This window comes from Anomaloglossus baeobatrachus, chromosome 5 (assembly GCF_048569485.1).
Source record: "Anomaloglossus baeobatrachus isolate aAnoBae1 chromosome 5, aAnoBae1.hap1, whole genome shotgun sequence".
NCBI classification, from domain to species: Eukaryota; Metazoa; Chordata; class Amphibia; order Anura; family Aromobatidae; genus Anomaloglossus; species Anomaloglossus baeobatrachus.
In genome coordinates, this window is record NC_134357.1 from 153,186,613 (window position 1) to 153,258,701 (window position 72,089).

The 72,089-nt window shown below is 46.9% G+C and overlaps 1 protein-coding gene across 1 annotated transcript; it reads left to right on the forward strand.

Annotated features, from left to right (window-relative positions):
- Positions 1-15,629: 15,629 nt before the first annotated feature.
- Positions 15,630-54,215, forward strand: PCBD1 (pterin-4 alpha-carbinolamine dehydratase 1). The gene is made up of 4 exons (XM_075347257.1): positions 15,630-15,737; positions 49,088-49,219; positions 49,454-49,534; positions 53,759-54,215. The coding sequence occupies exons 1-4, from the start codon at positions 15,735-15,737 to the stop codon at positions 53,855-53,857; spliced, it is 315 nt and encodes a 104-aa protein (XP_075203372.1). The 5' UTR covers positions 15,630-15,734; the 3' UTR covers positions 53,858-54,215.
- The last annotated feature ends 17,874 nt before the right edge of the window (positions 54,216-72,089 follow it).

Here is a 72,089-nt window from a genome sequence, read left to right on the forward strand (position 1 = left end):
GCTGTGGTCTACTGCAGAGAGCACTTGCGTCTTCACAGGAGAAGACACGCTGCATCCAGGACACATTTGTGTGGATCATGGTCACATACCCCAAATTTCTAAAAAATGTGATTCAGAAAGAATTCCCAATGGAAAATTCACTGTAGCGAGGCAGAGGGAGTCACTTTGAACTCTTGTTAGGCCTATGATCTAGCGGTGTCCATGTTTTTACGCCTCTTTTTAGGCGTGTACAAAAGTGCGGTCATCATCACTTTTGTTCACTTTTGAAAAGACAGACACCGCTGAACAGAGGCCAAATGGACTCCCGAGTAACTCTGCTTCTTCATTAGTGAATAGATTCATAGTGGATTTCACCAAATCACGTATTTAGGAGATGTAGATATAAACCCCGATGTAAGTGCTCAGCATAGAACACAGAATAAATGTGGGCTGATCTAAAATGTTTTGCATCAAAATCACTACCGAATAGCATTCAACTCAACCCACAAAAACACAAGTCCCTACTCAGGTCTGTTATTGGTTAACGGAAATATAAGGGTCTTCCACATTACTGGTAGCACAAAAGGCTCTAGAAAAACGCTATGGCTCCCCCTAAAAAATGAAATCCAGCAAAATCTGTGCTCCCAAAGACAAATGCCCCCTTTATTCTGAGCCCCACAATGTGCCTAAATCACAGATAGGATCCACACATTTGGCATGGTTGTAGTGAGGAGAGCCCGCTTAAATGTACGGGGTGCAGGTTTCCTGAAGCACGAGCTGGGCACAATGTATGGACACTACAATGTAGTGGGCACGCCAAGAACTTATTTGCAATTTTTAACCCCTTCACGACCTTGGACGGATCTATCCGTCAAGGATCGTGTCCCGTTAAGCCCCGCCCCCTGCCACGAGCAGGCGGCGGCCGTCGGCACACATATCAGCTGTTTTCAACAGCTGACATGTGTGCCTGCATGTTGCGAGTGGAATCGCTTTCACTCGCAACATTTAATCCCTTACATCTTGCTGCCAAAGTCTGGCAGCGAGATCTATATGCGCGCAGCCATGTTTTTTACTTACCGCCGCCCCCACCGGAAGTCACGTGAGTGATCACGTGACGTTCGGTGGTTGCCATCGTAGCACAGGGTCATGTGATGACGCCTGCTGCTACGAAGTTTCACTTTCGTTTTTTCTCGGCACGGAGCAGAGGGAAACCGGAAGGGACTGAATCTGCTGTTTACAGCTGTATAGCTGTGATCAGCAGATAGATAAGAGCAATCGGATTGCTGATCGCTATAGCCCCCTAGGGGGACTAGTAAAATAAAAAAAAGTTAAAAAAAAGTTTTAAAAAATAAAAAAAACCCAAAAAACCTAAAAGTTCAAATCACCCCCCTTTCACCCCATTGAAAATTAAAGGGTTACAAAATAAATATACACATATTTGGTATTGTCACGTTCAGAAATGCCCGATCTATCAAAATATAAAATCAATTAATCTGATTGATAAATGGCGTAGTGGCAAAAAAATTCCAAATGCCAAAATTACGTTTTTTGGTCGCCGCATGTTTTACGCAAAATGCAATAACAGGCGATCAAAACGTAGCTTCTGCGCAAAAATGGTATCATTAAAAATATTACCTTGAGACACAAAAAATAAGCCATCACTGAGCCATAGATCCCAAAAAATGAGAACGCTACGTGTTTTGGAAAATGGCACAAAACGTACGCCACTTTTAATGGACAAACTTGTGAATTTTTTTTAACACCTTAGATACAAGTAAACCTATACATGTTTGGTGTCTACAAACTCGCACCAACCTGAGGCATCACATAGATACATCAGTTTTACCATATAGTGAACACGGTGAATAAAACATCCCAAAAACTATTGTGCGATCACACTTTTTTTGCAGTTTTTCCACACTTGGAATTTTTTTTGCTGTTTTCCAGTACATTATATGGTAAAAGCTATGATTTCATTTAAAAGTACAACTTGTTCCGCAAAAAACAAGCCCTTATATGGCAAGATTGACGGAATAATAAAAAAGTTACGGCTCTCGGAAGAAAAGGAGCAAAAAACAAAAACGCAAAAATGGAAAGTGCCCGGGGGCTGAAGGGGTTAATTCTGCAACATTCACTACATTTAACACCATGGGCATTTTCCAAAGACTAAATCATCACTACGTCGGTAGGTGAATTAACAGAGGGGAGTAATTTCCAAAACGTGGTCACTTGAGGGGATTTCTTCTGTTCTGGCACTTAGAGGCTCTGCAAAAGGAGTTCGCAAACTGTTCTAGGAAAATCTGTGCTACAAAATTCAAATTGCGCTCCTTCCCTCCCGAGCCTTGTGGTGCAGCCAAACAGTACTGTACATTCACATGTGGGGTATTGCCGCTTTCAGGATAAATTGTGTAACACATTATGGGGCATTTTTTACCTATTACCCTTGTGAAAATTGGGAATTAAAACAACATTTTGGGGGGTAAAAATTGTATTATTTTTTTTCACTGCTAAATAGTATAACATTTTCTGATACCACTGTGGTGTCAATATAATCACTGCACCACTGGTTGAATTCATTGATGCATGTAGTTTGTAAAATGGGGTCATTTGTGGGTGATTTTGGCTGTTTTGGCACCTCAGGGCCTCTGCCAATGAGACATGGCACCCACAAACCATTCCAACTAAATGTGCACTCCAATTTGGCACTCGTTCCCTTCTTCACTTTGTACTGTGCCTCAAAAGTAGTTTTTGATCACATTGTCATACGCAGTAGAAATTTCACAACAAATTGTATGGTCCATTATCTCCTGTTACCATAGTGAATTAGAAAAATTTAGAATTAAAGCAACATTTTAGAGGTGAAAAATATATTTTTGCCATTTTCAACGTTATAAAATTTTGTGAAGCACCCGGCGTTCAAGGTGCTCACCAAACATCTAGATATATTCCTTAAGTGGATCTAGTTTCCAAAATGGGGTCTCTTGTGGGGGAGCTCCACTGTTTAGGCTCATCAGGGTGTCTCCAAATGTAACATGGCATCAGCTCTATCTATTCTAGACAATTTTGTGCTCTAAAATTCAAATGGCGCTCCTTCCCTTCTGAGCCCTGCCGTGCACCTAAACAATAGCTTTCCATCACATTTGTGATATCGGCATACTCAGAAGAAATTGCACAACAAATTGTATGGTGGTTTTTCCCTTTTTACCCTTGTGAAAATGTTAAGTATTATAATTAAAGTAACATTTTTAAGGGAAAAAGTAACATTTTCAGTTTTCCTTCCACATCGCTTTGGTTCCTGTGAAGCACCTAAAAGGTTAATAAACTTCTTTAATGTGGTTTTGAGTACTTTCTGGGGTGCAGGTTTTAGAATGGTGTCACTTTGGGTATTTTCTGTTACCTAAGTACCTCAAAGTTAGTTCAAATTTGATGTGGTCCCTAAAAAAATGGTGTGACAACATGGACTCTCATGGGTTAAAGTTTCTTAAAATTCAGCCAGACAGGATGATAGATTGTTTATAGACGGGGGATAAGTCCCTCATTGTTTCTACAAGACTCTTGTTGACTCATGTAATTGTGTTGGCCACTAAAAGCCAGACGTATTGTTTCTCCAGACTCTTTCAGTAACCATTGTAACGTAGTTGTGTATTGCTAATGTGATTACCTTAGTAGCCATTGTCGAGTCTGTGACTTGCAGACTTCATGTAGATATCCTCAGTCTTTCTGTAGACATTATTTGGATGAACATTGTCCATGCAGCTTGAGATTCATCCAATGGGAGAGGCGATCTTGTCCAACCAATCGATGAGGACGCAGTGTATACAAGTGGAAGGCTGTGGCTATAAAAGAGATTTCTTTAAGCCACCAGGGGGTTGTTGATGGATGCTGATGGATCCAGTCTAAGCTCTTCGGAGCTGACTAGAGGATCAGGATATCTTATGGCTTCAATCTAGGGACTCCGGTTCCGGTTGGAGACCATATCCACAGCCTAGGGATTTCGACTCCGGCTGCAGGATTGTATCATCATACCAGGACTACCTAAGGAGGACACTCAGGTTGGGACAGTTCAGTCACCTGTTACAGACTTTACAGACCTCACACAGCTTCCTAAATCTGGCGCTATTCCTTTCTCGGTGGGTGCCCGCCGAAAGCGGGGTGCTGCTGGATTGGAGTAAGTGGCCCTGGAAGCTCTGAGGATTGGACATTCTAAATCCCTGGTGAGCCAGCGGAAGGGTGAGACTCTGTTGCCTGTTACATTTGTGTGTTTTGCTGGTTATGTGTTATGTGCCGTTAATTGTTTGGGGATCCAATAAAGTCTAATTATTGTGGTTCCCTCACCCTGTGTTGTCTGAGTAGTGTTACGCCCACGGTTGAGGAGGCCGGCGTTCAGTTGGGATGAGCCCTGAGCCACGCTGTCTTTCTAAAGGCGGCGGGTTTCAGTGGACGAGAGCACCCACTGAGCCCCGTGTCTCCACAATTGGTGGCAGCAGTGGGATACTACTCAGCCTGGTTTACCCAGGGGAGCTGCAGCGGACTGGTGTTCGTGGACACTGTCCAGGGCTCAAAAACCAGGGAGGCACATAAGCATACCAAGCAGGCCATAGGGGAGGCTTTCAGGTTTCGGACGCTGCCATGTCCAACCCCACCAGCTCAGCCATGGGACAAGGACAAGAGAGGAGTTACGACCGCTGTAGTAAATGGATGCTACAGGATCTGTGCCAGAGGCGAAAGATTATCTACTGGAACGCTGAGACTCAGTCAGACTTGATCCAGAAATTAGTCCGTTGGGATGCCCAGAATGATGCAGAGGACGATGAGGATCCCGCCGATATTGACCCAGAGGATTTAAACTATGTGCCACATCATGGATCTAGTGACAATCGGGAATCAACTTTGTCCAAAATGGCCCAAGCCACAGCCTTGTTGGATGCATTGGGGCCTAGATCCTCAAGAGAAGAGAGGGCTTATGTTCTGGAATATGTTTATGGGATTCCAGCTGCCGTACTGCTAACCCCAGCCGGTCGAGAAGGATGGTCCCGCTACCCAGCAGAAGCTGCGCCAAAACAAAGGACTACAAACAGGGCCTGTGACTCGCCCAATCTATGGCGCTGTTATACATGTGGGCGCCATGGACATATAGATAAAGATTGTCTCCAAAACCGAGGCCGCAAGCTTGGAGCCCATCTACCAGCTCAGCCGGTCAAGAGGCAGGGACTACGAGACACTGGTTCCTCCATTACCCTGGTAAGCCCAGTTATTGTTTCCCCAGAAGACCCTGTACCAGATTCCCAATTATCCATCTCCCTGGCTGAGGGCCAGCGCTCAGACATTCCTTTGGCATGTGTGCAGTTGGACCTAAGGACCGACCAGGGAGAGGTCGAGGTGGAGCTTGTGGACAGCCTCCCCACACCTGGTATTTTGGGGACCAACCAGGAAGTGATCGATGGGGGGATTGTGAACAGCCTCCACATACCTGTCATTGTGGAGACTGACCAGAGCAAGGCTGATGTGGAGCTTATAGATACCGTCCCCACACCAGTTATTTCGGGAAAGGACCAGGGAGAGGTTGATGTGAGACTTGTGAACAGCCTCCCCACACCTGTCATTGTGGAGACTAATCAGAGCAAGGCTGATGTGGAGCTTATGGACACCGTCCCCACACCAGTTACTTTGGGGTCTGACCAGGAAGAGGTCCATATGGAGTTTATGGACAGCCTCCCTACACCTGTTGTTTCGGGGACTAGCCAGGAGGAAGTTGAAGTGGGGTTCATAGATGGCCCCACCAAGCCTGTTGTTTCGGATACCACTCAAAGGGAAGTGAAAGTGGGGCTTGTGAATTACCTGCTCACACCAGTCATTTTGGAGAATGACCTAGGACAAGGACTATCCAGTCAGTTTGAAGCAGCCATCACCCACCTCCAAGCCAAGCAGGACCCTGATGTGGATCTTTCTAACATCTTTTCCAGGGATGGTTTGCATTCCCGGTCTCCATCATCCACTTCTGAGCCAAGAACCGTGAGTAAGCCTAACCACACTGTGGCTATTGACTGGGGGAGGATTGATAGTAAGAAATGTATGCAAGCCCAACTCATGGACCCCACCTTAGTGCTTGTCCGCAATATGGCTGCTCAACTTGGGGGAGGTAATCAGGGGGAGGTGTATAGATGCGAGCCTCTGTTGCTGACCTCACCATTAAAAAGGACAGTAACGTCAAGAGGAGAAGGATGATCGGAAGCCTATCATGTCTGGCTAATATTAAGAAGGGGGAGGAATGTGACGACATGGACTCTCATGGGTTAAAGTTTCTTAAAATTCAGCCAGACAGGATGATAGATTGTTTATAGACGGGGGATAAGTCCCTCATTGTTTCTACAAGACTCTTGTTGACTCATGTAATTGTGTTGGCCACTGAAAGCCAGATGTATTGTTTCTCCAGACTCTTTCAGTAACCATTGTAACGTAGTTGTGTATTGCTAATGTGATTACCTTAGTAGCCATTGTCGAGTTTGTGACTTGCAGACTTCATGTAGATATCCTCAGTCTTTCTGTAGACATCATTTGGATGAACATTGTCCATGCAGCTTGAGATTCATCCAATTGGAGAGGCGATCTTGTCCAACCAATCGATGAGGACGCAGTGTATCCAAGTGGAAGGCTGTGGCTATAAAAGGGATTTCTTTAAGCCACCAGGGGGTTGTTGATGGATGCTGATGGATCCAGTCTAAGCTCTTCGGAGCTGACTAGAGGATCAGGATATCTTATGGCTTCAATCTAGGGACTCCGGTTCCGGTTGGAGACCATATCCACAGCCTAGGGATTTCGACTCCGGCTGCAGGATTGTATCATCATACCAGGACTACCTAAGGAGGACACTCAGGTTAGGACAGTTCAGTCACCTGTTACAGACTTTGCAGACCTCAGCCAGCTTCCTAAATCTGGCATTATTCCTTTCTCGGTGGGTGCCCGCCAAAAGCGGGGTGCTGCTGGATTGGAGTAAATAGCCCTGGAACCTCTGAGGCATGGACATTCTAAATCCCTGGTGAGCCAGCAGAAGGGTGAGACTCTGTTGCCTGTTACATTTGTGTGTTTTGCTGGTTATGTGCCGTTAATTGTTTGGGGATCCAATAAAGTCTAATTATTGTGGTTCCCTCACCCTGTGTTGTCTAAGTAGTGTTACGCCCACGGTTAAGGAGGCCAGCGTTCAGTTGGGATGAGCCCTGAGCCACGCTGTCTTTTTAAAGGCGGTGGGTTTTAGTGGACGAGAGCACCCACTGAGCCCCGTGTCTCCACAAATGGTTTTGTAAATTTTGTTGGAAAAATGAGAAATTGCTAATGAACTTTGAACCCTCCTAACTTCCAATAAAAAAAATAATGGCTCAAAAATTGCGCTGATGTAAAGTAGACATGTGGGAAATGTAAAGTATTAACTATTTTGTCTGCCAAAAAAATTCTGATTTAAGGGCATAAAAAGTAAAAGTCAAGATCTATTGATTAAAATAAACTTTGTTCGTGGAGAAACCCCTTTAACAAAATCATTTTTATATTGATGTTACTACATTAGTTGAACAGGATTTTTTTTCTCCTTTGTATTTCCTAGTTTCATTTATTGGTAGTTTAATAAGTGTCATCCAGTCATCATTTATTATAGTTTACCAAACCTTGTTTCTTATCCTGTTGTACCGAGATGACTAATGTGGTGCTGTGATTTTATATATATATATATATATATATATATATATATATATATATATATATAAGGCCCGTTTCACACGTCAGTGAAAAACACTGACGTTCTTCACTGACGTGTAAAACATGCACATGTCCCTCCGTGTTCCGTGATTCACGGCACACGTGGGTTGTCCATGTGCAATCCGTGATCCGTGATCCCGTGATTGCATATGGACATTACTCACCTGCCTTCGCTCCTGCTGTCCATGGTGCTGATCTCCTCGGCTCTGCAGAGTCCGCCCACCGCTCTCAGCACCTACTTCCTGGTCGGCAGTTCCTGCTTTCATGAATATTCATGAGCCAGGCAGGAGCTGCCGAAAGCAGAGGCTGCAGAGCGAATCGCAGGCAAGGTGAGTTGAAAATGTTTAATATTTAATATGTCCGTGATTTTCTTGTACGTGTTTCACGGATCACACACGGATCACACCATAGTGTGGTCCGTGGGTCATCAGTGATGCCAGCCAAAAACTGACATGTCTCCGTGCAGAATCACGGCCAAGGGTGCACGCTGCACAGAGACACGTTCAGTAAAAAATCACTGATGTGTGCGCAGTCCCATTGATTATAATGGGTCTGCGTATGTCAGTAATTCTGGTACATATAAAAAAAAGCACAAACGTACCAGAATCACTGACGTGTGAAAGGGGCCTAAGTCAAACAGTGTAGACCAGCTCACTCCTGTGAATAACCTGGAACCTCAGCTGACCTGGTTAACTCCATTGTGCCCGGATCAGGATGTAAGAGTCCATCCAACAAATGTGAACAACGGCGGAGCAATGTCCAGCAATAATGTGAGCAATCCAGGATGCTGTTAAAAATTTCTTTCACTTTATTCCTAAATCCATTAAAAGGCAATGGTTCAAGCAGTTCAAAACAGCATTAACGCAGGAAAGTAGTGCAGATGGGACTATGCGTTTCAGCGGTAAAACACACCTTCACGGTCCAGAATTTAATCTGCTTTCCAAACATGGAACCTTATATACATCTCACTCCCATCAGGGTAATTATAGACATATGTGAAAGACTTAAAAACATGAACATGACAAGCAGATCAAAAAGATAAACTATCTGCATATTGATCAATATACAACATACATGAAAATTAGAAGGAAAGGATTCAATATTTTGGAGATAATACAATCGGAATGACCCAATAACCTGACCATAAAATCTAAAAAATACAAAAACATGGAAATAGGATGTTTACCAGCATTATATAGTATAAATATATCAATAATGCATAATAATATCCAAGCAGATATTAAAACCGACTGACTCGTATGCCACAGGGTTTTAATAACCGCTTGGATATTATTATGCATTATTGATATATTTATACTATATAATGCTGGTAAACATCCTATTTCCATGTTTTTGTATTTTTTAGATTTTATGGTCAGGTTATTGGGTCATTCCGATTGTATTATCTTTAAAATATTGAATCCTTTCATTCTAATTTTCATGTATGTTGTATATTGATCAATATGCAGATAGTTTATGTGTTTGATCTGCTTGTCATGTTCATGTTTTTAAGTCTCTCACATATGTCTATAATTACCCTGATGGGAGTGAGATGTATGTAAGGTTCCATGTTTGGAAAGCAGATTAGATTCTGGACCATGAAGAAGGCGTGTTTTACCGCTGAAACGCGTAGTCCCATCTGCACTACTTTCCTGCGTTAATGCTGTTTTGAACTGCTTGGACCATTGCCTTTTAATAGATTTATGAATAAAGTGAAAGAAATTTTTAACAGCATCCTGGATTGCTCACGTTATTGCTGGACATTGCTCTGCCGTTGTTTATATACATATATATATATATATATACAGGGCCAGATTAAGGTTGGTGGGGGCCCCTGGGCAGAAAATCTGGTGGGGGCCCAATAACGTTAACAATTTTAGCCGTAACAGTAGAGCACGCACTGTAGCATTTAGATATAAATACTGCACCTCAGTCTCATATTCCCCCTTCTCAGCATACTGTGCCCTCCTCCATACTGTGCCCTCCTCCATACTGTGCCCTCACACTGGCTACCTTGCTGCCCCTTATCTATACTGCACCTCAGTCTCACATTCCCCCTCCTCAGCATACTGTGCCCTCCATACTGTGCCCTCACACTGGCCACCTTGCTGCCCCTTAGCTATACTGCCTATGTCCTTCACTATCCAGTCACTATACTGTACCTCCGTCTCACATTCCCCCTCCTCAGCATACTGTGTCCTCCATACTGTGCCCTCACACTGGCCACCATGCTGCCCCTTATCTATACTGCCTATGTCCTTCACTATCCAGTCACTATACTGTACCTCCGTCTCACATTCCCCCTCCTCAGCATACTGTGCCCTCCATACTGTGCCCTCACACTGGCCACCATGCTGCCCCTTCTCTATACTGCTTATCCCCCACCACTATCCAGTCTCTATACTATGCCCCTCACACTTTTCTTTCCCAATACTGTCTACTTACAATTGTCTCCCACCATACTGCTGCCTCACACTTTCCAATGGTGCCCCCCTGATAAATATGCAAATATGCCGCATCCCCCCAAAGGTACGCCCCTGTACAGTGTACAGGAGAATACATGACTGGTATGCGCAGGGCCGGCTCCAGGTTTTTGTGGGCCCTGGGCGAAAAAGTCTCAGTGGGCCCCATCCACACATAGACATGCACAGATACATTCACATACAGGCATATGTACACATATATATTTAAAGAGAAATTCACAAAAACACATATAAATAGACATAAAGACACATCATACATGCACACACAGACACATTTTTATATTTTTATATATATTTTTAATATTGGGAAGCCGGCAACAGTCTCATTCACCTCCCCGCTTGTCTCCATCCAACTCCTCCTGGGCATGTGTCTGTGCCACGCTGATTGGTGGCAGTCACTAACAGACATGGCCGCACATAGAGCACACTAACACGATGTATATACACATCACAAGAGAGGCTGGGGACATACACATTACTGGGGGGGGGCATAAATATTACTAAGGAAAGGGGTATGGAGCAATGGGGGGCATACAGCTCTAGAGGGGGGCAGTGGCTCTGAGGTGGGGGGACAAACAGCTCTGAGGTGGGGGGGTGACATGCAGCTCTTGGGGTATACAGCTCTGGGGTGGAAGGGACATACAACTCTGGGGGTATGGTATTATGCAGCCTCAATATTCCTCCATATAGTATTATGCAGCCCCGATATGGCATTATGCAGCCCCGATATGGCATTATGCAGCCCCGATATGGCATTATGCAGCCCCGATATGGCATTATGCAGCCCCGATATGGCACTATGCAGCCCCCATATGGCACTATGCAGCCCCCATATTACAATAATCAGTCCTCATATAGTACAGTGCAGACCCATATAGCAGTAGGCACCCTCATGTAGTATACAGCCCCCGTATGGCCCTATGCATCCCCCATATGGCACTATGCAGCCCCCATATGGCACTATGCAGCCCCCATATTACAATAAGCAGTCCTCATATAGTACAATGCAGACCCATAGAGCAGTAGGCACCCTCATGTAGTATACAGCCCCCATATAGCACAATGCAGACCCATATAGCATTAGGCACCCTCATGTAGTACAGACCCAGATAGCATTTGGCATCCTCACGTAGTACACAGCCCCTATATAGCACAGTGCAGAGCCAATAGCATTAGGCATCCTCACATAGTACACAGCCCCTATATAGCACAGAGCAGACCAGATAATATTAAGCACCTTCACATAGTACACAGCCCCTATATAGCACAGTGCAGACCCTGATAGCATTAGGCATCCTCATGTAGTATACAGCCCCTATATAGCACAGTGCAGAGCCAGATAGCATTAGGCACCCTCATGTAGTATACAGCCAGTATATAGCACAGTGCAGAGAACCAGATAGCAATAGGCATCCTCATGTAGTGTACAGCCGCCATATCATTTAATGTACCCCCATGGTCGTCTGGCCACAGTGATTGTACATACTCACTTCTCCTCGTTCCCCCGCTGCTCCAGTCTCCTCGGCGCGTCCATTGCTGTCATTCGACCTATCAGCAGGCGCGCAGTGATGACGTCACCGAGCTCCGCTGCAGAGCTGTCAGAGTGCCAACAGAGACAGTGAGGAGAATCATGAGAGAGAGCCGCCCAATCTCATCATTGCTCTCAATTGTATCGGCAACTGCGATGCCGATACAATTGAAAGTGCGATCCTCGGCGGGGGAAGGGGGCTGGTGACAGCGCTAGCACCGGGCCCCCTGACTAGAGGTACGCCAGTCCTGCCACCGCGATTGGGCCCCCCGGCAGCTCAGGGCCCCGGCATTTGACCGGGTTTACTGTGATACAGACACCAGATGTTATACAATATACACATTATATGCCATCTGATGTGTGTACACAGTATATCACACTGCTCTGTACACTGGATGTGATATACCATGTACACAGTATATCACACTACTCTGTACACTGGATGTGGTATATAATGTACACAGTATATCACACTGCTCTGTACACTGGATGTGGTAAATAATGTACACAGTATATCACACTGCTCTGTACACTGGATGTGGTATACCATGTACACAGTATATCACACTATTCTGTACACTGGATGTGGTAAATAATGTACACAGTATATCACACTGCTCTGTACACTGGATGTGGTATATAATGTACACAGTATATCACACTGCTCTGTACACTGGATGTGGTATCCCATGTACACAGTATATCACACTGCTCTGTACACTGTATGTGGTATACCATGTACACAGTATATCACACTGCTCTGTACACTGGATGTGGTATCCCATGTACACAGTATATCACACTGCTCTGTACACTGTATGTGATATACCATGTACACAGTATATCACACTACTCTGTACACTGGATGTGGTATATAATGTACACAGTATATCACACTGCTCTGTACACTGGATATGGTATCCCATGTACACAGTATATCACACTGCTCTGTACACTGGATGTGGTATCCCATGTACACAGTATATCACACTGCTCTGTACACTGTATGTGGTATACCATGTACACAGTATATCACACTGCTCTGTACACTGGATGTGGTATCCCATGTACACAGTATATCACACTGCTCTGTACACTGGATGTGGTATACCATGTACACAGTATATCACACTGCTCTGTACACTGGATGTGATATACCATGTACACAGTATATCACACTACTCTGTACACTGGATGTGGTATCCCATGTGCACAGATATACAATGCCCTGCACTGATCACACCTGGGCCTACAGGACAGGATGTAACATATTCTATATGTAATATGGGCCATATAGTGTAATGTGTGCTGCAGGCTCACATGTGATCAGTGCAGGATTCTGTGTAGTGATGTCTCTGCTGAAGATCAGTGTGAGTTATTGCAGGGGAGGGATGAGGCCGATGACCCGGCACTGACAACCCGACCTCATGACCCGGCACTGACAGCCCGACCTGATCTGCAGCAGGTCACACTCCTGCAATAACTCACACTGGTCCTGCCGGCAGAGCTGCCGCTGACACTATGAAATCCCGTCCTGCTCCCTCCTCACTGCAGCCTCCTGCCCGGCACCATGATGGATGACGTCACTCACCATCATCCACCGAGGCCTCTGCTCTGGTCCTCCCACAAGCTCCTGTACAGCACGAAGAAGCAGCAGCGCGGTGACGTCATCCAGCGTGCAGTGGGCGTGTCTGCAGCACAGTGACGGCCGGATTGAAATTCTCTTAAAGGTACAGTGTGGTCCTGAACCTTAATAAAATGGCGCTCACACTGATGGTGGTGGGGGCCCCCTCAGAAGCTCTTGTGGTGGGGGCCCCTGGGCTGAAGCCCCGCCTGCCCCGCCTATAATCCGGCCCTGTATATATATATATATATATATATATATATATATATATATAGATATAGATATAGATATGTATATAAATATATATATATAAAAATATATACACATATACAGAGATGTCTAATGTGGTGCTGTGATTATATACAGTATTGACCAAACGTTTGGACACACTTGTCATTCAAAGAGTTTTCTTTCTTTTCTTGACTTTGAAAATTGTAGATTCACATTGAAGGCATCAAAACTATGAATTAACACATGTGGAATGAAATACTTAACAAAAAAGTGTGAAACAACTGAAAATATGTCATATATTCTAGGTTCTTCAAAGTAGCCACCTTTTGCTTTGATTACTGCTTTGCACCCTCTTGGCATTCTCTTGATAAGCTTCAAGAGGTTGTCACCGGAAATGGTCTTCCAACAGTCTTGAAGGAGTTGCCAGAGATGCTAAGCACTTGTTGTCCCTTTTGCCTTCACTCTGCGGTCCAGCTCACCCCAAACCATCTTGATTGGGTTCAGGTCTGGTGACTGTGGAGGCAGGTCATCTGGCGTAGCACCCCATCACTCTCCTTCTTAGTCAAATAGCCCTTACACAGCCCAGAGGAGTGTTTGGGGTCATTGTCCTGTTAAAAAATAATTGATGGTCCAACTAAATGCAAACCGGATGGAATAGCATGCCACTGCAAGATGCTGTGGTAGTCATGCTGGTTCAGTATGCCTTCAATTTTGAATAAATCCAGAACAGTGTCACCAGCAAAGCACCCCCAAACCATCACACCTCCTCCTCCATGCTTAACGGTGGGAACCAGGCATGTAGAGTCCATCCATTCACCTTTTCTGCATCGCACAAAGACACGGTGGTTGGATCCAAAGACCTCAAATTTGGACTCATCAGACCAAAGCACAGATTTCCACTGGTCTAATGTCCATTCCTTGTGTTCTTTAGCTCAAACAAGTCTTTTCTGCTTGTTACCTGTCCTTAGCAGTGGTTTCCTAGCAGATATTATACCATGAAGGTCTGCTGCAAAAGGTCTCCTCTTAACAGTTGTTCTAGAGATGTGTCTGCTGCTAGAACTCTGTGTGGCATTGACCTGGTCTCTAATCTGAGCTGCTGTTAACCTGTGATTTCTGAGGCTGGTAACTCGGATAAACTTATCTTCCACAGCAGAGGTGACTCTTTGTCTTCCTTTCCTGGGGCGGTCCTCATGTGAGCCAGTTTCTTTGTAGCATTTGATGGTTTTTGCCACTGTACTTGGGGACACTGTCAAAGTTTTCCCAATTTTGCGGACTGATTGACCTTCATTTCTTAAAGTAATGATGGCCACTTGTTTTTCTTTACTTAGCTGCCTTTTTCTTGCCATAATACAAATTCTAACAGTCTATTCAGTAGGACTGTCAGCTGTGTACCCACCAGACTTCTGCACAACTCAACAGATGGTCCCAACCCCATTTATAAGGCAAGAAATCCCACTTATTAAACCTGACAGGGCCCACCTGTGAAGTGAAAACCATTTCCGGTGACTACCTCTTGAAGCTCATCAAGAGAATGCCAAGAGTGTGCAAAGCAGTAATCAAAGCAAAAGGTGGCTACTTTGAAGAACCTAGAATATAAGACATATTTTCAGTTGTTTCACACTTTTTTGTTAAGTATTTTATTCCACATGTGTTAAATCATGATTTTGATGCCTTCAATGTGAATCTACAATTTTCAGAGTCATGAAAATAAAGAAAACTCTTTCAATGAGGTGTGTTCAAACTTTTGATCTGTACTGTGTATGTGTGTATATATATATATATATATATATATATATATATATATATATATATATATATATATATATATATACACATGTAAGCAGTACATTCTGCATTCATCTAGCTCAACAATCATTAACCTGGGTACTGATAAGCATTTGCACACGAATACAAATCCTGTACACATAACATGGCCACCAACTCCATCCACATAAAACCTTTGGTGCTGAATCACCCTGTGCTCCTCAGTGCATTCAATGAAGCTCTGCCCTGGTTGTTTGCATTGGGCGGATTCCTGGTCCACCCCCTCCTCCTAAACACCCAGCTTTAGAGGCACAAGCTGAGCTCCAGCCAGTGACAGACACAGCGGCTCAGCCACTGCTTGATAATCCCTGGTGTAGACATGGTAAGGTGATGCTTCTATAGACTATTTTTGCTTTTATTGATATTTTGTACTTTATATTATTGGAAAGATTTAGATTCTTAGGCAGTTGTTATAGACACATGTAAGGAGTGGAAGGGATACGAGTCAAAGTGCGTTAGTTAATGAACAGCTCGAGAGCATTGATGCACGATAAGGCTGGCTATATAAACCCAACCTGACTTTTTTTCCTATTTTGCTATGAACTGGAAACAGTGTTATTTACTGGTTACATTGATTACCAGACATTGTATTCTATATGATTGTTTTGCTTCTTGCTTTACGTGCATCTAAAAGAGAAGACATAATGTTGTGTTTATCTTTGTCTAGTACAAATATACAATACACAGGTCATGTGCACATGTTACAAGTAAAATATATCTTTGTACCGTGTTAGCCAACACAAGTTAAGTATTTGGTGAGTTTTTTACTTCAGTATTTCTAAAACAAATAGCAATGAAAAAGCAATGAAAAAATGTGGAAAATCCAGTAACTCCAAATGAGTTATATTTTATTCCCAGTTAAAACAGAATAATCAGAATGGGGAGGGAGCTCATATTGATGCATTTCAACCCGAAGGTCTTAATCGTAAAAGACCTTTGGGCCAAAATGCGTCAACATGAGCTGCCTCCCCTATTGATGATTCTATTTTAATGAATTTGGAATAAAATATATCTAATCTCTAATTGTCTCTCCCGGTAAGGAGACAAATTCTAGCACAGCGCCACCTATTGGAAGTAGCAATCCTAAAAGTCAGCAGTGGATTTTTAACAATCCTTTGCATATGACTTAGGATTTTATGCCAGATCAGAATCCCAATTTGCAGACACGGTGTTTTGGGGTGCTTGCCCCTCGTCAGTGCAAAGTATGGGGTGTCTGATCTGGCTCATGAGAAGCTATGTGGGGGGACCACGGGGGAACACTAGTCTCCTTAAGGAGACTTTGCAAGCCAGTCTGGCTGCCAGTAAGGGGACTTATAGCTGCCATGCCCCTCTGAGAAATATTCAAATTGTCTCTCCAGGTAAGGAGACAAACTCTAGTGCAGCGCCACCTATTGAAAGTAGCGATCCTAAAAGTCAGAAGTGGATTTTTAACAATCCTTTGCATATGATTTAGGATTTTATGCCAGATCAGAATACCAATTTGCAAACACGGTGTTTCAGGGTGCTTGCCCCTCGTCAGTGCAAAGTATTGGGTGTCTGATCTGGCTCATGAGAAGCTATGTGGGGGGACCATGGGGGAACACTATTCTCCTTAAGGAGACTTTGCAAGCCAGTCTGGCTGCCAGTAAGAGGACTTATAGCTGCCATAACCCTCTGAGAAATATTCAAATTGTCTCTCCGGGTAAGGAGACAAACTCTAATCTCTATGGAGTTACTGGATTTTCTACATCTTGTCATTACCATTTGTTGTCCGGTTGTGGCCAACGTGCTCACCAGAAACTCCAAGGAATAAATGAGCAGTAGTGGAGACATCGTATTGGGGAGTTTCTTTTTTGAATTTGCAAGCCAAACCCTGGAGTGGTTGAAACATGCTGAAGTGGTGCCTGTGTTTCTGAAGAGGAAGAAAAAGGGTATACCAATATGGGATCACCGCAACAATATATAAAGGGTAAGTATTTTATTAGTACAAGCAAAAAACAAGAGAACACATTTCTCAACACTTGGAGTGTGGACACACACTAACACGGTTAAAAACACTTAAAACGCCAAAGACATGGACACCATACACGCCAGGAACAATAACATATAAAAATACAGTGCAAATAAAGCGAAGGTACTCTATAAGATATTGCACAAAGCCCGGTCCCAAAAATTAATCCGTCTATATGGTAATAGGACAGAGACTGTATGATCTAATATCCAGGTATTAATGAAATACGAGATATGGAACACCGCCGTACAGATACAAACAGATATGCTAACACCTGGTGTGTAGAATATATGAACAGAAATAGTACAGTATGTTATCCTTATATAGCTAACAGGGTACAAACAGCACACTGTAGGTACATACAGAGATTAGAACAGTATTTAGCACAATACAGGTGTATCAACAAATGCAGCACAATACGTATTGATATACAGCCAATAACTAACAAAAATACCTCATACAGTCAGTATCCTCAATATATGAGGGATGTTTGCCATGCCCATCACCCCTATGGTAACCTGATGATGCACCATGTGCAGTATAAACCAGCATATAGCTGAGAGAATATATGCAAAATACTGCGGGTATATATAGAGGTTTGAATAGATCTGCACAGTATATTAAACACAGTACAAGTATATCAGTAGAGGGCAGCACAGTGAATATCAATGTAGGGCCAATACGTGTCAGAAATACCTCATACAGCCAGTATTCCTAGCATGTAAAGGATGTAAAACATGCCTATCACTCCTAAAGTAGGGCCAAGAGCCACTAGGGTCCACGCCAGGAACTTTGCTGGTTACTCTTCCTATCTACTCCACCTATATGGCTGCCATCATTTTTTGGGGGTAGTAAGTACGGTCCCGCTCTTGTGCTATCCCTAGCCTGATCCTTTATCCCTGCCTTGGCCTCTCTGCATGGCCCTAGTGGCTCTTGGCCCTACTTTAGGAGTGATAGGCATGTTTTACATCCTTTACATGCTAGGAATACTGGCTGTATGAGGTATTTCTGACACGTATTGGCCCTACATTGATATTCACTGTGCTGCCCTCTACTGATATACTTGTACTGTGTTTAATATACTGTGCAGATCTATTCAAACCTCTATATATACCCGCAGTATTTTGCATATATTCTCTCAGCTATATACTGGTTTATACTGCACATGGTGCATCATCAGGTTACCATAGGGGTGACGGGCATGGCAAACATCCCTCATATATTGAGGATACTGACTGTATGAGGTATTTTTGTTAGTTATTGGCTGTATATCAATACGTATTGTGCTGCCTTTGTTGATACACCTGTATTGTGCTAAATACTGTTCTAATCTCTGTATGTACCTACAGTGTGCTGTTTGTACCCTGTTAGCTATATAAGGATAACATACTGTACTATTTCTGTTCATATATTCTACACACCAGGTGTTAGCATATCTGTTTGTATCTGTACGGCGGTGTTCCATATCTCGTATTTCATTAATACCTGGATATTAGATCATACAGTCTCTGTCCTATTACCATATAGACGGATTAATTTTTGGGACCGGGCTTTGTGCAATATCTTATAGAGTACCTTCGCTTTATTTGCACTGTATTTTTATATGTTATTGTTCCTGGCGTGTATGGTGTCCATGCCTTTGGCTTTTTAAGTGTTTTTAACCGTGTTAGTGTGTGTCCACACTCCAAGTGTTGAGAAATGTGTTCTCTTGTTTTCTGCTTGTACTAATAAAATACTTACCCTTTATATATTGTTGCGGTCATACCATTTTGGTATACCCTTTTTCTTCCTCTTCTTTAATACTTGCTTAGCATACCAGGAGATCCCACCGGGTGGTGCCCTTCCCTTTGTTTGTTGGTGCCTGTGTTTCTATTACACTTTTCCCTTTGATTGTTCCACTTCTGTTTTTGTCTTACAAGTGCTGAGGTAAAAAAAAAACACCCTCAAATACTCAATGTGCGCACATGACCTTACAATTAGAGATGAGCTGATCTGCGGAAGTTCATTTTGACGGGTTCAGCAGGACATTAAATTAAGATTGGTTTGGGACCTGGACTTGACCTGAACCCAATGGAAGTCACTAATTGGGCAGTTTCGATCTTTGTCCACATGCAGACAACCATAAAGAGATCACTTCGGGGGAGGGTGGGCAGAGTTTTTCCATTTTTTCTTCTTCTTCTCACTCTTTTTTTTTTTGTGCACACACTACATATGATCACGCTGTTGTTACCCCAAGTATTAACCGATCAAACACTGCAAGCGGCTCGCACTGGGCTGAGTACCGAGTGTACCTGGGCACAGCGATGCTCGTGTGAGGGGTCTGTGTTCAGTAGGCACCTTAGGTTTGCTCTCTCTACTTAGCATGTTTGTGCAAACAAAAGTCTATCTGCAAGTGTAAACAGTGAGTTAAGGAATTATGAACAGATAAGGCTAGGTTCGCACACTGTGTCTTTTTGACGCTGCGTTTTTGTGCGTTTTTGGCCGCTAAAAACGCACAAAAACGCACCTGCGTCGACAAAACGCATAAAAAAACGCATGCGTTGTTGCCGCGATTTGGTGCGTTTTTGGCTGCGTTTTGCTGCGTTTTTGATCTCTGCGTTTTGCTGCGTTTTTCCAATGCATTGCATGGGGGGAAAACGCAGAAAAACGCAGGAAAGAACTGACATGTCCATTTTTTTTTTTAACTCAAAAACGCAGGTAAAAAAAACAGATGTGTGCGGACAGCAAAAAATGAAAACTCATAGACTTTGCTGGGGAAGCAAAGTCCTGCAGTTTTGAGGCCAAAAACGCACTCGAAAAACGCGCAAAAACGCCGCGAAAAACGCACTGTGCGCACATAGCCTAATACTGATTTAAAACCATAGACAAGTAGGCTATAGGTACCGTCACACTAAACAACTTACCAGCGATCCCAACAATGATACAGCCTGATGGGGATCGCTGGTAAAGGCCCAGTCACACTAAACAACTTACCAGCGATCCCAACAACGATCCAACCTGATAGGGATCGCTGGTAAGTTGCTAGGAGGTCGCTGGTGAGATGTCACACTAGCGACACTCCAGCGATCCCACCAGCAACCTCACCTGGCAGGGATCGCTGGAGCGTCGCTACAGAAGTTGCTGGTGAGCTCACCAGCAACCAGTGACCAGCCCCCAGCCAGCAGCGCCGCATGGAAGCGATGCTGCGCTTGGTAACTAAGGTAAATATCGGGTAACAAACCCGATATTTACCTTGGTTACCAGCGCACACCGCTTAGCGCTGGCTCCTTGCACACCTAGCCACAGTACACATCGGGTTAATTACCCGATGTGTACTCTGCTACGTGTGCAGGCAGCAGGAGCCAGCTTCTGCGGAGGCTGGTAACCACGGTAAACATCGGGTAACCAAGAAGCCCTTACCTTGGTTACCCGATATTTACCTTCGTTACCAGCATCCCCGCTCTCACGCTGCCAGTGCTGGCTCCCTGCTCCCTGCACACAGCCAGACTACACATCGGGTAATTAACCCGATGTGTACTGTGGCTACATGTGCACAGAGCAGGAGCCGGCACTGGCAGCATTCTATATCCGGTGCTGTTCATTAGTCTCATTCATATTCACTGCTTCCCCCCAATGGAGTCTGTGATTGGTTGTAGTCAGGTTAGATAAAAAAAAATTGGTCTGCACTCAGGTAAGTGGGTGGTGATGCAAGTGAAAAATGGGTCCAATCCAAGATAATAAATATATTCACTGCACTCATAGATTGTGATGCAAAAACATTTTTAAATTTATTGAGGCGACTGTGAAGTCATTCGACATTTCAACTCCACCTGGGTCTTAGTCAAGAGTCACTTAAAGATGGGTGCCTGGCATATGGAAATTTGAGTGGATTATAGCATTGGTAGAGACTAGCTTGAGGATAAAGGTCTTGGGTTTAGCCAGCGCAGCAGCACTGTGGCTGGTGATATGGTGTATCCTGATTCTTTATGTGACTGCCGATTGCTGAATTTTGCCAGTGTGAAATATGTAGACTGTCAGGATTCCTTTTTATGTCCAGCTCGAGCAGATGGTCATGTGCCAACTATCTTCCGATCCACTTCTCTCTATGAACAAGTCGGTACATGACTGTAAGTATGCAAATGGCCTACTTATAATCACATGATTGTCCCTGGAAATAGGGGGGATTCCTGACAGGTCACTAAAGTGGTGGTTACATCTTTATATTTACAGATCAGTGTAAGTTAAAAAGCCTGTCTGTAACAAAATAAATAGAAAAAAAATACATTGACGTCTAATGGTTAAACATGGGGGGGGGTTAGAGGATGAGAGCAGTTTGCTCTGTATGTTTTAATTAACATTGCTCAATACTGAATGCATATAATTTGAAACACAAGGAAAAAAGTCTGGAAGTTATTGCAGAGATCATGATGGAAATGAAGAAAAGAAAATCACATGTGGTTTGACTTTGCAGGAGCCACATTTAGAGTTGTAGTGTACATAATATTCTGTAGGAAACAGGAATACATCCATGCAGAAGGGGAAAAAGAATCTATGGGAAAAAGATTTTCCTTATTCCTGAAGGTTTAACAAAACACAAAATTTAATATAAACTGTTATCCTATATGACCACTGATCACGGTTTCTTCTGATTGAATGAAATATGGAAGATGCCACTGATCATCATCGGATGACTGACTGCAGAAGTCACGAGACACCCTGCTAGATGATGATGCCAGGAGATCAGTGAGAGACTGAGTAGTAAGGGAAAGCATTGGCCCAGCTGGTATCTGGGATTAGATACACAAACTCTATCGCACACTTTGATTAGATACACAAACTCTATCGCACACTTTGATTAGATACACAAACTCTATCGCACACTTTGATTAGATACACAAACTCTATCGCACACTTTGATTAGATACACAAACTCTATCACATACTTTGATTAGATACACAAACTCTATCGCACACTTTGATTAGATACACAAACTATTAGGGTAAGTTCACACAGTGCGTTTTTCACGGCGTTTTTGCGCAGTTTTCGGGTGCGTTTTTGCTCAGAAAACTGCATGACTTTGCTTCCCCAGCAAAGCCTATGAGTTTTCATTTTTGCTGCCTGCACACAGCGGTTTTTTTTAGATGCGTTTTTGTGGTGCCACAAAAAAGCAGCATGTCAATTATTCCCGCATTTTTCACTGCGCTTTTCATCCATTGAGTGCAATGGGATGTTGAAGGATGCAATGAGAAACGCAAATAGGTGCGTTTTGGTGCGTTTCTAAGACCAAAAACGCAGCTATAAACGCAGGAGGTGGGTAGTAAAGTGACATGTACAGGAAGAGGATTCCTTCTGTCAGTAAACACAGAAGCGTGAATCCTCCCTGTACCGTCACCGCCGCTTCCACCTCCAGTCCTGTGCATGTCTGCTGCCGTGCGGCGTCATGTCTGGGCAGGAGGTGGAAGCGGCTGCGAAAACAAAAGTGAACAGTAGAAAAAAAAATGTCACACTCACCTGTCTGCAGACTCCCGGTGCCATGCCCGCTCCCAGCTCCTCCTCCCGGTACCGCCGCTCCGGGTGTGTGCAGTCTCCCCGGGTACGTATGCCTGCAGGATGCAGGACCTGGTGATGGATCACCTGATACAGTCACCTGACGCGTCAGCTGATCATAAGTCTCGGGCTGACGTCAGCGGCCGGCTGGTTTAACCTATCAGCGGATGCATCAGGAGACTTCATCCCTGATTACCGGCAGCTGCTACAGAGATCGGACAGGATCAGACTCCGCTCCAGGAGCTGCCGGTAATCAGCACATAAGTGAGTATTTTTATTTTTTTTTTTTGCACCGATGCATCATCTGATTGTATAAACGGCTTTTATACAATCAGCTGATGTGTGATGTGCTTCAGCCCCTAGAACCTGACACATCATCTGATCGCTTTGCCTTCCAGCAAACCGATCAAATGATATTGGATCTGGATTAGATGGCGCAGGACCCTTGACCCAGGATTACTGCGGAGGGGGGTTCTTTATTTCAATAAAGATGGAGTCACTAATTGTGTTGTGTTTTATTTCTAATAAAAATATTTTTCTGTGTGTTGTGTTTTTTTTTATCTTTACTAGAAATTCATGGTGGCCATGCCTAATATTGGCGTGACACCATGAATTTCGGGCTTAGGGCCAGTTGATAATATACAGCTAGCCCTAACCCCATTATTACCCAGTGAGCCACCCGGCATCAGGGCAGCTGGAAGAGTTGGATACAGCGCCAGAAGATGGCGCTTCTATGAAAGCGCCATTTTCTGGGGTGGCTGCGGACTACAATTCGCAGCGGGGGTGCCCAGAAAGCATGGGCACCCTGCACTGTGGATTCCAATCCCTAGCTACCTAGTTGTACCCGGCTGGACACAAAAATTAGGCAGAGCTCACGTCATTTTTTTTTTAATTATTTCATGAAATTCATGAAATAATTACAAAAAAAGGGCTTCTCTATATTTTTGGTTCCCAGCTGGGTACAAATAGGCAGCTGGGGGTTGGGGGCAGCCCGTACCTGCCTGCTGTACCCAGCTAGCATACAAAAATATGGTGAAGCCCACGTCATTTTTTTGTTTGGGGGGGCCAAGAAATCCTGCATACAGTCCTGGAAGGAGGATGCTGAGCCTTGTAGTTCGACAGCTGCTGTCTTCTCTCCTGCATACACTATTGGATGGAGTATGCTGAGCCTTGTAGTTCTGCAGCTGTCTGCTCTCCTGCATACACTAGTGGAGAATGAAGAACATATTGAAGAAGGAAACGACATCAGACCTTTTTTTTTTGTTCACTGATAAAAAAACGCGTAAAGACGCAGTGAGCAAAAACGCAGCAAAAAACGCACAATATATCGCGGAAAAAACGCGCGCGTTTATTGCCGCGTTTTTTTTACGCGGGTGCAAAAACGCAGCGTCAAAAAAACGCAGTGTGTGAACCTAGCCTTACAAAGGATGGGATTAGATATAGGCCTTATTATTGTGTATCACTTGAGGGGATTAGGGACAGGGCTAAGCAGAGTGTACCGCACAGGATAGGATTAGATGCAATGCACAGCAGAGTGTATCACACTGGATGGGATTAGATCCATGGACTAGATCACGCGCTGTGATTAAATAAGAAGACTGTGTCACATGATGAGTTTTCATACATTATCCAAATTTTACAGTTGCACTCAAGTAAAGGGGAGGGAAAAATAAATGAAGGATGTAAATAGTGAATATTAAAGTGAGACTATGCATTACTGCCTAGAAAACATGAAAAAAAAAATTGAAAAAAAGAGTTATTTTGCAAATAAAATTGGCCAAATTTACTTGAGCCCAGTTACCACGCCAAGGTATAACTCTCAACTGGGTTATATATAATCTAAATTTTGGTCTCTTTTCGTGTCAATCCTGATATCTTATAATGGCTAGAAAAGAACCTGCAAACGAAAAATTAAAACACATGAGGTCACTGGGAGCAGTGCTCAGAGAAGGGACATAACTCCATAATACAAAATAGAAGAATTGCCGACACTTCCTAAACTGAAGTTCTGAACTGGTGCAAATTGAACATTACATACATTATCCAAATTAACAGTTCCACTCAAGTAAAGGGGAGAGAAAAATAATTGAAGGATGTAAGTAGTGAATATTGAAATGAGAATATGCATTACTGTCCAGAAAACATGAAAACATTTTTTGAAAACAATTGGAAAAAATGAGTTAATTTGCAAATAAAATTGGCCAAATTTACTTGAGCCCAGTTACCACGCCAAGGTATAACTCTCAACTGAGTCCTAATCTAAATTTCTGCCTCTTTTCGGGTCAATCCCCCGCACATTGTAATGCCTCATTAAGATTTTTACTGTCAGGATGTCTGAATAAGGCTTACAGCTGACTTCTAATGCACTTTGTAGAAGCAGCAGTAAATCCTCATTCAGACATCCTTGCACTCAGACTGAATAAGTCCTTGCACTTAATAAGGAGAGCTGAGCCAGTGTATAGAGCTCAGCAGCATGATGATTACACTACAGTGACAATGGCAGTGAGTACAGGTCTTCAGCTGTTCACATTGCTGGAAAAAGTTACTGCTGCAGCACTTCTTTGATCGTTCATAGCAGCCCTGTGACAGTAACTTTTTCCAGTATGGAGAACAGCTTAGTAGCCTTAGATTAGTAGTACAATCTTACGCTGCTTCCAAAATCTCTGCAGTGTAGTCATCATGATGCTATGCACTGAGCACCAACTCAAAGTACAATACCAAGATGTTCAACCTGTGCATTGAAAAATGACACCTGTTTTGGCATAGAAATACTGATCAAAAATACTGATGTGTGAATGAAGCCTAAAGAATATTGATGGGCGAGCACTACCATTTTCGGGTGCTCGGTACTAGATGGATGCTCAAATGGATGTGACTTGAGCACCCAAGTATAATGGAAGTCAATGGGGGACAATTTTATTTTATTTTTTACTTATCACACTCTGAATTAAATATATAAAACAGGAATCTTACAATTTCCACACTGGTCACTGGGGCTTTTTACACCCTAACTTTCTGTAGTTTCAGGAAACAACATATGTGCACAGCCATAGCTCTAGCAACCAAAAAATTAAACCATTACTGGTCTTTGAAAATGGTGACAAGTAAAATTTACAAATTTCTGATTTTTATTGTTTTTATTACTTTAAAAAATATGCAAGTTTGGTATCTCCATAATCATACAGACCTGGAGAATCATAATGTCAAGTAATTTATCCACACAGTTAATGCTGTAAAAACAAATAAAACTATTGCAGAATTGTGTTGTGGGATTTTTTTCCTGATATTTCAATGCATTTGGACTTTTTTTTTTTGCCCTGTCCTCCAGTGGCAATGTGAATGGTGTCATTAAACAGTACAAATCTTCCCACAAAAAAATCAACCCCTTATACGTCTATGTCGCCAGAAAAATAAAAATAATAATAATAATTTTATTCATTTATATAGCACTATTATTTCCACAGCGCTTTACATACATTGGCAACACTGTCCCCATTGGGGCTCACAATCTAGAGTCCCTATCTGTATGTGTTTGGAGTGTGCGAGGAAACCGGAGAACCCGGAGGAAACCCACGCAAACACGGGGAGAACATACAAACTCCTTGCAGATGGTGTCCTTGGTGGGATTGATCGCCGCTGACTGTCCAATTCAAGGCGCACTTCCACCAGGTAGGTGGATGGGTTTGAATCCTGTTCGTGACGCCAAGTTTCGGGTTGTGCCGCCCCTGTGTCAGCAGCCGGCGCTGCTCAGATCCGGACTCACTGCATGGCTCGAGGGATCCTCCGGACCCAGGGGTCACGCAGACACGCTGAATGAAAAGGGGGACGTAGTTGTACGGCCATGACCGTATTCGGTTCGTGACTCCACCCACGGTGTGTGGTGAAGTGGGACACCACCGCTGCTGGTGTGGGATACCCGGGGAGATGTAATGGCAGCCGGATGTTAACCCCTCCGTGGGTAGGGATGGTTGCCCCGGGGCCCAGTGTCTCTGTGCAGGGTATGACGATGGCAGGGGCTTGCGCGCCCGGATGGACCAGGGGATGTTTGGTTAGTCACAAGTAAAAGAATCACACGAGTCCTTGGTAAACCAAGGTGCTAGTGGCTGGTTGCCGTGGCCGGTTGTACTCTGGTCCCCCACCCGGGATGATGGTCGCCATCTTCTCCTCTGCACTAGTTGTGGTTGTGTTTTAGACTTCCCGGTATGGAACACGGGAGTTCGCTCCCAGCTTTCTGTGTGCCTGAGGAGCCGTGCCCGCTGACACTGACCCGTGGGATCTATGGGCCCTGACGGTTGCCCTATCCCTCTCTGTGGGTGGTTGTCTGCGTTTGGGACTTTGGATGGGACAGGACTTCTAATCCTGCCCTCAATCGGTTGATTAGCTAGGCCGTTGGTTCCGGTCCTGGCTTCAGGGTCCAAGTGCCCTCTCTGTGCACGGTTTCCGGTCAGGTCTCTGGTGTCGGTACCAGCGGGCTCCAACCCTGCTCCGATCCTCCTCGGATCTGCCGAGCCGTCTTTCCATCTCCTGCCGACGGAGACCACCGTCTGCCATCTAGTCAAGGTACCAGGGCTCCGACCCTGGCACCGTTCAACTTGAACTTCTCCTCCGCTGGAGCTACACCTAACTCTAGCCCACACTTCTCTCAACTTGAGCTCCAAACATAATCTGTTTGCTTAACTGCTTAACTGACTGTTTTCCTGCCCCAGGCTGTCTAGACACCTAGGTGGGCGTTTCCGAACCACTTGGTCCCGCCCACTGGTGTACCTGTCTTGCCCTGAGGGGGGGTGACTATGGTTTCAGGTTGGCTGTATGTAACCTAGGTGAGGGAAGGTGTTATGAGGGGGCCTATTGTGTGACTACCTGGTTTTGCCAGGGCGTCACACTATCACTGACAGTAAGCCTTATCATCCACATATAGTCATTAAAGGGGCTGTCTGGTCGTAGGCTACGTTCAATACTGACCAAATACTGAACGAGGACTAAACCCAGAAATCAGCATTGAGTGAGATCCTCTCATCTAGTTGGATTCTGGTCGTGAGTACACATATTGCATGCTCGTGGCCACATGACCACCGTTTACTGCCTCCCCGTCCAAAATCTTGTGCGGGGGCCTTCATTTCTTTTGGTGATGCATGTGCATTAAAGTCCTGATGACGTAATGAGATCAGGACCTTGTATCTGTGTATGTGTCCCCCCTCTCTTCTGAGATGAAGACTGGCGCAGTGCAGTCTCAGACAAGAGTGATCGGTTAGTCATGGAGCTTAGGATGGTGCTGGGTGCAGGAAGATGGTGGAGAGCCAAACCCCCTGTACTTGCACCATAGTTGCATAATAATTGCATAAGGAATCACTTTAGGTCGAAAGCAAGGATTACAATAAAGAGGATATAGCCTTAATCTGCAGTATAGGGACCTACCATAGATATATTTGGCTTATGGTACAAAAGCTGTTGACAGGTTCCCTTTAATTCTAGTTTTCCATCATTGTACTCATCCATTATTGCAATGACGAAGCAGTATCTATTTTCTCATCTGGTTGCTAAGATACAGAAACGTCTGTCTCTTTCACTAAGCTTCAGAGTAAAATGAACAATGTACTTTTGTGTAACCTTTTAATTTAATATGGTGGACAAAGCGTACACCAACATGAGATACTGTATAAATTCCATGCAGTAATATTCCATATGATGGTTTCATGTAACTTGCTCATATATCATTATATTCATGAATTCACGTGTGGTTTGACTGGTACCAGAGCAACAGAGCAAGACATGAACACGGAGCAAAAGGAATAAATTGAAAAATAAATAGTTGAGAATAAGAAACATTGGAGATGACAGAATCATGGGGATTACAGCTAAGGTTGTTCTTAATGTCATCTGCTGACTCTTTCGAGAATATATCCACCCTTCACCCTCACTATTTTTACTTCTAGAATGTTGTTCTAATGATCTCTTAGGACATAGTTGTCAAAACACCAATTTTTGTAACCAAGCCCCACATCCCATGATTTGCCATCATGTGAAATAATAATATTATCATATTCAGAGGGAGCTTACTGCATATGCCTTCTAAGCATATGTGACGCCCTGGACTATCCAGGTCGTCCCAGGTAGTCACACACACAACACCACACCCCCCTCCCAGTTAGGAAACATCAGCCAAACCGAAACCCTTGTCACCACTTTCCAGGTTTGATGTCCACACCAGGGGGGGCGGAGCCAGGTGGTTGGCTCCGCCCACCGAGGAGTTCACGGGCCTGGAGGCGGGAACCTAAGTAGTCAAGTTTAAATTGAAGCAGAGTAGTTTTGACAGTGAAGGAGGGAGGTTGAGTTCTCAGGCAGACCTGCGCTCAGGCCTGCCAAAAACTACCGGTGGCTGGGTCGGAGCCCAGTCACCATTGGTAAGGAGGCAGATGGTGGTAGCCGCCTGCAGGAGACTGGGAAAATGACCGGTGGAACCGTAAGGGACCGGGACAGGGTAGTGGCCCGCCGGAACCGAACCGGGGAGCCAACTGGATACCTGAGCACCAGGCAGGGTACTCAGACCCAGCACAAAGCCCTGAACCGACAGGGCCGAGTCGAATCAACTGATTGCGGGCTGGACTTAAGGACCTACCCCATACAAGTCCCTTTAGAAGACAACAGCCCAACCATACCGAGTAACGCCACCGCCAAGGCATAGAGACCCAAAAGGGCCAGCGTCTGCGTGACCCACAACCCGTGGGTGACGTCACGAACTGTCATTCCAAATCAAACACCCAAATCCCCGCGTATAGCGCCAACTCCCTTGCAGAGCGACGTGAGCCCTGGGTCCGTGAGAGGCTCGAGCCACCACCCACAGTACGAGCATGGATCCGAGCGGCTCGGCGGTCGCAGCCGAGCCCGCGGGGTGGTACACATCCAGTGGTACCAAGGCTAGGGTCTAAAGGGCGCTTTACACGCTGCGATATCGCTATCGATATCGCTAGCGAACGTACCTGCCCCCGTCGGTTGTGCATCACGGGCAAATCGCTGCCCGTGGCGCACAACATCGCTTACACCAGTCACATGGACTTACCTGCCTAGTGACGTCGCTATGGCTGGCGAACCGGCTCCTTTCTAAGGTAGCGGTTCGTGCGGCGTCACAGCAACATCACACGGCAGCCGTCCAATAGAAGCGGAGGGGCGGAGATGAGCGGGTGGAATATCCCACCCACCTCCTTCCTTCCTCATTGCTGGTGGACGCAGGTAAGGAGATGTTCATCATTCCTGCGGTGTCACACCTAGCGATGTTTGGTGTCGCAGGAACGACGAACAACCAGCGGTATGCACCATCAATGATATTATGAAAAGGAGCGACGATCAACGATTTTTGACGTTTTTGCGATCGTTGATCGTCGCTCCATGCTGCGATGTTCCTAGCGACGCCGGATGTGCGTCACAAACACCGTGACCCCGATGATATATCATTAGCCATGTCACAGCGTGTAAAGCCCCCTTAAGAATGCAGCTCCTCATCTCAATCCCTAAACTTGTCTGAACAATAATTAATGAGGTTTTCCCACAAAGAAAATGAATCCTCTATCCAGATTATAGGTAATAAATGATGGGTCACTGGGGGTCCTACTGCTGAGAGCCCCACAGAGCACATGAATCCAGTGAGGGCAAGGTTGAATGGAGAATTGGTCAAGCATGTCTATACACAGCTGTCTTCATCAGCCCTACTTTCACTGGAGCTACACCTGCTCCAGTACTACATCAAAGTTCTCCTTAGGCCGGCTTCACACTTGCGACTAACTCGCACGAGTGCAATGCGAGAAAATCTCGCATTGCACTCGGACCCAGGTTAATCAATGAGGCAGCTCCCATCTGCTATTTTTTTCTCAGTCCAAATCGGACTGAGAAAAAAATTGCAGCATGCTGCGTTTTGGTGAGTTTCTCGCACGAGTCTCTTCAATGCAAGTCTATGGGTGCATGAAAAAAACGGATGTCACACGGACGGCACATACACCATCCTAGTGACATCCGTTTTTCTCAATACATTTCACGCATGTAGCAGAGAACAATGTAAATGCTTCTGTACATAACATTACATGAGTAGCAGCTGCTGAGGGTAAAAACTGATTGCACACTGACAGCATACTGACTGCACACTGATGAAAAGTGAACTAAAATTGTCCGACTTTCTAGCATGAGATTTGGACCGATTTTGCACCACAAATGTGATTCCAGCCTTAGGGCTTGTGCAGCCAACCATATTTTCATTATATTGGGGAAGCCAGAAGACGTTACCCTCCACGGGTAGGGAAGGCCCCGGTTCTCTGGATGGTGGAATGGATTGCAAGGGAGCGCAGGCTTCCTGGGAGCAGGGGGTGATCAGGTACTCACTCGGAAGGAAAGCAGACTCTGACAACGTAGTAAACCAAGTCTCTGGGTGCCGCTGCCCTCTTGGGGAGCTCGTCCGGGTTCCATCCCCTGCAGCACTGCCTGATGGTCCGGAGCCTGCCTCCGTGCACAAGTTTTAGTAGTGTCCAAGTGGCCCGTAAGCTTAAAGCTGTCCGGGCCCCGCTCCCCACTTTTTGGTGTGAAGGAGCTGTGCTCTCAGGGGCTCACACTTGGGATTTCAGTGGGCTGCTTTGGCTGGAAAGCCCTATCCCCCTCATTGCACTAGTGCCCCGATCTCTGAGCTTCGTGGGGACAGTCTATAAAGGCCCTATCCTCTGCAGGTTAATTGCCGTGTTGCTTGAAGCCTCTTCCCGACCTAAGGTCCAGTACCCCGATGTGCTTTTAGTACGGCTATTGTACTCGAGCTGCTGACTGTCCTCCAAGACTAGTCCAGGCACCCAGTCCCAATATCCCACGACCGGGTCTCCGACTCCTCCGGGTCCAGACCACCGTCTATAACCCAATCTCCTCCTCCCCGGGAGCCACACGCTCCCTCCTAGCTCCTCACTGCCCGAGGGCTACCACTGAACTGACTTGTCACCTCCCACCCCCCTGCTTGACCCCTAGGTGGGCAGCCCTTTTCCAGCATAGGCTGGCTTCACATCAGCGTTTTTCTGCCGGTCAGCAGAAAACGCAAAACGCATGTTGCCGGATCCGTTGTCAGCTCAATGCAATGTCAATGGACTTGCGGCAACATGCGTTTGCATGCGGCAGTGTCTGGATCCAGTGAGTTGCAGTTTTTTTAAAATGTTTCAAAAACGCAACATGTAGCGTTTTTTGCCTCCGTGTGAAAACTGCAGCTCACCGGATCCTGTACATTGCAGCACTAGCTGCAATGTATTTCAATGGGCGCCGGATCCTGTTTTCTCAGTTGCGGTAGTATGCGGCTGGAATGATCCTTTTTGCCGTGGAAAACATGGTCTGAAGCACATAGTTTTCTTTCAAATTCATCAAATTCTTTATTTAAACATAAAATCTATAATATACATTTATAAATAAATATATATCTTTCAAAATAGAAATGTTAAGGTATATATATATATATATATATTTATAATTATCTATATATCTATATTTATATTTAACCCCTTAACGACCGCCGATACGCCTTTTAACGGCGGTAAATAAGGGTACTTTTTCCGATCCGCCGCTTTTTAACGGCGGTCGGAAAAAAGGGTCTAGCGCCCCCCAGAGTCAGAAAATTTCCGGGGTCTCAGCTGCCGGGGGTAGCTGAGACCCTGGAGATCATGATTCGGGCCGGTTTTTCCGGTCCCCGCTCACCTGATGACCGGTATACACCGTATACCGATCATCAAGTTATAGTAAATGACCGCGCCGGTAAAAAATGATTTATCTCCCATCTGGCATGATCAAACATGCCAGATGGGAGATAAATCTTTTTCCCGGTTCCCTCCGGTCCCCCGGTGTCCCCAAAGTGCCCCCCCCGACCCCCAACCCCCTCCCGAAAATCCAAGATGGCCGCGCGCACCGGCGAGCACAGCAGCGCGCCGGCCGCATTTACAGTGTTCCTATGGTTTCTGTCGTATGTGCCATAACACATACGACAGAAACCTGCTCCCTAGGCCCTGCCGGGTCCCCCCCTACCCCCCCCCTGGTGTTCCCCGGTGTCCCCCGGTGTCATACATACCTGTCGCAGCTCTGATCCCCCGTGGCCCCCTCCTCCGGCTCCTTCACAGCAGTTGCCGGTCACATGTGCCGAGCGCGGCTGACAGCTTCCTGTGTTCAGAGAGCTGTGCTGGCTGCTCGCTCTCTGCAGCTGTGACCCAGGGAGGGTGAGTGCAGATTCTTTGCACCCACTCTCCTCAAATGGAGGGTCTGCCCTCCTAGAAAATGGGGGATACGTTCCCTGAACGTGCCCCCCATATTCTAGAAGGTCCAGAGGCGACGTGGGACGTCCAAATGGATTATTGTGGATTTTTTTTTTCTTTTCAATAAATTGGTCAATCAGGGAATGTTTGGGGGAGTGTTTTTTCAAATAAATTTTTTTTTGTTGTCAATTTTTTTTTATTACTGTCAATTAGTTATGTCGGGTATCTGATAGACGCCGTGACATAACTAATTGCTGGGCTTGATGCCAGGTGACATTACACACCTGGTATCAACCCCATTCATTACCCCGTTAGCCAACGCACCAGGGTGCGGGATGAGCTGGGGCGAAGCGCCAGAATTGGCGCATCTAATGGATGCGCCACTTCTGGGGCGGCTGCGGCCTGCTATTTTTAGGCTGGGAAGAGTCCAATAACCGTGGCTCTTCCCATCCTGAAAATACCAGACCCCAGCTGTCAGCTTCACCTTGGCTGGTGATCTAATTTGGGGGGACCCCACGTTTGTTTTTTTTTTTTTAATTATTTATTTATAAATAATTAAAAAAAAAAAAACAGCTTGGGGAGCCCTCCAAATTGATCACCAGACAAGATGAAGCTGTCAGCTGTGGTTTGCAGGCTACAGCTGTCTGCTTTACCCTAGCTGGCTATCAAAAATAGGGGGGACCCCACGTCATTTATTTTAATTCTTTTTTTTCTTATTGGGCTAAATACAAGGCTAGGCATCCTTTAGTGTCACATGAAAGGCACTAAAGGGCGCCAGCTTAGAATATGCAGGGGGGTGGGACGTTATATATGTTTGACATCTATCCATTCATCCATTGTAGCATTTTACACTGTGTGCCCACAATCAGGGTTTGCAACGTTTTGGACGCAGAGTGTTTTCCCTGCGTCCATAACGCTGCGTTGTGCAGTAGAAGCACAGTGGCAGGATTTTTAGAAATCTCATGCTCACTGTGTTTCTTTTCTCCGCAGCATAAATCGACCTGTGGCGCAGCTTCCCGAGCCTCAGCATGTCAATTTATGCTGCGGAGATGAGTGCTTTCTGCAGGTAGAATAGAACTAAAGTCCACAGCAGCCTGAACCCAAATCGTGGGCATGGGCAGCTGCGTTCTCCCGTGGACAACACTCACATTTCTGCAGGAGGCTGACACTGTGTACTAGACGCCGTGTCGCTGGATCATGGCCACATAGCCTAAAGGCCGCTTTACACATTGCGATATCGGTCCCGATATCGCTAGCGTGGGTACCCGCCCCCATCTGTTGTGCGACATGGGCAAATCGCTGCCCGTGCCGCACAACATCGCGCAGATGCGTCACACATACTTACCTGCCCGGCGACGTCGCTGTGACCGGCGAACCGCCTCCTTGCTAAGGGGGCGGTCCGTGTGGCGTCACCGTGACGTCACTGAGCGGCCGCCCAATAGAAGCGGAGGGGCGGAGATGAGTGGCCGGAACATCCCGCCCACCTCCTTCCTTCCTCATAGCGGCCGGGAGGCAGGTAAGGAGAGGTTCCTCGTTCCTGCGGCGTCACACATAGCGATGTGTGCTGCCGCAGGAGCGACGAACTACATCGTTACTGCTGCTGTAACGATAATCGAGAATGGACCCCCATGTCACCGATGAGCGATTTTGCACGTTTTTGCAATGATGCAAAATCGCTCATCGGTGTCACACGCAGCAACATCGCTAATGCGGCCGGATGTGCGTCACCAATTCCGTGACCCTAACGACTCCGCATTAGCGATGTCGCAGCGTGTAAAGCCCCCTTAACAGTGAGAAATTTGTTGCTACAGCAACAGTTTTGTGAAGTACCTGTGGATTCAAAATGTTTACTATACTCCTGAATAAAATCCTTGAGGGGTCCAGTTTCCAAAATGAGGTCACTTGTGGGGGGTTTCTGATGTATAGGTGCCCAAGGGGCCCTGCTAATGTGACATGGTGCGCGCAATTTACTTCAACTTTTCCAAAATTCAAATGGTGCTCCTTCCATTCCAAGCCCTCCCATTTATCCAAACAAAGGTTTTTGGCCACATGTGGGGTATCCCTGCGCTCACAAGAAATTAGATAACAACCTGTGGGGTACACGTTTTGTTGTTGCCTCTTGAAAAAGTGAAAAATGTGTCGCTAAATCAACATTTTTGTGAAAAAAATGAAAATTTCAATATGGCAACCTAAGCTTATCAAATTCTGTGAAGTATTCGTGGATTCAAAATGCTCAATATGCACCTAGATTAAAGCCTTGAGGGGTCTTATTTCCAGAATGGGGTCACTTGTGGGGGACCTCCACTGCTTAGGCACCTCAGGGGTTCTCCTAATGCAACATGGCGTCCGCTATTGATTCCAGCCAATTTTGCAGTCAAATTACACTCCTTCTCTTCTGAGCCCTGTAGTGTGCCCAAACAGTTGATTTCCACCACATACAAGATATCAACAAACTCAGGAGAAATTGCGCAATAAATTTCATGGTGATTTTTTTCGTTACCCTTGTGAAAAAAAAAGCTACCTGGTTGAAGTAACAATTTTGTGGTAAAATTTTATTTTTTTATTTTCATGGCTCAACGTTATAAACTTCTGTAAAGCACCTGGGGGTTCAGGGTACTCACCAAACATCAAGATAAATTCCTTGAGGGGCCTAGTTTCCAAAATGGGGTCACTTGTGCGGGGTTTCTGCTGTTTACGTACCTTAGGGGTCCTCCAAATGCGACATGGTGCCCGCAATCTTTTTCAGCCAAATTTCCTTTCCAAAATTCAAATATTGCTCCTTCCGTTCCAAGCCCTCCCATTTCTCCAAACAAAGGTTTCAGACCACAAGTGAGGTATCACCGCGCTCATAAAAAAGTGGGTAACAAACATTGGGGTCAAATTTTTGGAATTACCTCTTGAAAAAGTGAAAAAATTGATGCTAAAGCAACATTTTTGAGAAAAAAAATGAAAATTTTCAATGTGACAACGTAACGTTATCAAAATCTGTGAAGTACCTGTGGATCCAAAATGCTCACTATACCCCTAGATAGAAGCCTTAAGGGGTCTAGTTTCCAAAATGGTGTCACTTGTAAGGGGTTTCTGCTGTTTAGGTACCTTAGCGGACATGTAATTGCAACATGGTGCCCGCAATCTATTTCAGCCAAATTTGCTTTCCAAAATTCAAATATTGCTCCTTCTGTTCCGAGCCCTCCCATTTGTCCAAACAAAGGTTTCTGACCACATGTGGGGTATTGGCGCGTTCATAAGAAAGTGGGTAACAAGTTTTGGGGTTCATTTTGTTGTGTTATTTCTTCTAAAAGTGAATAAATTTGGGGTAGAGCAACATTTTAGGTAAAATTTTATTTTTTGCTTTTTTTCATTCCACTTTGCTTTAGTTCCTGTGAAGCACCTGAAGGGTTAATAAACTTCTTGGATGTGGTTTTGAGTACTTTGAGGGGTGCTGTTTTGAGAATGGTGTCACTTTTAGGTATTTTCTGTCACCCAGGCCTCTCAAAGTCACTTCAAATGTGATGTGGTCCCTAAAAAAATGGTTTTGTGAATTTTGTTGAAAAAATGGGAAATTGCAGATGAACTTTGACCCCTTCTAACTTCCTAACCCCAAAACATTTTGTTTCAGAAATTGCGCTAATGTAAAGTAGACATGTGGAAAATGTTATTTATTAACTGTTTTGTGTGACATAACTCTCTGGGTTAAGGGCATAAAAATTAAAAGTTTGAAAATTGCAAAATTTTCAAAATTTTCATCAAATTTCCGATTTTTTCACAAATAAAAGCAAAAAATATCATTCTAAATTTATAACTATCATGAAGTACAATATGTCACGAAAAAACAATGTCAGAATCATTGGGATCCGTTGAAGCGTTCCAGAGTTATGACCTCATAAAGTGACACTGGTCAGAATTGCAAAAAATGGCCTGGTCATTAAGTACAAAACTGGCTTCGTCCTAAAGGGGTTAACATTATATCTATCAATATTCATCTATCTTTATCTATCTATCTATAGCAATATATCAAACTTTCCATTTGTTTTTTGTTTGTTTTTTTTAAGTTAAGATCAACCTATTTACCGATCTAAATATATTTCTTTCCATAATCTTGCTCACTTCCTATCTATCTATCTATCTATCTATATATATATATATATATATATATTTCTATGCATCTATCTATCTATTTATCTATCTGTCTATCTATATTTTTTTCTTTCTCGATCTATATATCTCTGTATCTCTTCATTAGCTAACTATTGGTTTAGCTAACTTTTTTTTGTTTTAATTTAAAGTCTCTATTCTTTCTCTGTCGGTCGGTCTGTCGGTCTCTCTCTCTGTCTCTCTCTCTGTCCATGTCGGTCTCTCCCTCTCCCCTCCTCTCTCATACTCAGTGATACCTGATCACCGGCGTGGCACTGCACAGCGTTCACACTGCTCTGGCGGCTTCTCCACTTTTGAAAAAGCCGGCCGCTCATTATTCAATCTCGTATTCCCTGCTTTCCCCGCCCACCGGCGCCTATGATTGGTTGCAGTCAGACACGCCCCAACGATGAGTGACAGCTGTCTCACTGCAACCAATCACAGCTGCCAGTGGGTGGGTCTATATCATGAAGTTAAATAAATAAATAACTAAAAAAAAACGACGTGCGGTTCCCCCCAATTTTGATACCAGCCAGGGTAAAGCCACACGACTGGAGGCTGGTATTCTCAGGATGGGGAGCCCCACATTATGGGGAGCCCCCCAGCCTAACAATATCAGCCAGCAGCCGCCTGGAATGGCCGCATCCATTAAATGCGACAGTCCCGGAACTGTACCCGTCTCATCCCGAATTGCCCTGGTGCGTTGGCAATCGGGGTAATAAGGAGTTAATGGCAGCAGCCCATAGCTGCCACTAAGTCCAAGATTAATCATGGCAGATGTCTCCCCAAGAGATCTTCCATGATTAACCTGTTAGTTATAGAAAATAAACACACACATCCAAAAAATCCTTTATTTGTAATAAAAGAAAAAAAACAGCAACCTCTTTCACCATTTTAATAAAGTCCCCAAATACCCCTCCATGTCCGACGTAATCCACCGAGGTCCCACGACGCTTTCAGCTCTGCTACATCAGAAGCTGGCAGAGAGCGGTCCAGCACACGACCGCTCTCTGTGAGCTCCCCGCAGGGACTGAAGTGAGTCACTCAGGTTACCCGCGGCCACAGATCTCAGCGGGAGGACTTCTGCTGTGGCCGCGGGTAACCTCAGTGATGGCACCACTGATAGCGCAGATCACTTCTGTCACTCTTGGGATTTGCGGTCACCAATGAGATCTTCACCGGTGACCAAAAATCAGGGGTTATGCCACACAGACAGAGCCGCGGGATGACAATGAAGTCAGGTGAAGTTCATCCGACTTCATTCTGATCGTGCGGCTCTGTCTGTGTCTGCTGTCAGCGGCCATTCAGCTCTGCTACATGGCTCTCTCTGTGTCTGCTGTCAGCGGCCATGTAGCAGAGCTGAATGACATAGCTGCTGAGAATAAAAACTGATCCATCAAAACTAAGCAAAAAAACAGCACCCAAACGCATGCAAACGCAAGTGAACGGTCCGTTTTTTATGCTGGATGCGGTAGATGGATCCAGTTAAAAAACGTTCAGGTCACTAGCGGTGGCATGCGTTGGAATCCAAAAAAAACGGATCCAGTAACATGCAGTTTGCGTTTTTTTGCCTGAAGTCAAAAAAACGTTGATGTGAAGCTAGCCTTAGCAGCCCTTTGGTGTGCCTGACAGGGTGTGGTGCGAGGTGTGATTGGGAATTTTGATGCTGATGGAGACAGTACTACAAGTTGGGAACCCAGAACCAAGAGGAGTTGAGTCCTTAACTGGGAGATAAAGAACGTGCAATACCCTGTGACGACCTGACTAGTCCAGGGGCGTCACTTAAGCCCCCTTCACACGTCAGTGATTCTGGTATGTATGTGCTAGTTTTTATACGTACCAGAATCATAGACATGCGCAGACCCATTAAAATCAATGGGTTTGCGCATAGAGTGATTACTCACTGATCGTGTTTCCGTGCGGCGTACACGCATGTCCGTGTGCTCCGCACGTAGACATGTCCATTTTTTTTCTAGCATTAGTGATGTCCCATGGACCACACTATGGTGTGATCCGTGAAACACGAACAGGAAAAACATGTACATTGAAAATAAAAAGCTTTTTAAACTCAGCTGTCTCCAGCGACGCGGTCTTCAGCCGCTACTGTCTCTGCTTCCAGGCCGGCTAATTATTCTCATGCATATGTCCTTATGCACAGCCAACGGCCGGACACAGGAGAGCAGGAGATATCGACACCACGAACAGCAGGAGCGTGGACAGGTGAGTAGATCTCCATGTACAGTATTATCACGAATCGCACACGGAGATCACACGTGTCAAAATCACAGCACACAGAGGGACATACGCACCTTTAATACATCAGTGAAAAACGTTTGTGGTAACCTTAAAGGGGCCGCTGCACCCCACTGGCATAACACCCCCGCAGCAATGACTGCCACAAAGCACCAACTCCATGTGGAAGGAGCTTTAAAACCCACATTTTACATGCGCTGACTGTAAACTGGTAGCAAAAATAGGCAGAATCCTTCTTGCAGTCTCCTACTAATGTGAAAACCAAATGGGAGGAGCGCTGGCCCAAACAAGGAGGGGACAGTATGCAAAATGCTATACCTATAGAGAAAAATATATGGACTGCACAACCAAAAATCATACATTGACCTAATGCTGCTAGGTGAAAATGTACAAAACTGAACATGAGGTTCTTAGGTTAACATCTCCAAACAACTCCAAAGACATACAGAGAGGGACTTTAGATTGTGAGCTCCAATGGGGACAGTATTCCTGATCTATGTAAAGCGCTGCGGAATATGTTAGAGCTATATAAAAATAAAGATTTGATTTGATTTTTTAACATACTGGTAAGACTGCATGAAGCCCACTGCCACATCACGGTGAACCTCTTAGTGCGATCCTAAGGCTAGTTTCACACATCCGGCTTTTCGCCGGTTTGCCGGATTCAGTGCACACCTTTACAGTGTATACACTACAGTGGCAGCGCGACAGAGCATGTGAAGAGCATGTGACCCGGAAGTTACAGCGCTGCCACTGTACTGTATACACTGTACTGGCATGCACCGAATCCGGCAAACCGGCGAAAAGCCAAATGTGTGAAACTAGCCTAACGGTCACTTTCACACGTTCGTGAAAAATCACGCCCGTTTTTCACGGATGTGTCAGAGGTGCGTTTTACCCTCCGTGAGCCGTTTTTATGGCCTACGTGTGTTCTCCGTGATAACACACGGCAAACGGGAACTGTCTGCTGACCTGTCCTTGGCATCGCTGTCCGTGGTGCTGATCTTCGGTCTCCGGTCCTGCCGACTCCCCGCTGCTGCAGCTTCCGGCCGCAGTGAAGTGAATATTAAATGAGCATAATCAGAGGCGGTCGGAAGCAAGTGACAGCAGCGGCAGAGACAGGAGGGCTGGAAAAGGTGAGTAATGTTTTTTTTTATTTTCTCAAACACGTGTGTTTTCTCCGGCGCGTGTCACACGGAACACCTCAGTGTGGTCCATTTGCATTCCGTGTGACACCCGTGATGCCGGAGAAAAACGGACAGGTTGACGTGTGGAGCACACGGACACACGTATGCTCCACACGTACACACGGTCCATGGCAGAACACGCACGTGAGCGCAGACCCATTGATTTTAATGGGTCTACGTGTGCCCGTGTCTCCGGTAGGTGAGGAAAAGGACCAAACACGTACCGGAGACAAGGACGTGTGAAAGAGGCCAACCTAAAAGGTGTCAACCAGTGTGGAGAGTGACCTGGTGCCCCACAGCACCTATGCTTCAACGTGGGGTCTCCATGACTCCAGGCCACTCCATTCCACTCCACAGAATTGTTGCAGCAATTGCCACCACAAAGCAATAACACAAGTGAAAGGCATTATAGAACTTCCCTCCCACATGGTCTCAGACTAGGTGCTGAGAGCATAAATAGGTAGAACCACATTTGCAGTCTCAATGAGGAACAGGTGGGTTTAATTGGTGGAGACTGCAATATGGATGCCAGACAGTTTCTTGAGATCATGACACTGCCTGAGAACTTGTCCATGGTAAGATTGTTTGTTTTGTTTTAAAATAATGTGCCTTTCACTTGGTTTTGGAACTGTGAGGTGGCCATTGTTCCTCTTGTGTTTTGTGCTGTGGTGCACCCTGGAGTCATGCCTTGTAGTATGGGAGATTTGGGATTTGGGGCACCAGGTTGCCCATGTTGGTGGAGCACCATCACTTTAATGGTCGGGGAACCCACTAAGAGGTTGGCTGAGTGGGCTTTATACAGTCTGAACACCATTTTAAAGTATTTGTCTGTGTGTGGTTTTTTTTATTTTTTTTTTATTTTTTTTATTTTATATATATATATATATATATATCTATCTCAATGTAGATGTCTTGGATGTGCGGTCGTTTGTCTTTATCTAGCGCTCTGGTATATTCCCCATAATGAGTAGGCCCTTCTGTTTCCTTTTACATCAGTTACACAACAGATTCATTTTAGACATAACCTCTCAGTTCTTAAAGTGGAATAGACAAAGTTCCCAAATGTGATGCAGCTAAAGATGGGGCGGTTGGGGGGGGGGTGGGGGGACTATATTTAATACTTCAATTAAGTGTCCTACCTCAACCAGTTCACTTTCTACCAAGAACAGCTAAATTAATGTAAAATTATGAAACTTAATAGTAATTAGAGATGAGCGAACTGGTCCCGGTTCGGCTCGAGGTCGGTTCGCCGAACGGGGTCCCGTTCGAGTTCGGCTCGTCGAATGTTCGACGAACCGAACTCGAACTGCATAGGAAACAATGGCAGGCAATCACAAACACATAAAAACACCTAGAAAACACCCTCAAAGGTGTCCAAAAGGTCAAACAACTCACAACACAAACACATGGGAAAGTGACAAGGACATATACTTATGCAAAAACAAAAGAGCTGGACAAGGAAAAAGAGGAGGAGACACAGATATAGGCATGGCACGCCCTTCTAAAGTCATGTAAAACACCGCAAGGTGACTCCAAGCGGAGTCTCCCTTTTTTTTCCAAAAAATTGTGCCCCACACACACCCACCCATTCAGTGGCAGCACTTGTGCCCTAGTTGTACACTTCACAGCTAGATTTGCATCAAGCACATTCCAAATCCACAAGCATTTACTCTCCCCAGGATGACACAGGGGTTGTAAATTCCTTCTGGATCCATGACTTGTTCATTTTGATGAACGTCAGTCTGTCCACATTGTCACTGGACAGACGCGTGCGCTTATCTGTCAGCACACACCCAGCAGCACTGAAGACACGTTCAGAGACAACGCTGGCAGCTGGACACGACAAAATCTCCAAGGCGTAAGCTGAGAGCTCTGGCCATTTTTCGAGGTTTGAAGCCCAAAAGGAGCAAGGCTCCATTTGCAAAGTCATGGCATCGATGTTCATTTGGAGATACTCCTGTATCATCCTCTCCAGCCGTTGACTATGTGTCAGACTTGTTGTCTCTGGTGGCCTTTCAAAGGAGGGTCTAAAAAAATTATGAAAAGATTCCATAAAATTGCTGTTACCAGCACCAGATACGGTCCTACTGGTACGTGTAGACTGTTGAAGATGACGAGACCGTCCCATGTTTGTCAAGTTACAACTGGGAGATTCACTCCCTGCACCTGCACGGTTGTTTGGTGGAAAAGCGGATCTAAGATCGAGTAACAGCTTCTGCTGATACTCTTGCATACGTGCGTCCCTTTCTATGGCTGGAATTATGTCACAAAATTTGGACTTGTACCGGGGATCTAATAGTGTGGCAAGCCAGTAGTCATCATCACTTCTAATTTTGACAATACGAGGGTCATGTTGGAGGTAGTGCAACAAGAAGGCACTCATGTTTCTTGCGCAGCCATGCGGACCAAGTCCACGCTGTGTTTGTGGCATAGAGGTGCTAACCGTTCTTTCTTCCTCTGACATCTCCCCCCCCCAACCTCTTTCAACTGAAATTTGACCAAGGTCTCCCTCATCTGCTGAGTCTTCCATGTCCATGGACAGTTCGTCCTCCATTTCTTCATGTTCTCCTGCACCTTCCTCAACATCTCGCCTGCTACCATGCGCCCTTGTTGATCCCTGTCCCCCATGCTGCCATGCCTGGCGCCTTGGTGATGATTAACGTCTGGACCTTGGTGATGTTGTTGTGTCTTGCGCATATGAATCCTCCTGTAGTTCATCCCCTTCCTGTTGTCCCACCCCCTGACTCCGAATAGTGTTTAGCGTGTGTTCCAGCATGTAAATGTCGCCACACTACATTTTAGGCGATGAACCGGCAGGCCGAAAGACTTCTGGAGCGATGCAAGTCTCTCAGCTGCGGCGCTTGAACGGCGGAAGTGAGCAGACAGTTTTTGTGCCCTGTTCAGAAGGCCATCTAGGTCGGGATACTGTGTTTAAAAATTGCTGCACGACAAGGTTCAACACGTGAGCCATACAAGGTACGTGTGTCACCTTGCCCAGGCGAAGGGCCGCACCCAGGTTTGCAGCATTGTCGCACACGGCCTTACCAGGCTGCAGGTTGAGTGGAGACAACCATTTATTAAACTCTGACCGCAGAGCTGACCACAACTCCTCAGCTGTGTGACTCCTATTCCCAAGACATGTCAAGCTAAAGACCGCCTGATGCCGTTGCGCTCTGCTGCCAGCATAGTAATGAGGGGTGCGTGATTCCTTCTGCGCAGTGAGAACGCTGGTGGCCTGACCAGGCAGGCTTGGGGTGGAGGTGGAGGACCCAGATGAGGTCGAGGAGGCAGAAGCAGTGGCAGAACTTGGACAGACAGAGGATTAACACACAAGTCGTGGGGACGGCAAGACTTGTGCAGCAGACTTTTCACCATCTATCACCATAGTTACCCAGTGCCCAGTGAGCGACATGTAACGTCCCTGTCCATGCTTACTGGTCCAAGTATCGGTGGTGAAATGCACCCGTTCACACAGAGTTTCTCAATGAAGCGGTGATGTTGTGTGCGACATGCTGGTGTAGCGCGGGCACACCTTTCTTAGAAAAGTAGTGGCAACTAGGATCTGGTACTGGGCCACAGCGACAGACATAAGGTCTCTAAAATCCTGTGTCCACTAGGCGGAAAGGCAGCATTTCTGTAGCCAACAGCTTGCAGAGGGATAGAATCAACCTCTTAGCTTTGTCATGGGTCGCAGGAAATGGCCTTTTATTTGTCCACATCTGAGGGACAGAGATCTGGCTGCTGTGTGTAGACGGTGTTGAGTAGGGTGTCCCTGGAAAAATGCAGGTTTGTGAGGAAAGTGCAGGCGGAGACATGATGTTGCCTTCATCCAAAGTTGGTGCTATCGATGTCTGAGAAAGCTGTACACACTCACTTGTTTCCCCTTCCAAAACAACTGACGACCTACCAAGCAAACTGCCTGTTGCGGTTACAGTGGTGGAAGTTGTGGGTTGAAAAACAGGTGTGACAGCTGTCCCCACAGTCCTAGAAGATGAAGAGCGCACGGATGCACTGGAAGGGGCAGGCGGTGGATGGTTCGCTCCGCTAGGCCGCATTGCAGCACGGTGAGCTTCCCACCGGGACCTATGATATTTATTCATGTGACGATTCATGGAAGAAGTTGTCAAACTGCTGAGGTTTTGACCTCTACTAACAGAATCATGACAAATGTTACATATCACATGAGTTGGGCGATCTTTTTCGATGTGAAAAAAGGCCCAGGCTAGGCAAGGCTTAGAGGCCATGCGACCTGTTGATCCACCCCGAATAATGCTCATAGGCAGAGTGGTGGCTGAGGATGCAGTTGTAGACGTGCTACCAGTGCTCCGACTCTGTCCAGGAAGGCGCAAGGTAACTTCGTCGTCGGTTGCATCCTCCTCCACCGCCTCTGTTGACCTCCTCGAGTGCCTGACTGTGGGTTGACAGTAGGTGGGATCTAGAACTTCATCATCAATTGTTGTGTTTGCACTCCCCTCCCCCTCAGACCGAGCCTCTTCTTGCCCTGACCGAATATTTAAGTTGTCATCCCAATCGGGTATCTGCGTCTCATCTTCATCAGTATGTTCCTCATTGTCTATAACCACAGGTGTTACAGTTTGTGACAAAGGGTCAACATTATGCTCAGAAACTTGGTCCTCACGGCCTGAATCTGAGTCACAAAGGTTCTGGGCATCACTGCAGACCATTTCCTGTTCTGTACTCACTGTAGCTTGGGAGCAGACCTCTGATTCCCAGGCTATAGTGTGACTGAACAGCTCTGCAGACTCAGCCATCTCAGTTCCACCATACTGTGCAGGGCTGATGGAGACTTCAGAGCTGGGAGAAATCAAGTGTGATTGGGATGACAACTCAGAGGACTGGTGTTTTTTGGATGCGGTACTTGAAGTGGCTGAGAGGGCACTTGTTGGACCACTTGAGATCCATTCAAGCATTTTCCTTTTTTGCCCATCATCTACCTTTGTTCCTGTTCGTGTCCGTAAAAAAGGGAGCACATCGGATTGTCCACGGTAAGTAGTAGACATCTTACTTTTGCTGGTAGATGGTCTATCTTCAGCAGATGATAATGGAGCTTTGCCACCTTCCCCACGGACAAAACCTTTTTTTTTCCTTTTCCACCACGCCTCTTCCCCTTTCCACCAGCATCTGTCATTTTGCCACTCATGTTGATTGCGACAAGATTGTGGACTGAAAATGTGGTAGTAAAAATTGAGAGGTGGTGTAGATTGCAGTGGTGGTCTAGCTTTATTAACAGCAGAATAATAAAGAATAAATATCCCTCTCAATGCAACTACGGCCCTTAAACTGGCAGCAAAAATTGCTAGTATAATGGCTTAGTTATAATGAGTTGGAGTGTGCAATGTAGGCAGAGGTGCTCTGCAAATGTCTTTGCACTAGTGTGACTATAGCAAAGTCCAATAGCCACGTTTAGGATGCCACTAGGTACACTGAGTGTTTGCTAGTATAATGGCTTAGTTATAATGAGTTGGAGTGTGCAGAGGACAGGAGGGTACAGTGCCAGGATTGTGGGGTCTGGGTAGAGGAATGGAAGCCTGCCTTTCTATTCCCTCCTAATAGGGAAATGCAGGGAGGAAATCCCTGACCTTGGCTACACAGACGCTGTCGCTGTTTTTAGGACCTGTCACCTTAACTCTGACCCTGCCGGTTTGAGCCCTTAAAAGGACTGCTAGAAAGTGCTCTCCCTAAGCTGTCCAGCGTTGTGTATGGAGCGCATACAGCTGTATCAGCGATAGGACAAAGGACAGAGCTGCGACAGTGATGTCTGACACCAAAGACGCAGAAGAGATAATGGCATCCTGGAGGAAAATGTCCGGTTTTATAATGCAGGGACATGTGACATGGACATCCTATTATTATTATTATTATTGTTTATTTATAGAGCACCATTGATTCCATGGTGCTGTACATGAGGGGGTTACATACAGAATACATGTACACGTTACAATAGACAGACTAGCACAGGGGGAAGAGGGCCCTGCCCTTGCGGGCTTACATCCTAAAGGATTTTGGGGAGGAGACAGTAGGTGGGGTGTAGGTGGGGCGGCAGCTCCGCACGGTGGTGGGGCGGCAGCTCCGCACGGGGGTGGGGCGGCAGCTCCGCACGGGGGTGGGGCGGCAGCTCCGCACGGGGGTGGGGCGGCAGCTCCGCACGGGGGTGGGGCGGCAGCTCCGCACGGGGGTGGGGCGGCAGCTCCGCACGGTGGTGGGGCGGCAGCTCCGCACGGGGGTGAAGCAGTGAGGTCATTGAAGGTTATAGGCATTTCTGAACAGATGAGTCTTTAGGTTCCGTTTGAAGCTTGCGAGTGTAGTAGATAGTCTGACGTGTTGAGGCAGTGAGTTCCAGGAGACTGGGGATGCTCGGGAGAAGTCTTGGAGTCGGTTGCATGAGGAGCGAATGAGAGAGGAGGATAGAAGGAGATCTTGGGAGGACCGGAGGTTACGTTTTGGAGTGTAGCGAGAGATTAGTTCAGAGATATATGGAGGAGACAGATTATGGATAGCTTTGTAGGTCAGTGTTAGTAATTTGAATTGGATACGGTGGAAGATTGGGAGCCAGTGGAGGGACTTGCAGAGAGGAGAAGCGGGGTGGTGTTGAGGAGAGAGGTGGATCAGTCGGGCAGCAGAGTTAAGGATGGACTGGAGAGGGGCGAGTGTGTTAGCAGGGAGACCACAGAGGAGGATGTTGCAGTAGTCGATGCGGGAGATTATGAGGGCGTGCACTAGAATTTTTGTAGATTGGGGATTGAGAAAAGGGCGGATTCTGGAGATATTTTTGAGTTGAAAACGGCAGGAGGTGGTGAGGGATTGGATGTGCGGTATGAAGGACAGGGCAGAGTCAAAGGTCACTCCGAGGCACCGAACTTTGGGTGCTGGGGAGAGCGTGATGTTATTAATTGTAATGGATAGATCAGGTGGAGAGTGCAGGGGAGATGGAGGAAAGATGATCAGTTCAGTTTTGGCCATATTGAGCTTTAGGAAGCGAGAGGAAAAGAAGGAAGATATAGCAGATAGGCACTCTGGGATTCTGGACAGCAGAGATGTGACATCTGGACCAGAGAGGTAGATCTGAGTGTCATCAGCATATAGGTGGTACTGGAAGCCATGGGACTTTATGAGTTGTCCCAGGCCAAATGTATAGATAGAAAAAAGTAAGGGTCCCAGGACAGAGCCTTGAGGGACACCAACAGAGAGAGAACGGGATGAAGAGGTTGTGTGGGAATGGGAGACACTAAAAGTGCGGTTGGAGAGGTATGAAGAGATCCAAGAGAGAGCGAGGTCTCTGACACCAAGGGAAGAGAGGATCTGTAGTAGCAGGGAGTGGTCAACAGTGTCAAAGGCTGAGGATAGGTCTAGAAGTAGGAGTACAGAGAAGTGGTTGTTAGCTTTGGCGGTAAGTAAGTCATTTGTGATTTTAGTCAGGGCAGTTTCAGTGGAATGATGTGGACGGAAGCCGGACTGTAGGTTGTCAAAGAGAGAGTTAGAGGAGAGGTGGGAGGAAAGTTCAGCATGGACATGCTGTTCCAGGAGTTTTGAGGCAAGTGGGAGTAGCGATATGGGTCGATAGCTGGTAGTAGAGGTTGGGTCGAGGGAAGGTTTCTTTAGGATAGGTGTGACTGTTGCATGCTTAAAGGCAGAAGGGAAGGTACCAGTTGTTAGAGATAGGTTGAAGAGATGGGATAAGGCGGGAATAAGGATAGTGGTGAGGTTGGGGAGGAGGTGGGATGGGATGGGGTCAAGTGCGCATGTAGTGAGGTGCGCTTTTGAGAGAAGATGTGCAAGCTCTCCTTCGGTGATAGTGGGGAGGAAGTTTATGGGGGAGGGGCAGTGGTCTGTTATATAAATCCTATCACACATGCCGTGGCTTCTCTGGCTAAAAGTCCACTTAGCTGTGTGTGTCTGGGATTGGCTGACATGCTGGCCCGCCCCACTACACGCGCGCGCTTAGGGAAGGAAGACAAGGAAAAAAAAAAAAATGGCGATCGCCATTATAGAAACAGCAGTGATCTGAAGGCGCTGTTCACTCACACTATACACTGAAATGTCATAATAGTGTGATTCACAGAGTGACTTACACTATTACAGCGGAAACCAAGCTAGGATTTAGCTGGTTTTTTGCTGCTAGAACCGTTCTCGAACGTTTCTAGAACTATCGAGCTTTTGAAAAAAGCTCGAGTTCTAGTTCGATCTAGAACAGCCCCCAAAATCACTCGAGCCCCGAACTGGAGAACCTCGAACCGCACTCAACTCTAATAGTAATGCATCTATTGATAATGTTATAGTAATACAGTATCTTTTACTGTGTATTCAAAGGCAGGAAAGGCTCACCGACTCAATGGAGAAGAACGAGATCAGCTCCTGCCTAACCTGAGGGCGGTTGGGTGGACTGAACTAGATGGCAGAGACGCTATATGCAAAGAATTCCACTTTAAAGACTTCAATAGGGTAAGCTTGACACAAAGCAATGAGGACATGATTTCTTCAAAGCCTTTGACCTTTGCAATTTGGTAGCTTAAGTTTTACAACATATTGAGCATGAAAACCTTAATATAGTGAAGCCTGCCCTTGTCTCTCTGAATCCTGATGACATTACTTCTGCTCACTATGAAAAAAAATTAACGTGAAAAAACGAATGCAAGAAGTTTAAATATTACATTCTCATTATTCTTCTTTGTGCAGGCTTTTGGATTCATGACCAGAGTTGCATTACAAGCTGAAAAGCTGGATCATCACCCTGAATGGTTCAATGTCTACAACAAGGTATGTCAAATTACATGGAAAAATGTATTAAAGGAGTTGTCCACAGCTTGGAATATAATGACCTATCCTGTATGAGCTAAGCGAGGGGAACCTGCCGCTCCTGCAGAACAGCACAGGGACTATGATTACGTCCATGGTCACACCTTCAGTATTTGTATGCCAAATTCAGTTGTGGTTGTTAAAATATGTCGTGCACGTGTTTCTATTATATTTTTTGCTCTGATTGTTCCAGTCCTGATTTTGGCTTACAAATCCTGAGGTAAAATATTGAAAGTGGCTTAAGGCTAAGTTCACACAGGGGCATTTCCAGTCTTGGTGTTAAGGCCCCGTCACACTAAGCAACATCGCTAGCAACATCGCTGCTAACGAACAACTTTTGTGACGTTGCTAGCGATGTTGCTGTGTGTGACATTCAGCAACAACCTGGCCCCTGCTGTGAGGTCGTTGGTTGTTGCTGAATGTCCTGGGCCATTTTTTAGTTGTTGCTGTCCCGCTGTGAAGCACAGATCGCTGTGTGTGACAGCGAGACAGCAACAACTAAATGTGCAGGCAGCAGGAACCGGCTTCTGTGGAGGCTGGTAACCACAGTAAACATCGGGTAACCAAGAAGCCCTGTCCTTGGTTACCCGATATTTACCTTTGTTACCAGCCTCTGCCGCTCACTGTCAGTGCCGGCTCCTGCTCTGTGCACATGTAGCTGCAGGACACATCGGGTTAATTAACCCAACGTGTGCTGTAGCTAGGAGAGCAGGGAGCCAGCGCTAAGCATTGTGCGCTGCTCCCTGCTCTGTGCACATTTAGCTGCTGCACACATCAGGTAATTAACCCGATGTGTGCTGTAACTAGGAGAGCAGGGAGCCAGCGCTAAGCGGTGTGCGCTGCTCCCTGCTCGTGTAGCTCCGTGCGCTGGTAACCAAGGTAAATATCGGGTTGGTTACCCGATATTTACTTTAGTTACCAAGCGCAGCATCTTCCACGCGGCGCTGGGGGCTGGTCACTGGTTGCTGGTGAGCTCACCAGCAACTCGTGTAGCGACGCTCCAGCGATCCCTGCCAGGTCAGGTTGCTGGTGGGATCGCTGGAGCGTCGCAGTGTGACATCTCACCAGCAACCTCCTAGCAACTTACCAGCGATCCCTATCGTTGTTGGGATCACTGGTAAGTTGCTTAGTGTGACTGGACCTTTAGTCTGCGGAGAAAAAGTTGTAGCATGCACTAGGGGGTCCTTTATTGACACACAGGGGGAAAGTCTTGTCCACAATTTGCAGATGTGATTGCAAAATCAGCAGTTGTCTGAACTTGGCCTTAAAGGGAATGTCACCACTTCTTTTTTTTTTTTTTTTTTTTTGGACTGTAAGGGTACTTTCACACCTGCATTCAGCGGAGTCCATCACTATGGAGAATAGCAGTCCGTTAACGCACTACGCAATTCTCCATAGACTTGTATGGACGACTCACTGTAACGCAAGTGTCAGCATTGCATCCGCTGGACGACGCAGCGTCGTTATTTTGATGCTGCGCCGGGCGGAACACAGCATGTAACTTTTTTTTTTTTTTTTTTTTTTTTAGCAGCGCAATCCACTGGATTTCACTGCTCATGCCCTCTCTAGCTCCCTGCACCCGTAACCAAGCAAAGTGCTTACCCTCGCTACGTGTGCAGGGAGCCCGACACTTCCCCGCTTGGCTCCGCCCCCTCCCGCACTCCACTTGTATGTACGCACACTCACCTGTCCTCAGCGCCATGGTCCCGCTCAGCTCCACCCACTCCTGACTCGGCACACATTCTCGGCTGCTGTGAGCGATCGGCCGATCGTTCACAATAGTCTGCCGCCGGTAAACTGTTTAAAAAAAAAAGGATTCCGCTGTGCCACTATATGCAACACATCCGTTGCATTGCGTTGTGTGACGGATACAGTTTAATGCAAGTGGGAAACTAGCCTAACCTGTAGCTACCATCAGTAGGCTCTTTGAGATATATATATCTAAGTGCCCAGGCCAGGGGTATAACATTAAAACCACTTTATAATACTTACCTAATGGTCGCGCTGTGGGCCTTATGGGTGTCTCTGTTGTTCAGTGCCAGCGCCGCCTCTTTTGGCCATCTGTTCTCCTTCTCTAGCTACGGTGCATGATGGGTCCTACGTCATACACACTCGCCGGCATTGAGGTCCTGAGCAGGCGCACTTTGATATGCCCTGAGCAGAGCAGATCAAAGTATTGTAGTGCACCTGCGCAGAACCGGCAAGTGTGTATGATGTAGCTGCGTCATGCACACTGGCTTCAGAAAGAGGACGAAGATGGCCAAAAGAGGAGGCTCCGACAACTGAGATGCCCATAAAGCCCACCGTGCGACCGTTGGGTAAGCATTGTAAAGTTTGGGGTTTTTTTTTGTTTTTTCTTGGTTATACCCCCGGCCTGGGCTCTTGTATACAGAATGTTAGAATGCTGTATATAAGAGACCGGTGGTGGCCGCAGCTTAGTCCAAAAAAGAGGTGACAGGTTCCCTTCAACTTCCTCAGTGCAGCTAACTTTCACTCTTGCATTTTTGTTTTATCCCTCTGTTTTCCCAGAGCAATTTTTTTTTTTTTTTTTTTTGTCGCAATATCAGGAGATCAAAACATAACATCTGTGCAGAAATGGTACCATTAAAAAAATGTCAGCTTGAGATGCAAAAAATAGCTAGTCACTGAGCCCTCATATCTCAACTGAGAACCCCCCCCCCCTCCTCCCCTAGATAAAGCTGTATAGGTTCACTTTTATCTATGAACTCATAACGACCTATCAGGTCGTGACAGGGTATTGCACAATCTGCCCTCCCGTGCAGTACCCACCTCCTTCTTGGTTATGGGTCCCCAACTACATGGTGTTGCCTACATCAGCTAACCAAATCCTAGGTACACTCTGCACCAAACACACCAGTGGACGGCTTGAGTGGTATAGTCGCCCACTTGGAGGTGGGAGGTCAGTGTCGTGAAGGAGAGGAGGAAGCGATCTAGGTGGCAGATGGTGGTCTGGGCCTAGAGGAGCTGGACCCCCGGTCGCAGGGGATCATGGCAAGGGGCATGAACTGTCGAAGGACAGCCGGTGGCCTCGCACAATTACCAGGCTGACACCAGGGTACGTGAACCCTAGATAAGGGAGTAGCTTCAGGCAAACTGACAATTTACCCGACGAGAACGGAGCCTTCAAGATCTGCTCTCCACCCGCTCCAAAATTGGGGTACTAGCGCAACGAGGGGGAAGGGACTTTCCACTAAACAGTCCAGAATATCCCAAGTGTGAACCCTGAGCAAGCTCCCACATGTAGCCTAGTGGGGAGTGGGACCCGGCAAGTTCCATACTACTGGGACCAACAGAAGTAAACTTAGTGCCAGGAGGCAGGTCACAGATCACCAGGCAGCACCATTGGGGACTGGACCTGATCTAGCTCTCCGCAGCAGTATCCAGAACTTTGGTTTATCCAGTTGTCAGTGTCAGCTTAATGGACTGAGTACGGAAGTGACCCCTTTGCATCCAACAGCACTCTACCTCAGTCACCGAGCCCTGGGGTATTCTCCTACCCGTGGAGGGTCACAACACCTGGCTGCCCCGTTCCATCCCTGTTCCTGCTAAATGACCCGGTGCCGCCGCTGATACGGGCCCCTCAAGGGGTTGGGGGGGGGGGGGGGTCTGAACTTTGCACCAGGGGCTATCAAACTCTAGTTACGCCACTGGTTCTTGGTAAGGTGAGTGCTGTTTCTTCTGGACATGGCTCCAGTGATAAAAAAAACAAACTTTTTTTTTGTTTATGCAAAAAATAAAAAAAAATAAATTCATTTTATGAACAAATGTTTTATTCCATTATGTTGCAAACTTAGGCAGCTGTAGCGAGGATATACTGTGTCCAGGATGCAGCACATCCAGATTGTGGGCATGGACCCTAAATGCAGGATTAGTTTCACACAAGAATACACAAGTTGATTACATACATTCTGTAATGTGCACTACAGGGCAGTCATGTCACTTACAAACTGAGATCCGGAGGCTTTATTTCCAGAATTTCTCACTTTTGTGCAATTCTAACTTGTCAAACTAAAACAGATGTAGATAGTAGCTTATTTTATCTATATTCAGGATTCAGCAGTCAGCTATTGTATACTAAAACAGTGCTGGATCCATTGTTACAGAAATACAGCTTCAAAATGAGTTAAGTAGTAATCGCTGACTTTTTTTTTTTTTGTGTTCTAGGTTCACATCACACTGAGCACTCATGAATGCGGAGGTATTACAGAGAGGGACATTAATCTTGCCAGCTTCATCGAACAAGCTGCAGCTACTCTGTCTTAACAAGAAGGGGCAGCACTGCCACACAACCATATATCCATAGGAAGCCAAAGTCACTGACCGGTGTTGGTGCCTTAATACCCAATATTTGTCTTATACCATCTCACAAATGTATGTCCAGTAGTTGAAACATCACTATGCCAATGATGGCACTCAAGTAATGTGTAATTATACTGCCAAAGCCTACATTGTGCACTATTGCAGTAGTGTTTATCATCTTGTGTCCTGGATGGGGAAAAAAAATCCCAGTCTTGATGTATAACAGTATTACTAATTTTATAGCAAATATATTATGTACTATTATTTTTATCCAGTTAATGTGTTAAAGGATTTTAATAAATGACGTATTTCTGCAAAATGATCTGTATGAGTTAACTACCTCTAAAACCTTCTATATTCATTGCTGTTAGGCCATGTTCACACCTGTGAATAGCTTTTATCTGTGGGTAGTGCAACAAAACGGTGATCTGAATATGAAGATTTTTGCAGCATTTCCTAGTTTTGTTTGTTTTGAGGTTTTGTTTTTCTTTTTTCTCTTTTTTTTTTTTTTTTTTTTTTTTTTTTTGCACACAAATGGAAGGAGGCTCCCAGGATGGGACATAGATACCAGGAGGACATATACACCAGGAAGGAGGCTGAAACCAATATGGGTACATGTATACCAGAATGTCTCCAGGAGGGGATATATATCAGGATGCCCCCAGGATGGTACATGTATACCTGAATGGGGACAATTATACAAAGAGGACCTATATACCAGGAAGGAGTGTTGTAAGTAGCATTGTGTGAGGTGGAGGGGGGGTTATTATACAGAGGGGCAGTGCATGATGGGATATTATACATAGGCAAGTGTGGGAGAGAGATTCTGGAGAGGGGAGGTATAAGGGGTGTATTAACTTTCTGAGAGAAATACTTCATTTTCTGGAACAAATTCAAGAGGTTTGGGGGGTGGAGCTTGTCTGGAGTCTAAAGGGGGCCAAAAATGTTGCCAGTATGGGGCCCTGGTCACACACGGAGGTGGGGATAAAATGCTCATTTTTAAAAGTCCCAACCGCTGTGACATCGGCAATGCTAATATTGAAGTTCTGTTAGTGTCGCGGGCGGCGGGGCGCTGCGCTCACCAACGCTCGGGTCCGGCGCTGCTGCTCAGTGGCTCGAGCGGTGGGCCGGATCTGGGGACTCGAGCGGCGCTCCTCGCCCGTGAGTGAAAGGGAGTGGTTTTGGTTTGGGGATTTTGTCCGTGACGCCACCCACGGTTGCGGTGAAGTTGGGACACCACCGCTGCTCTGGACGGGGATCCTGGGAGTGATGACAGGGAACAGCCGAGATGTTTCTCTCTCCCCTCTGTGGGTAGGGGGCCCGGTGATGGTGACTGTAAGATGGATGGCGTGTTTTGGTAAGGTGCAGGAGGGCAGCGCAGTGCCAGGCGGCACGGTAGTACTCACTCAGCCAATGACGCAGACGGGAGTCTCTGATAAATCAAACGGCTGGATGGACTGGTCCCGCAGCCGGCTGCGATGGTCACTCCCAGTAGGTTGGCGGTGACTGTCTCTCCCTGCACCCGTAATGTGTCTTCGGCTCCAATGGCTTCCCACTAGTAACCTGCTCCCCAGCGGTGTATTTGCCAGAGGAGCACCTTTTTTGCCCGCAGGCTCTGGCCCTGGGAACTCTAGCTGTGGCGGTAGCTGTCTTTCCCTTCATGGTTGAGCGGTTGCCTTCAGTCGGGTCTTTGCTGCTGGGAAACCCCGGAGGTTCCAGTCGCTGACGGATTTGACTGGTTTAACGGCGACTCCAAGCCTGGTCGGGGTCCGTAGGCCCTGCCGAATGGTGCTGGCTCCTCTTCGCTCCCCGGTCCGGTACCGGCGGGCCACCGCCCGACCCCGGTCCTTACGGTTGTGCGTCAATCGGCCTCGCCTGCAGACTGTCACCAGTCTGCCAACCTTGCTCTTAGGTGCCCGGGCCACGTACCCAGACATGGTCAGTCTGCTCCACTTTCACTTCACTCCTTCCACTTCACTCTCCCTAACTCAACTACTGTCCTTTCCTGCCTCCAGGACTATGAACTCCTCGGTGGGTGGAGCCAACCGCCTGGCTCCGCCCCACCTGGTGTGTGTTTGTGTTTGTGTTTGTGTTTGTGTTTGTGTTTGTGTTTGTGTTTGTGTTTGTGTTTGTTTGTGTTTGTGTTTGTGTTTGTGTTTGTGTTTGTGTTTGTGTTTGTGTTTGTGTTTGTGTTTGTGTTTGTGTTTGTGTTTGTGTTTGTGTTTGTGTTTGTGTTTGTGTTTGTGTTTGTGTTTGTGTTTGTGTTTGTGTTTGTGTTTGTGTTTGTGTTTGTGTTTGTGTTTGTGTTTGTGTTTGTGTTTGTGTTTGTGTTTGTGTTTGTGTTTGTGTTTGTGTTTGTGTTTGTGTTTGTGTTTGTGTTTGTGTTTGTGTTTGTGTTACATGTGTAAATTTCCATTTAGGCCTTGCTTTCACTTGGGTATAAACACAGTGCAATGCAAGAGGAAAAAGTCAATGCACCAATGTTATTCAGACAGTTAATCTGCAGGTTTTGCTCAGCTGGAATCAGACTTTGGGGGGGGGGGGAAATTGCAGCATGCTGTATATGGCCGTGTCTCAGACAAGAAATGTAAATGCAAGGCAACAGGTGAGAAAAGAATTGGATGGCACATGGACCAATTTTTTACAAAAAAAACAATCCTAATATAAAGATTGTGTAGATATGTCACGTCTTCCTCCTCCATTTACATATAAACTTGCACCCTTTTCTGCCTTCATATGGCACTAAAGGATGTCTAAGACTGTGTGCACTAGGTGTTCTGACCCGCGGTTTTGCTCCAAAATTTCTCAAGAAATTTCTGGAAATCTTTCTGCAGACATTTCCCAGCAAAACCTATGGGAAAAAAATAGCTGTGCGCACACTGCGGTTTTTTCTTTTTTTTTTCCTCAAAATGCTTTGAAGATTTTCTTGAAAAATGTGCATGTCACTTCTTTTCTGCAGGTACCTGCGGAATACCCCCCCCCCCCCCCCCCCGGTATTTCACTGTAATGTAATCGTGAAATACTGGGGGTATACCGCAGGTAGAAAATGATGTGCAGCATACCCCCGATTTACCTGCGTAATGTTCATCGCTGCCTGCGGTTTTGCAGGAAGTGATGTCATTAAGACAAAAGAGGAAGCGGAGCAGAGTAAACACAGACGTCACACTCCCTGGACACCGCACAGAAGCACTTCCATGTGACCTCCAGGTGCCCGTGCAGTCTGTGTCCCGCTTCGGCCCCGTGGCTGCCAGCCCTGCAGTGTCAGTGTCTGCCCACAGTATCGGCAGCTAGTCACCCTGCAGCGCAGGCAGACACTGACACACAACAGTGCGTGCAGCCACGGGGATGACGGGCGCTGCTGTCAGGTGAGAGGAGATCATTACCTGCTGTGCCGATCTCCTGATGTCACCGCTGTCACTGCAGTCTAAGCCCGAGACTGTCACTAGTGGTGACGTTACGGGCTCTTGAGATACTGCTGAGAACGCAGCGGGCATAGAAGACAGTGACAGCGCTGATGGCAGGACTGCAGGAGATCATCACAGCAGGTAATGATCTCATCTAACCTCCTGATGGCAGCACTCGTCATCCCCTGCAGTGACCTGGGGCTGACCTATTGATGTTAGCTCAGGTCACTGCACTGCTCCCAGCCAATGGGGAACCTTCTGTTCTGTTCACTCTGGGACAGTGACTATGGTATGGATACCAGCCTTATTGGATTACGCCGGACCCGGATTTGATTGTTCTTGTCAATAAATTGGGGAAAGAGGGAATGTGGGGAGTGTTTTTTTTCAAAACTTTTTTTACTGACTGGGTTGGTGATGTCAGGTATCTGATAGACCCGTGACATCACTAACCCCAGGGCCTGATGCCAGGTGACATTACACATCTGGCGTCAACCCCATATATTACCCCGTTTGCCACTGCACCAGGGCAACGGGATAAGTTTGGGCAAAGCGACAGGATTGGCACGTCTAATGGATGCGCCACTTCTGGGGCGGCTGCAGCCTGCTATATTTAGGCTGGGGAGTGTCCAATAACAGTGGACTTCCCTAGTCTGAGAATATCAGACCCCAGCTGTCCGCTGATGCAATTTGGGGGACCCCACATTTTGTTTTTAAATTATTTATTTAATGTAAAATAACAGCGTGGGGTGCCCTCTGTTTTGGATTACCAGCAAAGGTGAAGCTGCCAGCTGTGGTCTGCAGCTGTCTGCTTTACCCTAGCTGGCCCCAAAAGATGGGGGACCTCACGTCATTTTTTTATTGGTGAAATACAAGGCTAGGCACCCTTTAGTGCCACATGAAAGTCACTAAAGAGTGCTAGAATATGCAGGGGGATTGAACATTATATAGGTCTTTCTCATCTTTCCCTCTATCCATTAGCTGTCTATCGATTATCTATATTATATATTGCAGTTCAGCATAAAAAAAACGCAGGGACAAACCTGCGGAAAAACCGTGGCAAAAACGCATGCGGTTCCCGCGGTTTTGGTGCAGTTTTTACTGCAGGAGCGGTAATCTTCAACTCCCAGAAGTCTCAAGAAATTTTCTTGAGGGGGAAAAAAAAAAATCTCTTTTCTAGTGTGCATAGCCGGTGTTCACCTCTTTAATAACCAGCAAAGGTGAAACACAGCTGCAAGGTGGTGTCCATGATTTTGTACCGTCGCAGCCTAATACCAGCCTGCAGTGGCCCCAGAAGTTGCACACCCCAGCAAATGGGCTAATTCTGTTGCTTTGCCTTGGCTCTGCCTGATTGTCCTAGGGAAGCGGCAATCGGGGTAATGTTAGTAGGGGTTAATGTCAGCTGTATAGTGTCAGATGGTATCAAGCCATGGTGATGGAGAGACTTCTATCAGACACCCCACATTACGTATCCAGAAGTTAAAAAGAAAATATAAAAATTTTCCATTTCACTGTTTCTTGAGTAGAGCCCCTTTGAGTGTCCGAGCGTCAAAATTTATGGGCAAAGCACTTGAGCATTTTGGTACTCATCCACTAGAAAGAAACACCTTTTTGAGAAATTGTATGCTAGTTGGCCTATGCTAACAGGGGTTTATCATATGGTGACTAGTGATGAGCGAGTACTAAAAAGCTCGGGTGCTCGAAGCTCGGGCCGAGCATCTCAAGATACTCGTGTACTCGGGCCGAGCAACGAGCCCAATGTTATCATATGGGAGACGCGAGTATTTTTGTGAAATGACCCCCCCGGCAGCATGGAGAAACCCTAAAAATGTCACAAAAGTCTCAGAAGAGTGCTCAAATGACATGGCAACAGCATGGGGAAGACCCCTTGAAGCATTTATCACTGAAAAGTCACAGCTGTGAACAATTTTGTCCGCGTTTCACGCCATTTTTACGGACTCACCAGAAAACCTTCCAAAATGACCCCAAAATGATTTTTCATGGCAGAAATGTTAAGGGCACATACCCAATAGTGAGATAGAGCTGGTGTATGTTACTTTTTGAGATTAATACATGAAAGATTTTACGTGAAAACATTGTGTGGCACTCCGATGTCCCTGAGGAGACGTACATGAAGGCCTCTTGAGTCTAATGTGCCCATTTTGAGGAAGTGAGTCTTTGTAGTATTTTCCTTTGCCAGGGCAGTCCAAAATTGTGAGGTTCACCAATGCCCCTGCATAGAGACGTGCATGAGGGCCTGTAAACCTGAAGTGCCCATTGTAAGGAAGTGGGTGTATTATAGTATAGCCCTTTGGCAGGGCAGCCAAAAATTGGGAGGCTCCACGTTGTCCCTGGATAGAGACGTGCATGAGGGCCTGTAAACTTGAAGTGCCCATTGTAAGGAAGTGGGTGTATTATAGTATAGCCCTTTGGCAGGGCAGCCAAAAATTGGGAGGCTCCACGTTGTCCCTGGGTAGAGACGTGCATGAGGGCCTCAAAACATTGTTCCCATTGCAAAGGAGCGGGTCTCCTGTCGTTGTAATGTCCATTCTGCAAAGAATGGGCGAAAAAATTTACCACTGGGGGGTATACCTGAAACAAAGGCCTAAGTATTGCAATTTGTAACGGTCATCATGGTGGCGCATGAGGAGAAGGAGGAGCAGTCCAGCGATTATCCAAAGTCCAGAAGTGTGTACCCATGGGTGAGTGGAGGTACATGGCAAACTTTAAATTCCGCTCTCATTTGCTGGTGGTGTGGTGAAGTCTGGCCCAATCCAACCCTTGTTCATCTTGATCAGAGTCAGCCTGTCAGCATTTTCAGTTGACAGGCGGGTGCGTTTATCTGTAATGATTCCACCTGCGGCACTAAAAACACGCTCTGACAAAACGCTAGCGGCAGGGCAGGCCAGGACTTCCAAGGCGTAGAGAGCCAATTCATGCCACGTGTCCAGCTTGGATACCCAATAATTGTAAGGCACAGAGGAATGTCGGAGTACAGTTTTTCGATCTGCAAGGTACTCCTTGAGCATCTGGGCAAACTTAGGATTTCTTGTGGCACTACCCCGCACCTCAGGGGCTGTGGTACGTGAGGGGCTGAGAAAACTGTCCCACATCTTAAAGACTGTTCCCTACCTCTGGCGGATTGGACTTGTGCCTCTCTCGGCTGTACGCCTCGGTTGTCCACTGATTCCTGACCTATGCCGCTAGCGTTTTGTGAGGGGAATGCTTTACCTACTTCCGTGACTATGGCCTTCCGGAACTGCTGCATTTTGGTTGACCTCTCCTCCACGGGAATAAGAGACAAAAAGTTCTCCTTGTAGTGTGGGTCTAACAGTGTTACCAACCAGTAATGATTGTCGGCCAAGATGTTCTTAACGCGAGGGTCACGAGACAGGCAGCTTACCATAAAGTCAGCCATGTGCGCCAGACTCTTAACAGCCAGGACTTCAGTAGCCTGACCAACAAGATGACTGAACATGCTGTCCTCCTCCTCCTCCTCCTCCTCCTCCTCATCTACCCTGTCCTCTGGCCAGCCACGCTGAACCGAGGATATGACTGGTGTGCATGTCATATCCTCAATTTGGCCGGAGAGTTGCTCCATGTCTTCATCCTCCTCCTCGTCATAGTCCTCCACTGCACGTTGTGATGAGACGAGGCTGGGCTGTGTGTTATCACCCACACCCACTACTGTTTCTTGCTGCAACTCATCGCGCTCCGCCTGCAATGCATCATGTTTGTTTTTCAGCAGAGACCGTTTTAGAAGGCAGAGTAGCGGTATGGTGACGCTAATAATGGCGTCATCACCACTCACCATCTTGGTGGAGTCCTCAAAGTTTTGGAGGATGGTACATAGGTCTGACATCCATCTCCACTCCTCAAGTGTTATGTGTGGAGTTTGACCCATTTCCCGACGGCTTAGGTGATGCAGGTACTCAACAACTTCCCTCTTCTGCTCACATATCCTGACCAACATGTGCAGAGTTGAATTCCAACGCGTGGGGACATCACACACCAGTCTGTGAGCCGGAAGAGGCAAACGGCGCTGAAAGCCGGCAAGGCCGGCTGAAGCAGTAGGTGACTTTCGAAAATGTGCAGACAGGCGGCGAACTTTTACCAGCAGATCAGACAGCTCTGGATATGACTTTATAAACCGCTGAACCACGAGGTTGAGCACATGGGCCACGCATGGAACATGTGTCAGCTGGCCTCGCCTCAAAGCCGCCACCAGGTTCCGGCCATTGTCACACACGACCTTTCCTGGCTTTAGGTTCAGAGGTGTGAGCCAGTGATCTGCCTGCTGTTTCAGAGCTGTCCACACCTCTTCTGCATTGTGGGGTTTGTCACCGATGCAGATTAGCTTCAGCACAGCCTGTTGCCGCTTCGCCGAGGCAGTGCTGCAGTGCTTCCAGCTTGGGACTGGTGTGGAGGGTACAGTGGATGAGGATGCGCAGGAGGAGGAGGAGGCTGAAGAGCATGACATTCCTGAGCTGTAGAGTGTGGGTGAAACACTGACTGAGGTAGGGCCTGCAAACCTTGGTGTGGGAAGGACGTGTTCCGTCCCTCGGTCAGACTGGGTCCCAGCTTCCACAATATTAACCCAGTGTGCCGTCAACGAGATGTAGCGGCCTTGCCCACAAGCACTTGTCCACGTGTCTGTGGTTAGGTGGACCTTGGGTGAAACAGCGTTGTTCAGGGCACGTGTGATGTTTTGTGACACGTGGTTATGCAACGCGGGGACGGCACACCGGGAGAAATAGTGGCGGCTGGGGACCGAGTAACGTGGGACAGCTGCCGCCATCAGGTCGCGGAATGCTTCTGTCTCAACCAGCCTAAAAGGCAACATTTCCAGCGCAAGCAGTCGCGAAATGTTAGCATTTAGAACTGTGGCATGTGGGGTGTTGGCAGTGTATTTGCGCCTGCGTTCAAAGGTTTGCTGAATGGATAACTGAACGCTGCGCTGGGACAAGGACGTGCTTGATGATGGTGTTCTTTCTGCGTAGGCAACTGCAGGTGCAGGAGTGGAGGAGGCTTGTTCGCAGGCAGCATGGACAGGGGATTGGCTCGCATGCACAACCAGCGAAGACGTAGCAGTGACATCAGCAAGCACTGCTCCTCGACTCTGTTGTACTTCCCACAAAGTCGGGTGCTAAGCTGACATGTGCCTGATCATGCTGGTGGTGGTCAGGCTGCTAGTTTTGGTACCCCTGCTGATGCTGGCACGGCAGGTGTTGCAAATGGCCTTTTTAGAATCATCTGGAGCCAACTTAAAAAACTGCCAGACTCGGGAAGACCTAACATTTGTACAGGCACCTTGTGTTGTCGTGTTGTTCCGGGGAACGGTTGCCTGACTTCTGCCTGGGGCCACCACCCTGCTTCTTACTGCCTGTTGTGATGCTACGCCTCCCTCCCCCTGTGCACTGCTGTCCTCGCTCTGCATATCCTCCTGCCAGGTTGGGTCAGTTACTGGATCATCCACCACGTCGTCTTCCTCTTCCGCACCCTGCTCCTCCTCCTGACTTCCTGACAATTGTGTCTCATCATCGTCCACCACTTGTTGAGACACGTTGCCAACTTCGTGAGAACGTGGCTGCTCAAATATTTGTCCATCTGTACAGACGATCTCCTCATGACCCACTTCAATATGAGCTGGCGAGAGGCCAGAATGTATGAATGGAAACGTGAACAGCTCTTCCGAGTGTCCAAGTGTGGGATCATTAATGTCCGAGGAGGACGTGTACTTAGCCTGGTGGTAGGAAGGAGGATCAGGTTCAGAAATGTGCGGTGCAGTATCACGGCTACTGACACTTGACCGTGTGGAAGACAGAGTGTTTGTGGTGGTGCCAATCTGACTGGAAGCATTATCTGCTATCCAACTAACAACCTGTTGACACTGGTCTTGGTTCAAGAGCGGTGTACTGCTGCGGTCCCCAAGAATTTGGGACAGGACGTGCGAGCGACTAGATGTGGCCCTTTGTTGTGGCGAAATTAGAGCTTGCCCACGACCTCGGCCTCTGCCTGCACCACCATCACGTCCACTTCCTTGTTCCTTGCCAATGCCCTTGCGCATTTTGCAATGCTGTGCTGACGTGTATTCACTACTTGTGCGTTATATCAAAGTTTGTGGAAATTGCACACAAGTGCACCTGTACGCTGCCACCGACAGGCACACACGTGCGGTTTTAAAAACCAAGCACGGACGCAATAAGAACCTAACAGGTTTTTTTGGGGAGCGACAATTACAGACAAGTAAGACACTATCTGGACTGTTTTAGACTGTGTACACCAGCCCCAGATATGATGAAGGCTGGTATACGGTCACCACTAGGAATGGCTATATATACCCTGCCTGCCTGGCTGCCTGCCTGTATACTGGTACAATAGTCCTGACAAGGACTCTTCTGGTCACTAGCCTGTATTCAGACCTGGCTATACCCTGCCTGTATATAGCAACAATAGTCCTGAGAAGGACTCTGCTACTGTACTCCGACCTGGCTATACCCTGCCTGCCTGTATACAACTAGAATAGTCCTGAGAAGGACTTTTGGTCACACTGTTTGCAGCCCTGCAACTGAAAAAGCTATAAAGGGCCGCAAAGCTTTCCCTGAATCAGCGACACTCTCCCTGCACTGACTGTCTGGATAGCTGTGAGCAGAGCACAGCGCGCCGGCCGGTATAAAGGCTCGGTCACGCTGTGCAGGCCGGCCAATCACTGCAATTCCACAACTAACAGGGCTGTGGCATTGCAGTGGTCTGCCAGCCAATCCCTGCATGAGGGCTGGCTCTCAAAAGAGCGCCAACATGCAGGGATGAAGACCACGAGTACAGCACGAGTATCGCGAGATTACTCGGTCCCCGCCGAGCAGCCCGAGTACAGCGATACTCGTGCGAGTACCGAGTAGTTACAAGCATGCTCGCTCATCACTAATGGTGACTTCTTGCCTTCATTTGCCACACCACAAAAAAAAATATTAAATTACTCGCTGGTAATTATTTTTTTCCGCACAAGCCACGACAGCGCCACCAGAGAGATGTGTCTGCCCATCTTAGGACAGGAAACCCACTGAAAAAAAAGGGCGGCATCTCTCTACCGCATCAGTTTGGTTATAGAGCACAAAGGAATACCAGAAACAATGAATCAAACACAAAACCATCACCTACACCCAATGAAATGAAAATGTGTAGGACTGGATATCAAGAAGCTACACGGTGATAAATAAAGTGGTGGGAAGCTCTCATGGCTCCTGGAAAAAAACATTCCCGGTGAGAGATTTTTTTTTTTTTTTCCCTTCATCACGACAGCGTCACCAGAGATTCTGAAAACTACAACCTTAGGGAGGGACCAAAGGTCAGATCCACCATGGCTGACAAGTCTAAACTGTAGTGCTGAAAATGGTTGTAGGAGACGACCAGGTAGCTGCCTTACATATGAGATCCAAGGGAACATCCGCTCTCTCGGCCCAAGAAGTCGCCACTGTTCTGGTAGAATGAGCTGCGATACCTTGCGGGATGGGGCTATTCTGGGCTTCATAAGCTGCCTTAATCGCCTCCCTGACCCATCTACTTATCAAACCCTTGGAAGCGGAACACCCCCGTCTAGGACCCTGAAAACACACGAACAGAGCCTGACTTTTCCACCAGGGCCTAATGACCTCAACGTACTGCCTTAACGCCCTAGACACATCCAATGTATGTAAACGGTTCTCCTTAGGATTCCTTGGGGCTGTACAGAAAGAAGGAAGGACAATTTCCTGAGATCTATGAAAAGACCTAGTCACCTTGGGTAAATAGGCAGGGTCAGTCCACAGGAGTACTTGGTCATCAAAAATTTGTGTATGGGGGGGGGGGGGGGGTTACTGAGAGGGCCTGAAGGTCGCTGACTCATCTAGATGATGTCAGGGCCACCAACAGATCAACTTTAAATGTCAGGAATTTAATAGAAGCACCAGTCAGGGGCTTAAACGGGGGCCCTGTCAAGGAGTCCAGAACCAGATTGAGATCCCATGGAGGAAATGTTAAACAGGGAAGAGGTCTTGCCCTCTGACAGGATGAAATAAACCGCTTAACCCACCGATTACCAGCTAATTCTGAGTTATGTAATGCCCCTAGGGCTGATACCTGTACTTTCAAAGTGCTGACTGATAGTCCTATCTCCTGCCCCTTCTGAAGGAACTCCAGAATGTCCTCCACCGGAGGCTCGCCTAATGGACTCCTCCCGGAAAAGGACAAGAACAGTCTCCATACTCTGGCATATATCTTCGTGGTAGCTGGCTTCCTACTCCGCAGGAGAGTGGAAACCAGACTAGAGGAGAACCCCTGAACCTCTAACAGTTGACTCTCAAATTCCAGGCCGTCAAATGAAAGCCCAGAAGTTGAGAATGAAGTAGAGGACCCTGGGAAAGGAGATTGTGTCTCTCCGGGAGGATCCAAGGGTCTGACACTGACATCTTTCGTAGCCAGAAAAACCAAGCCCCCCTGGCCCAAAAGGGGGCTATCAGCAACAACCATGCTTTGTCCTCCCGGACCATCCTCATAACTGCCGGAATCAAAATCAGGTGTGGGAAGACATAAAGGAGACCGGAGCCACAAGATATTTGAAAGGCGTCCACTACCCAGGGCCTGTCCTACAGGTTGAGTGAGCAGAACCGACAAACCTTTCTGTTGGCTCGGGTGGCAAAAAGGTCCATAGTCGGAGACCCCTAAAGCTTCACTATCTGCCGGAAGACCCCTTCGTGCAGGCACCATTCCCCTGATGCACAGGATTCCTGCTCAGGAAGTCAGCCCTTACATTGTCCACCCCCCCCAAATTTGAAGAGCTGTGAGGGAAGACAGATGTACTTGTGCCAGGGAAAAAATTTGCTCCGTCACCCGCATAAAGGAGGGAGACCTCGTGCCCCCCTGGTGGTTGATGTATGATACTGTCACCCTGTTGTCATAGAGAACCCTGATGTCGCTCCCCACCAGGAGTGGAAGGAGGGAGTGAAGAGCCTTCCTGACCGCACATAATTCCCTGAGATTTGAGGAGCTCCGACCTTATTGTGGAGTTCAGGGGTCTTGCCTCACATGATGTCTTAAATGAGCCCCCCAACCCCATGCGCTGGCGTTGGTAGTGATGGTCACTGCGGTTTTCCGACATCAAGGGACCGCAGTCAAAAGATTCTTAGTCTACAGCCACCAACGGCAGGATAGGATAACCCGAGAAGAAAGAGTAATGCTCTTGTCTAAATGTCCGTGCAATAGCCTCTGTGCCCGCAATACCTCTCCCTGGAGTACGCATGTATGTAAACTGCCGGGATGCATGCCACCAGGGAACCTAGTAGAGACATGGCCTCCCTGAGTGTGGGGACTGGGTGTGAGATGACTATAGAGACCCGAGTCCTGACACTGGGCACCTTCTCTGGAGGTAGGAGGCAGAATTGGGAACAAGAGTCCAGATTGAGGCCTAAGAATAACTGGCGGGTGGAGGGTTGTAGTCTTGACTTCTCGAAGTTTATAAGTCAACCCAGAGTCGTTAGGATAGTTATCACTGATCCAACCTGGGACCTGCAATGCTCCTTTGATGCCCCCATGATTAGGAAGTCGTCTAAATATGGCACAATGAGGATCTCCCTCTCGTGGATGTGAGCCATCACCTCTACCACCACCTTTGTGAATAACCTTGGAGCTATTGCCAGGCCGAAGGGAAGGGCCCTGAATTGAAAGTGTCTGACTACTCCACCCATAGGAAGGGCTACTCGGAGGAACTTCTGATGGGCAGCATGGATTTTGAATATGATAATTCACGTCCTTTAGATCTAACACTGCCATGAAACACCCAGGAAACAGCATCTTGATGGCCGACTTCACTGACTCCATCTTGAAATGCTGATACACCAGATGATGGTTGAGGCATTTTAAATTGATAATTGTCTGCAAAGAACCGTCTGGTTTCTGGACCAGAAACAGCGGGGAGTAAAATCCGCAACCCTCTTCTCCTTTGGGGACTTCCACGAGGACGGATTTTCGGAGAAGGCCTTTCACCTCTTGCTGTAAAGCGAGTTGCTTCTCTACCGACCTGCTGAGCGATGTAATGATTAATGACCCCATAGGGGTCGAATGAAATTGCAGCTTCAACCCATCTCTCACAACTCCATGGATCCAATCACTGGATTAGATCTGACACCAGGCGGGGAAAAAGGAGGAGAGACGACCTCCTACCATGATGGAGACATCACCGGGCCGGCTTCTTACCCTCAGTAGAAGGACCGAAGGAGAAGTTTGAACGCTTCTTCTTGCTGTCTCTCTACCCCTCCTGGGATGAGGGTTGCTTTCTCCTGGAGAACCGTTTCCTTCGGAAGCTGCGCTGCCTAAAGGGAATAGAGGAAAAGGTAGGAAACCCTTTCTTTTTGTCACCCACTTTCTCCAGGATGTCATCGAGTGGCTTACCAAAAAGGTACTCCCCCTCGCAAGGCATGGCTCAAAGCTTTGACTTAGACTGTGAGTCGCCTGGCCACCCTTTCAACCAGAGCGACCTCCTTGCCGAGTTTGATAGAGCTGCTGACTTAGCAAATAACCTCAGAGTATCTGCTGACGCATCAGCCAGGCCAGGAAGGCCGCCGCTCCTTTTGCTCTGGAGATAGCCGCAAGAAGTTGATCATGAGGGGTTTCTTCCTTAATCTGATCCTCCAGTTGCTGGAGCCAGACCTTCAGGGATCGGGCTACGCAGGTACCAGCGACAGCCGACCGGAGTGCTCCCAAGGATGATTTCCAAGCTGAGCGAAGATAGGTGTCTGCTTTCCGGTCCAACAGATCTTTCAAAGACCCAATGTCTTCAAATGGGACGGAGAATTGTTTTGCCATCTTAGCCATGGCTACATCAATTTTAGGACAATGGTCCCACAAACCGGAATCTTCCTACTGGAAAGGATACTTTCTCCGGAACAGGGACGGAGGATAAGCTCTCCTATCAGGCTTGTCCCACTGGTCTTTAATCAGTCTTTTCACCTTGTCATGAACTGGAAATGCACGGCGTCTCTTATGTTCCAGGCCCCGGAACATCATGTTTTCAATAGATTCCGGTCCCCTTGTCTCCACCAGGCCTATTATGGACCTGACTGCTTTAAGGAGATGATTGACATCTGTGGTCGGAAAACATGGTTTACCCCCCACATCTTCATCAGATGCTGATACAGAAGAAGAAAAGGATGAACCTGAATTAAAAGCAGACGTCACCCCTGAATCCCATTCCTGCAGGACAGATCTGGCTGAGGTGGCAGGGATGGCTGGAAAAGCAAACCCCTTAAGGGATTCTCGAACTTCCGCTTGGATGACGTCCTTTAGGCTGCTAGCGAGATCTGGTGCCTCCTCAGCCACAATCTTCTGAATGTAAGTCCCACATAACCTCTTCTGGTAGTCAGAAGGCAATGAAGAGATATTCCTTATGCCTTGACTTGGATGATTTCTTCCTAGGCTTATCAGGTTCAGGTGAACGAGGGGTCCTCTGAGGACTCCTGCGGGCTGTAGACCTTTGTGGAGGACGACCCCACTGGAACGACTTCCACCGCTCCCTTGATGCTGTGACCGCTTTAGTGACTGCTATTTGTGCTCCTCACGCTGCTCTCTCTCTTCACGCTCGCAGGATGCTTCCTGTGATTCCTCCATCATAGCTAGAGGATCAGCAGGCTAGAACAACCAGGGATCGGCTGAGTTCAGCCTTTTTTCCCTGTGGGGCAGTAAGCAGTGGGCAGCACCATCTTGACGCTCCCCGCGCATGTGCAGAGGCGACGCCGAGTCCTGACGTCACCTCCGGCCGACTTCCTGAAGCGGGAGGAAGCCGCTGCCGCACGTACCACCTGCTGGGGCAGCCGCCAGGCGCCGAGCAGGGACACAGCCGGGGAGGAAGCGGCGGCTCTGGCAGGGACAGCCGCCGGGCACCAAACCAAACTTGTGCCAGGTGTGCTTGCTCAGTCTCTTGCCCTTACCGGGGAGAAACCCCTCGAGGGTGCATCCAGAGCTGAGGCCACTGAGCCCCGCATTTCTCCAGCTCCACCCAGCCCTAGGATCTGCCACCTTCACTGTGGCAGCGCCACAACTCTTCTGGGTCTCCCATCCTGGGACAGGAAACCGAAACTGTTGCGGTAGAGAGCTGCAGCTCTTTTATTACAGTGGGTTTCCTGTCCTAAGATGGGCGGACCTATCTCGCTGGTGGCGCTGTCGTGGTGAAGGGAAAATCTGTGCATTCATCAAAACACACACTTTACCACATTTTTGTCTATCAGGAGCATTAAGGTTCCCTTTCACTCAGACTCCCATGAAGACAAGAACCTACCTTTTCAGTTTTGATTTAGGGGTTGGTCATATATGTCGTTACATATTTGTGGCTTGTCGTTAGCCGTATTACTTAGTGCCAGCTCAAGTTCCTCCAAAGTAAGTGCTTCATCTAAATACTCCTGGGACTCTAGGGTTAGAACTGGAAATTGCGCCGTAGGCTAGTTTCACACATCCTTCTTTTCTCCGGTTTGGCGGATCCGGCACACTCCAGTACAGTGTATACAGTACAATGGCAGTGTGACAAACTCCGGTCACATGCTGTCATGTGACCGGAGCATGTGACCCAGAAGTTTCAGCGCTGCCATTGCACTGTATACACTGTACTGGAGTGTGCAGGATCTGCCAAACTAGCGAAAAGAAGGATGTGTGAAACTAGCCTTACCCAAAAAGTCTCCTATTTCCTTCTCTGTCGGTTGTACCTTAGTGGAATAGAAGTCCCCCAGCACCCTAAGAATGTCACTGGTAGTGGTAACTACTTCTCCCCCTGCAACTGTGTGATATATGTGCTGCCCCCGTGCCAGTAGCCGGTGCTGCTCGGATTCGGATCTATGGTATAGCTTGAGGGGTCCTCCGGACCCGGGGGTCACGCGGACATGCCGAATGAAAAGGGGGACGTAGTTGTACGGCCTTGGCCGTATTTGGTTCGTGACGCCACCCACAGTGTGTGATGAAGTGGGACACCACCGCTGCTGTTGTGGGATACCTCTGTACTAGTTGTGGTTGTGTGTTTAGACTTCCCGGTATGGAACACGGGAGTCTGCTCCCGGCTTTCTGTGTGCCTGAAGAGCCGTGCCCGCTGACGCTGACCCGTGGGATCTATGGGTCCTGGCGGTTGCCCTATCCCTCTCTATGGGTGGTTGTCTGCTTTTGGGACTTTGGTTGGGACAGGACCTGTAATCCTGCCCTCAATTAGTTGATTAGCTAGGCCGTTGGTTCCGGTCTTGCTTCAGGGTCTGAGTACCCCCTCTGTGCACGGTTCCCGGTCGGGTCTCCGGTGTCGGTACCGGCGGGCTCCAACCCTGTCCCAATCCTCCTCGGATCTGCCGAGCAGCCTTCCCGTCTCCTGCTGACGGAGACCACCATCTGCCACCTAGCCAAGGTACCAGGGCTCCGACCCTGGCACCGTTCAACTTGAACTTCTCCGCTAGAGCTACACCTAGCTCCAGCCTCCACTCCTCTCAACTTGAACTCCAACTTAATTTGTTTGTTTTCCCACCCCGGGCTGTCGAGACCCCTAGGTGGGCGTTTCCTAACCTCCTGGTCCCGCCCACTGTTGTGCCTGTCTTGTCCTGAGAGGAGTGACTAGGGTTTCAGGTCGGCTGTATGTGACCTAGGTGAGGGAAGGTGTTATGCGGGAGCCTATTGTGTGACTACCTGGTTTTTCCAGGGCGTCACATATACAAGGACTCTTTTTGTGCTGCAGCTATAACTGATAGCAGGTGTACTGCCTTATCTCCATTTTTAAAATACTGCATGGTCTGGAACATTTTCTTCCTCTCCTCTATCTGCAAAGTTATTTTAGTCACCCTGTCTTGAGCCGTCCTCATCCTTTCCTGCGCTGCCAGAGATGAATTTAATAATAGAGCTCTTTTCACCTCTCCCAACACACCTGTTCCCCCTTTTGGCATCGGACTTAAGTCTAAGTCTAGATATTCTCTTTATGCAAAACCCCCTAAGATATGACTTCCCAGACCACCACAATAAGTGTCGAACCCTCATTAAAATCGGTAATATTCCTCTAGGTCTCTGAGCCTACCATCTGTGTCTATGAACTGCAACCAGAAGGGATTCAGCTTCCAGGGAGGCAGGCAGTCATTCACCCAGGTCTAGAAGAACGCAGAGGGGAGTACGGTAATCAGATAATGTCCTGGGAAGATACTGTATCTAATGCCAATTGTCAGTGCATGCATTGCTTCATTTCTCAAGGACAGGTATATTTGAGACAATGATGAAAAGGTGGCTGAAGAGCAAGAATACTGATCCTTGTAAGGATATTAGGCCCTCCTCTAATCAATTAAAGCTATATCTTTGAGTTCACTGCCAAAGAGAGTACGGTTACCCCCCCCTTTTCTGCATCATATGCTTCCCCTTATCCTAGTGAGAGTCTGGAATATTATTAAAGACCCCTACTATCAGGCAAGGGGCACACAGGAATCTGCAATTATGTTAAGCAGCCAATATAGAATTTTACTACAGTATGGCGGGGGGGATATAGATATATATATATTAATCGATATTAACACCAACCTATTCCGCAGCTTACACACCAAGCATACATATTGCCTTTCTTTGTCTGTGATTATTTTAACACACTCAAATGGAGTACCTTACCATACCAAGATACTGATTCTCTAGAGCAGGGGTGGGGAACCTCCGGCCCGCGGGCCGCATACGGCCCGCCAAGACCTTTTCTACGGCCCCCGGGACTCTGCCGGCAGCCGCGTCTTGCTGGTTGCCGGCCCTTTAAATCCCCATGCGCGCTACGAGGA

Excerpts from the sequence above, each read along its gene's own strand:
- PCBD1 (XM_075347257.1), top strand. Across the intron at positions 49,220-49,453 it reads ACTTTAAAGACTTCAATAGG|GCTTTTGGATTCATGACCAG; the intron begins GTAAGCTTGACA and ends TTCTTTGTGCAG. Across the intron at positions 49,535-53,758 it reads GGTTCAATGTCTACAACAAG|GTTCACATCACACTGAGCAC; the intron begins GTATGTCAAATT and ends TTTGTGTTCTAG.